Consider the following 72,089-nt stretch of genomic DNA (forward strand, 5'->3'; position numbering starts at 1 on the left):
CTGAAACTTCTATTTCAAGTTAGATAATAGAAAGGTCAAGACTCGTAGTAGTGAACAATCCCTGGCATGTAAGCAATGTGATTTTCCACATATCCTTAAGATAGTGGAATCCTTGTAAAAATTCTTATAAAGAGCAAATACAAAATTTTTTAAAACTTATGTGTACTTGAGCAACCCCAATGGTATGGATGGCATGATAGCTAAACTAGTGGAAGTTTTCTGCCTAGGGCACTTGGTTTACAAGTGTGTAATCCCAGACTCATGTAATCTCAGGTCAGCCTTGTCTCAATTGGCTTGCTCCCATTTCTCTCCCCACCCCTCTTTCTCTCTCCTTTTCCCTTTCTTTGTTTTTAACATTTTTTCTCATTTTTTCTCTCTCCCCCTCTCTCTCATTGTTTCTCTCTCTACCATCTCTCTACTCTCCATTTCTTATCTCTCTCCCCTCTTTATTTCCCTCCCCACTCTTCTTTCTCTCTCCCTTTTTCTTTATTTGTTTGCCTCCCCACTCTCTCTCCCATTGTTTCTCTCTCTCTATTATCTCTCTACTTCTCTCCATTCCTTTTCTCTCCCCCTCTCCTCCATCTCTCTCTGTCCATTCCTTTTCTCTCCCCATCTCTCTATCTTTATCTATCCCCCTCTTTATTTTCCTCCCCACTCCTCTTTATCTCTCTCTCTTTTCCTTTCTTTATTTGCCTCCCTTTATCTTTCTTTGTTTTTCTCTTCCCCCCTCTCTCTCATTGTTTCTCTCTCGCCCCCATCTTCCCTTCCCACTCTCACTTCTTCTCTCACTTCCTTTCCCTCCCTTCTTCTCTCTATTTCTTTGTCTCTTTCCCTCCCCACTCTCACTCAATGCATCTTGTTACAATCAAAATCAAAGATAGAAAATCAAAAACTTATAAAATAAGGACATTGAAAGACCCTCTCTCCCCACCTCTCTTTGTGTCTCTCTTCCCTCTCCCCCTTTATTTTTCTATCATTTCATTCTCTCTAATTCTCTCATTGATTCCCTATTCTCTCTCCCTCTCTCTTGCACTCTATTTGTTGTTTTCTCTATCTCTCTTTTTCTCTCTCTCTCTCTCTCTCTGTCTTTTTTCTCCCCTTCTCTCTCTCTTTTTTTTTACTCTCCTTCCTCTCTTTACCTCGCCCTTATTTTCTACCTCTTCCTTCTCTCTCCATCCCCCCTCTCTTTCTTTCTCACGTTCTCTTTCTTTGTTGCCTCTCTTTTTGTTTCTCTCCCCCCCTCATTTTCTCTCTTACTCATTCTCCTCTCTCCCTTTCTTCATATCTCGTTTCTGTCTTCCTCTCTCTCTCTTTGTTACCTTTCCCCCTTTTTCTCTCTCTTTCCCCCTTCCTCCCTTTCTTCATATCTTGTTTCTCTTTTCCTCTCTTTCATTGTTACCTTTTCCATCTTTCTCTCTCTTGTTCACTCTTCCTCTCCCTTCTTCTTCCCCCCTCCTTTCCTCCCTTTCTCCCTCTCTTTCAAGGCATTTCATTACAAAGAAAAAAAAAGGAAAAGATGAAAACATAAAACCAAAAGCAAGAAAAGGAAATTTATCTACCTCAAAGGCCCAAAGATGATTTATTTTCTGCCTTCTATTTGTGTTGTCCATTCTTTCTCCCTTGCGCACTTCTCCCTCTTCTTTGTGTACAGTAGCGGTGACGGTGGTGGTGGTGAGGAGCTCTCCTTCTCTCTCTCTCCCTCTTTGCCTCCCTCTCCCTCTTAAGGCAAAGATCTCTCTCACTCTCTCTTTCGCTCTCTCTTGAAAATGTTTGCAGCAAATGTCATGCTCTCTCAGACCGGGTCGCTACTTGCATCACAATTAGCGTAGCAATGCAGATAGCGAGGCCACTATTTTGTATCATAAATGGCCATTGCTATCTCCTCATTTCCTTATAGTGCCTGCTAGACCTCCATACCATTGGATCACTTAATGAATCCTTTACATTACCATGTGCTCTCTGTACACCTGGTATTCTAACTTAAGGATTACCAAGCTCATCATCCAAACTCTCTGAATTACTGGAATCTCCATCAAACCCCAAATGACTAGTAGATGCATCATTAATATTTGATAGTTTCTTCTTCCTTTTGTCTTTATACTTGCAACACTAGTAGATGCACCTAAAGATGTGGGACTACTCCTTTGTCTCCTAAACCAAGGTCTAATTGTAGATATAGTACTAGATGATATTTTTGGTCCATTAAGGCTCCCTGATTCTTGCTTCTCTTTCTACACATAACTATCATCATCATCATCATCATCCAATGCATCACTACTAGATGTATACTAACTGCTCATCTTAGTAAAATTTACATCCCTACTCACTTTAAACTCACTTATGAGACAAGGTTATAGCAACAATATCCTTTTTTCTCTAAAGAATATCTAATAGAAATACATTTTTTAGCTTTTGGATTGAACTTCTTTCATAGCTCATCTGGCACATGAATATATCAAATACAACTAAACACTTTCAAGTGTGACATATTAGGCTTCTTTCCTATAAAGTATTCTTTGGGGGATCATCCCATGAACTACAGCTATGGGAGTTATGTTCATAATATAGACAGCAATATGAATAGCTTCAAACCAAAAATATTTTGGCATATTCTTTTCAACCATCAATGCATGTGAAACTTCTGTAATATGTCTATTTTTTCTTTTGATAATCCCATTTTGCTATGGGTTATGCTTGCAAGTAATCTTTCTTTTTATCTTATGAGACCTCAAGAATTCATTGAACTCATTAGAGAGGTACTCTACCCCTCAATGTGACCTCAAGCACCAAACTTTCAAACCTGTTTTTGTTACAATAGCAGCCTTAAAAGTTTTGAAGTGCTCAAATACATCACTATTTTCCTTCATGAAATATATCCAACCAGAGATTTTTTGAACAATCATTAATAAACGTGACAACATATTTCCTACTATCAAGAGATCTTTTTGATATAGACCTCTAAACATCTATGTACACAACATTACGCATATTCCTCCTCACATCTCTACCATGCAAAAAAGGTTGTATTTCTTACTATACATCACTCTTTTCCTTCATGAAATATACCCAACTACAAATTTTTTTAACAATCATTAATAAATGTGACAAAATATTTGCTACTATCAAGAGATCTTTTTTATATAGGACTCTAAACATCTGTATGCACAACATTACACATATTCCTCCTCACATCTCTACAATGCAAAAAAGGTTGTATTTCTTGCTTACCAAACTCACATGCTTCACACACTTTATGATATTCTACAACTCTAAAAGTAGGAAATCTTGTAATCAATCCATTGGACTACATTAATTTTAGCCTTTTACATTTGCATATCCAATATATTTGTGCCATATTTCAATGTTTGCAACCATTCTATTCCTTTAGCATACATAATAACATTCATAGTATAAATTCCAACATCTAAGGTGGCAACTCTACTTCCTTTTGCAACCAACCTGTAATTATTATTAAAGTCTTTCACAAAGTAATCTTTTACATTAAATCAAACTTGCAAGTCTTGCTCTATCCATCTAACCAACATACACTAAATTCTTTATGATGGATGGCATATGTAATGCATCATACAAATTTTTTATTTGGCCATCATGCAAGGACAAGGGAAACTTTCCAATGTCTAAATTTGGGTGGCATGATCACTCATCTACACATAACCAATATTTTGTAAATTTTGCCTCTCTCCAAACCATTCAGCATGACTGGTTGTATGATTAGATGCACCTAAATCAACATACCATACATCATCATATATCCCCTTTTCTATAACAACATTCACTGTATATTTTATAACGAAGAGATACTTATTTTTACATTTATTTTGTCTAAAGATGATGCATAGTTTCCTTATCGCAATTTACCACTGTAGATATTATAGTTCTTAGTATAATAATGGACTGTAATATGATATATTTTGCCACAAGTAATGAGAAACAATACCAAAATTAATAGAACCTTTGTTTTTCTATCTATCTCTTCCTCTAGAGCTTCCCCTACCTCTAAAGTTTCCATGGCTTCCTAAAACCTTCATTTTACCAAACTGCTTATTTAACCTATTTTGCTAGTTATCACTAGTACATCCCATACCATGGCCTCTTAAAGAGAATTTGCCATGTTCCCTTCCTCAACTTGAGTAAAATGCTTGGACCTATTCACCATTTCTTTCAGATGATTCACCCTATATATTGATCTCTTCAATAATCATGAGAGAGACCAACTCATCAAAAACTTGAAACGGATTCTGTATATACATAGAGCTCATTAAAAACTCAAAACAACTTTAGTACATATATAGAATTAACAAATGATTTCCAAGCCTTTTCATTATTAACACCACCCAAAGTAGATGATACCAAATCATCATCATTAGGTATTACATCAATAACTGTTAAGATATCTACAATGCTCACTTTCAAAGCATACTTATTTACATACATATTCCCTTTCTTCAAAATATTCAACTCTTGCTTGAGATGAATCTTTCATGCATTTGTATTTACTAAAAACATGTTCTTAAAAATTATCCAAGATAAATGTGAAGTTTCTTGGATAGTTATTATTATCTAGCTTCTCAATGATGGGGTTTCTACTATTCTCTACCATTAAACACAATATTAGTGAGTTTAAGAATCTCCCAATTCCCATTTTTTAATACTAAAAATGTGGCACCTGGATAACATGCCCATGAGTTTCTCAAAACCATATGATGTGACCTATCATTGGAAAGCACTTGAAAAATGGAATCTATTAAGCTATATAGAGCTCTCGATTTGGAGTTATAGTGTTCAAGTTATGACAAATCCAAGGATTTGACCACGTGTCCTAAACTTATGGGAAATTCCCATATTCCACAATATGGTGTTAGTATCACAAAATTAATACAAAATAGCAAGTAAGTCTTCTATAACCTTTCATAACAAGTGCATAGCAATACACCAAGTAGTCTTTTTCACTAATTGCTCAACAGTACATATAATCTCCAACTTGTTTGTATATAAAACTTATGCTTGCTTCCTAGCTAGCAAACACCTCAAGACTTACATATTTAAAATCTCTAACTTGTGTACCCACTTTTGGTCAACACACAACTAAAATAAAAATATACTGTGAAACTATTGACTATAGCTCTAAAATGGGATTTGAAACGGCCTCAAATGACCAATAGAGTAGCAAAAAAACCCTAAAAGACCTATCTACAGAATATACATTACTCTGCTTGCACACCAAATGTCACAACAATCTAATGTTTTCACTCTGTCCTCCTTCTAGTATCTTCACATGTATTATCCAAGAGAAAGAGTGAAAGAATTGGAGAGCTTATAGTTGTTACTTGCTTGCTCAAATCATTGCTTCTTCTTCTTAACTTCAAATTTCAAAGCTAGTCTCTCAATGGTGCCACTCTAATACCATGTCATGAATTGCATGTGGTGGGGCAACTTGATTGGAGTTTCTATGCCAAACACACACCATATACACAAGAGGAAGCTCACTCAAGAACACAAGAAGAGAGGATGGAGGCTAAAATATCTTCTTGCTGGTTTTTTCTTCTTCTTTCATACACAATACAATATATACAAAGTTTAGATAAGTGACAATATAAAGAAAAGTGGCCTACTAAGTCAAACAATACATAACTGACTATACTAATGGATTGGCACTATAACTATACTAGCTATAAGTAGATGCAACAAACTAAATATAATAAGTGATAAGTCCTCAGGGAGATCACTCTTAAATATATGTATGTATCATGTGAGTTCAAAATAAAGGATTTTCAAAAAACCATTTTTGTACATTTTTTATATGCAAAAGGATGTTATAGACTCTTCATTATTGTCCAATGTTATGGCACAAAATCCCACCACCCTTTTCAAGGCTATTGACCTTGTGAATAGGTATGGATCAAAGTATAGAAGACAACCTACATTTCAGCCCACTTATGGAAAGTCAAGAAATGTTTTAATGCAGGGCCAAGTTGGCAACACTTATGGCAGTAATCATACATCTAATGGGGGCTCAAGAGTATCAATTTATCCACCATTTAGTGCTTCAAGGCCTCAAAGTAATTTTAGACTAGCAAGCATTTTTAAAATAGAAAATACGCATGTGGACAGCAAACCTAAATAATCAAACTCACAAGGAAATCCAAATCTCATCCGTGTGGATCTATTCAAGGAAAGGAAGGAAAAAGGCTTGTGTTTTAAGTGTAGAGAGAAATATACATTAGTTTTTTCTTCCAAATGTGTATTTAAGAAAGCTAAAGCTAACAGTATGTTCATTATTAAAGATGTTGAGGATGAAAATGAGGATCCAACAACTATGTTCATACTAAATTGAAAAATATGATGAGGAGGGTGCTCAAGAGTAGTCCATCTGATGGTTTTCCTTTTCATTTAGGCGGGGATATATCATTTTATCTAGGTGGATTTGATACCTCTCACATTGCCACTTCAACCTACTCCATCTCTATGGATGCTTGGACTAGTTCTAGAGGCCCAAGTATACTCGCAATACAAGAGAGCATCCAAGAGAAGAATGTCTTTACTTTAGTTGATAGTGTTAGCACTCATATTTTCATTAATAAAATTGCCATGGATGGTTTGAAATGTATACCCTCTAAATTACGACATCCAATAAAAGTACAAGTAGCCAATGGGGATGAGGAAATTAGTACTCAAATGTGCTCATAGGTTCACCTATGTCTTGTAGAAAATTATCAAAGTAGAGGTGGACTTGATTGTGTTAGAAATGGGCCCCATAAACATTGTTTTCGGATGTGATTGGTTGAAACAATTGGGTAAAATCACACTAGAATTCTTTAGCTATATATGAAATTTGTGAGTGATGGGAAACTAGTGTATTTAGAGGAAGTTTAGCATACATCACATTTTCAACTTATTACTAGTAAGAAGTAACTCAAAAAATATTTCAAGAAGCAATCTCAAATTTTTGTCTTACATCTTAATAAGGAACCACAAATTAGTCTAAGAATTTTGCAAGAGATGCATCTTAAGAGCTCTATTAGAGGAGTACAAAGATCTTTTTTGAGCTCCTACTACTCTCCCTCCAAAGTAAGAAATTGATCATCCTATAGATTTGGAGCCCAACTCAATGATTGTCAGTAAACCCCTTTACAAGATTTCAAAGTGTGAAAGAGAAGAAGTTGCCAAGTAGATCAAGGACTTGTTGGAAATAGGATTCATTGAGCTTAGTTCTTTCCCATATGCTTCTCTAGTGTTGTATTGGTTAAAAAGAAAGATGGTACTTTCGGTATGTGCATTGACTATAGGGATTTGAATAAGATTACCATCAAGAACAAGTACCCTATCCCATGAGTTGTTGATCTCTTAAATGAGCTTAAGGGGCAAAGTTTTCACCAAGATAGATTTGAGACCGAGTTATCATCAGATCAAGATGGGAGAGAGTGATGAGTTGAAGATCCCTTTAGAACAAATAGAGGGCTTTATCATTTCCTTATGATACCATTTGTATTAACGAATTCCCCATCCACCTTTTAAAGTTTGATGATGAATAAGATACATCATCCCTTTATCTTCAAGTTTTTAGTAGTTGTCTTTGATGACATTCTCATTTACAATAAATCGTTGGAGAACCATTTAGTCCACATGAGAAAGGTGTTTGATATTTTGAGGCAACATAGGCTCTTTGCCAAGGAGACAAAGTGTGCCTTCATCCAGACTAAAGTACAGTACTTGGGACACATTGTGAGTGAGAATGGGATTCAAGTAGACACAAAGAAAGTACAATGCATTCATGCATGGCCAACACCCACTAATACCACTTTTCTTTATGGGTTCCTAAGTCTATCCTCTTTCTATCATAGCACTATGCAACTATCACAATGCCATTGATAGATAGGATGAACAATGAAGCATTCTCTTGGGACTCTATTGTTGATTGTAGTTTCAATCAGTTGAAGAAGTTACTCACTTCAGCTCTTAGCTTGAATTGATTTTTTCAAAGAATTTACCATTTAGTGTGATGCTAGTGAAAGGGGTATTGGTTATGCATTACTTCAAGAGCATGGGGTCATTTCTTTTGAAAGCCACAAGTTGAGTGACAAGGAGATGGAAATGAATGTGTACAACTAGGAGATGTTGGCTTTCTTACATCTATGAAGAAATGGCACTACTATATTCCTGGCAATCACTTTCATATGAAAAGTGACCGTAGGGTACTCAAGTATTTTCTTACATAGTCTAACCTCACTCCAAAGCAAATAAGATGGGTGGATTCTCTTCAACATTATGTCCTTGATATTACTCACAGTAGGGGCAAACACAATATTGTGGTAGATTCATTGTCAAGGATGTAGACTTTTAGAATATCTTCTACGACTAAGCTTCTCATATTCGATTAAAGAATTTCCAGAGGCATATCTTTTAGATGAGGAATTCATCCGTATCTTCAAGAAATTACAAAAAGGTTTAATAGAGGAAAATTCTCAATTTTAGCTAAAGAATAATCTTATATGATACCATGGCAAGATTACTATTCCCTATATTTCCCGATCCAAGTAGAAAATCGTGATAAAATGCATTATTTGCCTATAGTTGGTCATTTAGGGGTCTTTGAAACTTATGATTAGATTTTCAAAAGTTTTCATTGGAAGGGCTTATGAAGGGATGTAAAGGATTTTGTGCCACATTGCCTTCCATGTCAAAAAAACAAGGATAGCACTCATAAAGTAGGAGGTCTACTACAAGAATTACCTATTCTAGAGGGAAAATGGATGCATATCACTATGAACTTCATCATCGGTTTGCTAACAACCAAGAAGAGGTGGAATATTTACATGGTGATGCATAGGTTGACTAAAGTAGCTTGTTTACTACCTACAAAGACATAGTTTTTAGCATCTGAGGCTGGCAGGTCAATTTATTGAATAGATGGTTAGATTTCATGGCCTTCCTCAATTCATTGTGCATGACTATGACCCCAAATTCATGAGTAATTTTTGGAAGGCTATTTTCAATTCTATAGGGACTACACTAGTCCTATCCATAGCCTATCATCCACAAACTGATGATCAAATGAAGCAAGTCAAAAAATAGCTTGAGACTTACCTTCATTGAAGGATGGATCTAGCAACAAATTAGCTCATTGTTATTATGGACCATACAAGATCCTTAATAAGATTGGAGACTTGGCTTAGAGGTTACAACTTCCTTCTACTACCCAACTTCCTAATGTTTTCCATGTAAGTCAAGTAAAGCCTTTCATGTGGATTATGTAGAGGAGCTTCCACCCATGGATGAAAAGGGACTTACTATTTGTAGGAGGCTTTTCATGAATATGTTTGAACCAAGACTTCCCTTTTATGGCCCAACATGGATGTAGCTATGGTCTGCTTAGTCTTCTTCTTGGATTCCAATTAGTTTCATGATTCTTTGGTTTATTTCCATTCTTATATGCCATAAAAACATAGTAATGCTCTATCATCGTCATGTTATGTAATCTTTTGTAATTAGCTGTCTTTTGTTTTTGAGGGAAAAAACATTTAGGTGGGGATGGATTGTAATGAAGGGGAAAATATACATTATTTTAGAGAGAAAAAATTACTCTATTCAACTTGGCTTGAGTATAAGATGTAAGAGGATCAATTTTTCATTCCTTCACTCAATAATACAAATCCTCTTCATCTCCGAGCTTCTCCTTTATCTTCCATGTCTTCCTTCCTTCTCCCTCTCTTCTTTCCGTCTTTTCTCTCTACTTTTAGTTTTTCTCTCTCCTCTCTTAACTTTCTCTCACCTCTCCATCTCATTGTTTATAGTGTATCTCAACACTCCTCATCATAGCAGCTGGTCTCATGAATATCAAGAAAAATACGTCTTATAATAGTAGCTAGTATGCAACATATCCCTCTCACACTCATATATACACTTCTTGTGTATACATAGTAGCTGGTATTTTAGAGTCTTTAGGGTCCATGTTCTATAATCTCTCTTACACTATACCAATATATACACTTCCTATATCTCATGTAGAATGGTACCTTGGATATTTAGAACGTTGGTAATTGAGTGGATATGGTGCTAGTCCATGAGCACTTCCCAATGCAAGTAAATGCATCCCAATATCAACCATTGGCCAAGCATGATGCATGATTTGTTTGGTGAGTCATACCAACAAGGTTGAGTGGGCATGGTGCTAGTACATTTAAGTTGTTAACTAAAACTATTTCTCTCAACCTAGCAAACTTCATGATATCCTCATATAATGGCATGTTTGGTAAGTCATCTTGTGATAGGCATATTGAGAATATTGATGGAAAATAACACATTGTAGTGTATAATATAGCAATCCTCTACATATTTATATACCACATGAGCTATATCCTATATATACTCCTTAGATAGCATCATCACAGCTCTTGATCCTCTACTTCTGCCATCTATCCATGGCGAAGGGTAATACATGATTCCCACCTATATTTGCAATATATCTAGTTTTTCGTGAATTGGTGTATCTCACTGTACAATGCAATGTCTCTACTTATGAATGTGTTGTGCCTTCAAAGCAACTTGAATCCAACCTGGGCAATCCATTACAAAATCCAAAGAATTATTATCAAGGTTTTTAGAGTTTTTTCTTTTCAAATCTTCATATATGTAAATCTTCTCTCCTTTAAGGATATTCTCTTGTGAAGAAATCTTCTTAACACAATATTACTGAGTTTGGGAATCTCCCAATTCCCATTTTTTGAATACTAAAAAGGTGGCACGCGGATAACATGCCCATAAGTTTCTCAAAACCATATGATGTGACCTATCATTGGAAAGCGCTTGAAAAATGGAACCTATTGAGCTATAGAGCACTTGGTTTGGAGTTATAGTGTTCAAGCTATGACAAATCTAAAGATTTGACCACGTGTCCCAAACTTATGGGAAATTCCCATATTCTCCAATATGGTGTTTCTTCTCAAGCACATAAGATTCTATATCACACGCAATGATACACTCTCACTCAATGGATGTGCTAGTACCTCAATAATGTTTTAGATTAATGTCTCTTGTCAATGCATCCACTAATTGAATCTTGTGATTTTAAACTCTAAAAATATTTCATCTTACTCTAATATTTCATGTTGTTTATCATGTACTTCAAAATATATATGGTTAGACTTGACGAGCTTGAATCTTGCACTTACCTTTCATGATTAAGCCATTTTGTAATCCAGGCCCTACGGTGTGCATGGAGCCTTTTTGAGAGTGTCAGAATGGCTCCATATGCACTGTAGGGGGTTGAGTCAAATTTTTATGCCCTTTTGTGAGATTTTTAAAGTATTTTTTTTGTTACTTTGCTTACAAAGCCAATGGAGGTTAATGAAGAGAAAACCACATCCTTGATGTACTAGAGTCTAAAGATGTATAGATTTAAGGAAGAGATACTTGCATATGAAGAAATCCTTTTAATAGGAGAGTGTGAAGCTAGAGAAAGTCCCACAAGGCCAAAATATCCTAATATTGATAAGGACATTTGTATTGGAGAGGAACTCACTACAAATGAGTCCCCTTTAGAGAGACTATTCTCCTTCCTTTACAAAGTTCGTCATGGTTCAAGCTTTGATAATGCCATCGACACTCCATTTGGTTCAAAGGATGTAATTTTCTCAAATATAGATTTCATCCAAGTTGAGTTCAATACCTTGAAAGGGCTTTTGGAGTTAGAAAACTTTGTTGAAGATTCTAGGTTCTTCATACACTTTCAATACGAGGGAAAGATGTACAATCCTAAAAGAATTGTTAGGAAAAGGATCCAATAGTTGATTGCAAGAAAACATTGGATTGCCAATTCTATTAAAAGTGTTGTGAGTTCTATATGTTGTGGTAAAGATGTTTGTGCCTATTCCAACCTATCTTTACTTCACACACCATGACCACACACTTGTACAGTTAGGTGGCTATCACCCATCACTATCACTTTATCATTTATTCTGTTAGTGACTATTAAATAAGGAAAGACCAGTCACACATTGGGACTATTGAAGTTCCCATATCTTATGTCTCTCTCTCTTACTCCATCCTCTATACCTTGCATCTCTCTTACTTCTACTTACTCATGCTTCCACTTGGGCTTCTCCCTAAGCTAATATTAAAGACAACCATTCGAGAAGCTTCTTCTTATTTTCTTCAACCCAAATTCAAAGATTTAGCTCAAGGTTTCATGGCAACCATGGCTTCTTCACCCCCAAGGTATGCATTGTGCTCCCACTTTCTTCCAACTATTGAAGTTTGTTCTAGGGACACTAGAGACCTCATTGATCATTGACCAAGGCTCATAATTAGTCAGCATAGCCAATAAAGGGATTAGCATAGCTAGCATGATTTGCATATATTGTGCTGCCATGTTTCCCTCACTTACTGCACCTCTCCTATAGCTCCTCGAGCTCTTGGCACTTGGCACTACTGTGGCAAACATCTCAACATTGTGTGGCTTAAGAATCAGAGTGAGAGTTTTGGATCAATCATTACTCTATTGTTTGGTACAAATTTTTTGCATATCTTGTGGACAGTACACAGTGAGCTCCATTATGCTTGTTTGATGCTTCAAGGATACTATTTTGGTGCCCAGATGGTATGGTTATGCTTTGAGATGCTATTTGGATTGTGTAGAGCTTGATTAGCTTAGTTTTATAGAGGTTCATTACTATAATAATAGTTTTGGACGATAAGCTTTTAAACTAGGAACAATATGCCTATGGAGGCTTAATGCTATTCGGGTGTACTACTTAAATGTATTGATGTCTAGCATTGATGGATCGAGATAGGATTATGGAATTCTTCTTCAAAAATTCCTTAAATTCAATAATCCCATTATCACTATCACCTGTAAATAATCAAGTCATCCACATAGATGACTATGATGACCAAACCTGTATCTCTCTTTCTCACATAAAGTGAGTGATTAGTATTAGAAATATAAAAGCCAATATTGACAACATACTCTTTGATCTTGTCAGATCATGCATGCTCTAGGTGTTTTCTTCACCACATAGAGCGCCTTCTTTAACATGCACACATGTGTGGGATGCTCAAAATCCTTATAACCTGTTGGCTGCTCCATATACACCTCTTCTTGCAATTCACCATGCAAGAAGGCATTCTTAACATTCATTTGCTGCAAAATCCAACCTTTGACTGCTCCTAAAGCAATCACTCATCTAACAGTTTCCATCCTAGTAACTGGACTGAATGTTTCTTTATAATCCATGCCATATGTTTGAGCATAGCCTTTTACAACCAGCCTAGCCTTATATTTGCTAACCAAACCATCTACATTATGCTTGATTTTATAAACTCACTTATATCCAATAACTTTCTTGCCCTTAGGCAAGGATACCAAATCCCAATTCTTATTAGCTTCTAATGCATCCATCTCCTCATCCATTGCTACATCCCAATGAGTGTGACCAACAACATCCTCAAAACAAGTGGGCTCAACAACCTCAACTACCTTGGTACATATAGTAACTTCCCCAATAATAAAACTTATGTTTTCTTCCTAGAAAACACCTCAAAATTTTTAGATTTGAAATTTGCAACTTGTGTACCCACTTTCAATCGATACAACCAAAATCACAGTATACCATGAAACTGCTATCTACAACCTTAGGCTCTAAAATAGGGCTTGAAACAACTTCAAATGCCCAAAAAAAAGTGGAAAAGCCCTGAAGGGTCTATCTATAGAATATACAGTGCTTTTATTGCACACCAAATCTCATAGTAATATGAGATTTTCACTTTGTTGCCCTACTTCTAGTGCCTCCACATGCACTCTATTATGGGAGCACTAGACTGTGCTCAAGAGACTAGACTAGATGCAAGATTTGTTACAAGAATTTTGATTACAAGATAATCCCATGTAGGGGCACAAGGTACAATGATAACTTAACTAGTTATAGAAAATCCCACAACCCAGGACTATAGGTATAGACAATAGGACTTGATATAGGATATGAAAGATCCCACAACCCAAGACCATAGGTTTGGATACAAGATATTATAATTACAAGATCTCCCTCGATGAGGATGAACAAGATACAAGGCATTACTAGACAAGATCTTGTACTACGAGTTTAAAAGGTGACAAGACAACATAAGTATAATGGAAGACAAGACAAGACTAGATACCACGACTAAACAAGAACTAGAACTAGAACTTAGAGTTAGTTTGAGGTCTCAACTCCTTGGGCTCCCAATATTGCAATTGGCAAGACTGAGGAGCTCTACGTTGAGCCCCTCCTTTTATAGGCATTGGAGGTCGGCTAAAGATCTTCTAGAATGTTCCATGATAACATCATCGATGATATAGGCAATGACATGGCATATCTTCTAGAAGGTTCTATGATGACATGGCAAGGGTGGGTTCGCACAGTTGGCTCAAGGATGTCCTATTAAGGGTGCATTCACATGGGGCATGGATTCATATGGCATTTGCAAGAATTAATCCACACACTTGATCATGGCATGTTGGTGACATCACCCCCTCCTCTAACAATGAGTTTCACGAGGAGCGGCTTGGTGGTTTGGTTCAAGTTTCATTGGATTATTCTAGTGAAATTATTTTACTTTGAGAGGTGCTCTTTAGAGATATTCTACAAGTTCCCAAGTGCAATCATTGATATCATATCCTTTCCAACGAACAAGGTATTCCAATTGACCTCAAGATATTCTCGAGTCTAAGACATGCTCGATTTCAAATTCTTCATGATCTTCAATCTAGACAATTTGTGGGGAATTAGATCTCTCCCAAGAGGCTATGGATAACTTAACTTGGACTCCAAGGAGGTTGTAAAGGCTCTTCCAAAAACTAGATATGAATTGGAGACCCCGATCGTTGATGATGTCAAATGGGAGTCCATGTAATATGAAAATGTAGCTTAAGAAGAGTCTAGTGGTAGAGCTGCGCCTGCGATGGTCTTGGTGATCAGGATGAAATGTGCTATTTTTGTGAACCTATCTACCACAACAAGAATAGAATAATATTTGTCTGATTTGGAAAGATCTATTACAAAATCCATGGACAGAAAAGACCAGGGTCGCACTAGAATGGGCAAGGGTTGCAGGAGGCCATGTGGTTTGTGACAAGTAACCTTAACTTCTTTCCACATTTGGGTCCACCAAAAATCTCTTCAAATAATTTCTAAGGTCTTACTACCTCCAAAGTGTCCTACTATTTGGGTATCATGGCATTATTGAAGTACCTGGAATCTCGGCTTTCCTGAAGGGATATAAAGTAAATCCTTATAGTATAAAAATCCATTAGTTTCATGAAACTCACAAACTTCATTTCCTTTTCCCTCTTGATTTTTTCTCTTGACATTGTTGGCCAAATCATCATGCGCTAGGGCTTCATGGATTAACTAAATCAAGGTAGGTCATCTTGGTGATAGTTGGAGATGGCAGCTAACTGGAAGTGCTCTGGCTTGAGTAGTATTGATCATTGTTGATCAAAAGCTTCTTCTCCCTTCTTAGCTTCTAGATAGGATCTTCTTGATAAAGCATATGATTGCCATTGTTGGCATTTTGTTAGGTGATGACAAAGTCAAACCTAGATAAGAAGTTACTCTAGTGGGATTGTCTTTGATTGAGGATGCAAATTGTCTTAAATTATTCTAGATTTTTGTGATCTATATAGATGATAACTTTATGGGATGCACCCTCTAGAAGATGAATCCAATTATCAAAGGCATCTATAATGGCAAGGAGTTCTTTGTCATGGATCTCATAATTTATCCCTCGAGATGAAAACTTCCTTGAGTGGAATGCCATTGGATGCATATGACCATCATCTCCATGCTGAGTCAAGATGGCTCCTAATGCATAGTCTGATGCATTGGTCTCCAAGAAGATTTGCTTGGTAGGATCTAGGTGGACTAGGATTGGGGCAATGGTAAAAGAGGTCTTCAAGGTCTTGAAGGCCTTCTTGGTTTCGAGGGTCCATGAGGACTTTGAGTTTCCTGTGAGTCTGGTGAGTGGTGTGACTATCTTTGAGTAATCCTTGATAAATATCCTATAGAAGTTAGCAAAGCCAAGGAAACATTGGACATCATGGACACACGTGGGTGTTTGCCAATTAAGAATAGTCTCAATCTTCTTGCGGTCCATGAAGATTCCACTCTAGGAGACATTGTACCCTAAGAATTCCACTTTTGTCTGATGGAAAAAAAACTTCTCAAGTTTTTCATGTAGTCATTTTTCTCTTAGCTTTTCCAAAACTAGTTTTACATGGTGCTCATGCTCCTTTGGATCTTTTGAGAATATCAAGATATCATCCAAGTATATAACTACAAAATCATCTAGATGATCTTGGAAGATATCATTAATCATATGTTAAAACACTACAGGAGCATTGGTGAGACCAAATGGCATAACAACATACTCAAAGTGGCCATACCTTGTGCAAAAGGTTGCCTTCCATTCATCTCCTCCTCTAATCCATACAAGATTGTAAGCCCATCATAGATCAATCTTTGTGAAGATCTTGGCTTTTTCAAGATGTTCTAAGAGCTCTAGTATCAACAAAGGGTATCGATGCTTGACTATTATCTTGTTGAGTCCTTGATAATCCACACACATTTGAAGTGACCCATCTTTCTTCTTCACGAACAGGGTAGGGGCTCTAGTAGTTTGAGTGCCTAATGAACCCCTTGGCTAAGTTCTCATCAATGTTATTGCATAGTTCAACTAGTTCATCAAGGGATGGCATGTAGATGGGTCCAAAAAGAAGGTGGTTGAGCCCCCTCATGGAATTCTATAGCACAATCATATGGTTGGTGTTCGTGCAAGAGATTTGCATTCTTTTTTTCAAAGACATCTTGGAATTCTTGATACTAGCTTGGTAGCTTGACTGACTCATGCTTACTAGATTCTTGAGCTAGTATATGATATATCATGTAGGTCCTGGCTGTGTGCATAAAGGCTTTGACTCCTAGATATACCGACTTTCCTTGATTTTCATGACGTGTAATATTTTTCTTAACCCAATCAATTTTTGGGTTGTGTTTCTTTAGCCAAGGCATCACAAGGATGATTAGATTTGTGGGACTCGATATGACATTGAACCATACACGATATTTATTATTGCCAAGAGTTACCATGAGTGGTCAGGTTTCCTTGGTAATATCTCCAGATACTAGAGGTCTTCCATCCACGACTTCAGCTAGTGTAGGATTGGTCTTTTGGAGTACTGGAATCTGGTATCTATTCACAAAGCCATCATCAATGAAACATGCGGAGGCCTGGAAGTTGACTAGGGCTTTGAGGGAAAGGTTCTTTCTTGGCAAGATTATCTAGATTATGATAAGGAAAGTTCCCATAAGTGTGGATAGGATCAGTGGCTAGGATCAAGAGACTCTTTCTTATATCAAGGTCTCGTTGTACCATCTCCTTTACAAACAAACATCCTTGTTTTCCTACTGGAGGATGGTTGTAGTAACTCTTGGGGCTCTTGCCCTCTTATTTGAGCAATTTGGGGCGATGTGTCCAAGGTTTCCACAATATAGGCTAAATGATTCTCTCTTCATATTTGCTTTTCTTGTGGGGTCAAGCGGGGCTAGAATTTGGTAATATCTATTTACATTAGTTTGGGCTTGGTTTCTTCTCTGATTGTGGCTAGGTTCCATTGGCAAGGCGTATTTCTTCTTGCTTTTCTTGCTTTCTCTCAAACAATATATTATCACACTGGGTGGCTTGCATGATATAATCATTGAGTGTTTTTGCCTCAGGCATAGTGAGCATGAGGTACTTGATGTCATCTCGAATATCCCATCTAAATTGGCTGATAAAATAATCGTCATGCCAAGTGAGCTCACAAATTAATTTCCTAAATTTAGATGCACAAGTAGAGGCACGGCAGTTACCTTGTAGCTTCAAAATTTTGTTTCTAGTACTTGACCAGTGTTGTTTGCATCTCCAAATGTGGAAGTAAGCTCACAAAGAAATGCCTTATAGTTATGAAGTATTGGCATATTCTCTTCCAAGATTGGGACAAACCATGATAAAGCTTGAGCATAAAGCAAAGTCCCAATGAGTCCCACCTTGGAAGCATCAACTGGATACCTATCCGGTTGCATGTGGATAGAGCTTTACTTGTTGCAAGAATCCTTTGAATTTCGAAACGATGACCATTGAACTTCTATGGCATGCTTATCTTGGGTTCTCTTGTTGGGGGTTGATAAACACATGGAATCATCTTATCACTTTCTCTATTGTTCTCCAAGTTTTGGATTTGGTCTTGCATCTCTTGAAGCACACAGCCTAGATGCATAGGGTGTTCTATTTTAAGTTGCACTTGTCTTTCATTCAAGTCTTGAATTTGTTGTTGGATCTTTTGAAGGGAGGCCATGATTCTTTCAAGGGTCACGTCCATGGTGCTCAGTAGGGCTAGAAATTAGTCATGTCAAACTGCTATGGGAGCACTAGACTATGATCAAGAGACTAGACTAAATGTAAAATTTGTTACAAGAATTTCGATTACAAGATGATCCCGGGTAGGGGCACAAGGTACAATGATAACTTAATAAGATACGGAAAATCCCACAATCCAGGACCGTAGGTATAGACAATAGGACTCGATAGGATATGAAAGAACCCATAACCCGAGACTATAGGTATCGATACAAGATATCAAAATTACAAGATCTCCTTCGAGAGAATAAACAAGATACAAGACAATACTAGACAAGATCTCTACTATGAGATTACAAGGTGACAAGACAACATGAATATAATGGAAGACAAGATAAGACTAGATACCATGACTAGACAAGAACTAGAACTAGAACTCAAAGTTTCCTATTTGGAGGTCATCTCGACTCCTTGAGCTCCCAAGAATGGCATTGGCAAGACTAAGGAGCTCTATGGCAAGCCCCTCCTTTTTATTAGTGTTGGAGGGCCACTAAAGATCTTCTAGGATATTCTATGATGATGTCATTGACGATACAAGTGATGATATGGCATATCTTCTAAAAGATTCTATGATGATATGGCAAGGGTGGATTTGCATGGTTGGCTCAAGGATGTCCTGTTAAGGGTGCATTTGCATGGGACATGGATTCATATGGCATGAGCAAGTATTAATCCATACACTTGATCATGGCATGTCCATTACACTATCTAAGAGAAAGAGTAGAAGAATAGGTGAGCTTCTTATCCATTTCTTGCTTGCTCGAATCCTTGCTTCTTCTTCTTCACTTCAACCTTCAAAACTAGCCTCTCTCAGTGGCATCGCTCTTATACCATATCAAGAATCGCATGGTGAGGGGACTTGCTTGAGCTGCTATGCCAAACACACACTATACACATAAGAGGAAGCTCACTCAATGACACAAGAAGACAGATGGAGGCCAAAATGTTTTCTTACTAGTTTTTTTATTCTTCTTGCACACACAATACAATGTACACAAAGTATAGATAAGATGCAACATAAAGGAAAGTGGCCTACTAAGTCAAATAATGCATAACTAACTATACTGATCGACTAGCGCCATAATTATGCCAGCTATAGGTAAGTAAAACAAATGAAATATAACAAGTGATAAGTCAATGTCCATGTGAGGATCATAATGACCACCAATGTGCTAAGTGTAGATGTGCGGACCCATCTAGGCAAGCGGTCCATCATCAGTGTCCGCATGTGTTGAGTTTGTTGTCTCAATAGGTATACTATCACTTCATCAGGGAGGTGATAGAGGACAAGTATATTGAGCTCATCAAGATCTCCTGGGAATCGTAGTTAGGGTTTCGATAAAGCACCGTTTCACCCTAATAATTTGTAATTAAAGTTTTAAGAAGGAACCGCCATTTTCTTATTAAGGTTTATAACCTAATAAAATGTCACCCATTGTTAATAATTTCTTAAAATGAACCCTTCATTAAAATAATTTTCCCCTCATTGCACTTTTTTTCCCTTTTTAATAAACACGCTTCGTGGGATAGACACGTAAAGTCCTCTAAGTTGAAATTGCTGGTCAAGATTATGATCAAGTCTTGATTTACCTTTTTTATGGTATTATGGTTTGTCTATGTGTTACGATTACAGGTACGATTTGTAGTTTTATTTTTTTTCTTGCTTGATACAGGGATTTGGATGCCTGTTTATTGCATCACATGAAGTTTTCGGTTGCATATGTGTATAGGTAATGTCGAATTTTTTCTAGGATGTGGGTTGTTTGGGGTGGTAAATGGGTTAGTTACGTTTGTGTATGTGTATCCTTCTTGTGATTTGATAGCCCTTTGGTTGTTTTGCAAGCATTCTTTGTGACTGTCTGTGTTGTAGTGTGTGTGTTTTCTATCTGAATAGCGCCTCACGCTCCTCCTCCTATCCAGTATGTCCCACTGGTTAGTAGGGATTATTTTTCTCTACTAGCTTTTGAGCCTATAGCGAAAAAAATATAGAACTAATGAAAATCGTACACATTTACTCACTAAAAGTCTCTGAATGGAGCATTTTACCTTTCTTAAAAAGATGATAGGCAGCATAGGATGAAAAGATTTCTATTCCTTATCTTGTTGTATTTTATGTATATTTGTACTTTGTCACTTTTTCTTATTCTCTCACTAGAGATACATTTGCCTTTAAGTGGAAGGTTGTTGGAGGTTGTAAGGACGTTAAACAGGCCCAACACTGGCTATAAGCACTAACTGTCGGGCCTCTCTAACACTGGCTATAGGCATTAGCCAATGTCAAGACCTAAAACGGACCCAACACTGGCTATAGGCACTAGCCAAAGGTTGTTGGAGGTTATCGGGACCTAAAATGAGCCCGACACTGGCTATAGACACTAGCCATTGTCACGACCTAAAATGGGCCTGACACTGGCTATATGCACTAGTCGGTAGGCCTCTCTAGCACTTACAAGACAACCCCACATGGCCTCGTGGCTAGGAACATCCAAGGGACGCACTAATGTATAATTGCATTTTAAGTGGAATGTAGTCCAAGTATTACCCTTTTTTACTTCTCAAAGGGAGATCCCACACATCTTGGCATAGTACACCAACGTAATACAAACATAAAGGAGGCACCTCTCCAGCGGAATGTCTTGGCCCCACTGCAGCTCTCCTACACCTTGGGGATTGGCCCCAAGATGCATTGCTCTAACATAAAGCACGTACGAACACACTCTACTCTTATATATTTCAAACATTCCAGGATATTAATGTCCTCACTTGACTATTTTCCAAATATTTGAGCGTCTAGCCTACAGTTTGGATTTCCTCACAACTTAGCATGGGTCATGTAATTGACAATCAATTGCTATGCATCCAAGAGTTACCATGTGATATGCATAATGCAATTGTGGATGACACACCTCGTGCTTAAACATTTTATGATTAAAAAACTAGACACGTAAATGGCCAATCTCAGTCCTACCAATCCCCAAATAGCCTTTCCTCAATCTCTATGGCATGATCTCTATTTGGCTTTCAAGTTTGACACAACTTCTATAATGAAACTCGACCTCTAGGCTTAAAGTTTAGGAAGTAATAGTTGAGTGAAATTTTGATTTTGCCTTGTCCTTTCCCTACCCATTAACTAGCTTGTTCCCATCCACATTTAATGTGCTAAGTCCTTTGAAATTGAAATTTCTTTAAACGTTCATTTGATCTTAGTCTAACATTTAATGTTTAATATTTTCCTAGACCATATGACACCACGTCATTTCAAGGGTTTTGGATCTATCCAACATAACTTAACACTAGTTTTAAAATTGTTTTCCACTACAAACTTAGGGTTTTTGACTATCATGTGCCCCAAAAGTAATGCACTTCACATGTGCACCTCATATATGCACAATTTAATAAATTTTGTACTAATGCTACCAAAAATGTGGTCATTAATGACTATATGTCCCATCCTTTTCACTTGGGACACTCAATGTGCCAAGAATACCCCTTAGCACCTCTTCTTTCTACAATTGCAACTAAGACTCTCCTAAGGATGATAGATTGGAAAATTCATAACAAGAAAATCCATGGGATTACATTACTTGGTAGCACACAAATATGCGTGAACTATTTTCAAATAATAATTCTAATACCAGGCACACACAAGTATCTATCAAGTATAACTTAACACTACTTTTAATACCATGTGAGAATTAATACCATGCACACACAAGTACCTATCCAGTATAACTTAACACTACTTTTAATACCAGGTGAGAACTAATACCAAGCATACACAAGTACCTATCCAATATAACTTAACACTACTTTTAACATTGTTTCCTATTGCAAACTTAGGGTTTTAGACTATCATGTGCCCCAAAATTGAGAGATGATCATTGATCATTGGGAAAAGCAGCTTCTCACAAGATAAATAGTGGAATATCTTATAAAGTAGCAAGGATTACCTTGAAAGGAGGCTTATTGGAGACCAACATCTATTTTGGAGAATTTTCCTTACCTTAAAGAGGCACTCTAGGCTAAAGAAATAGTTAACGAATAAGCGTAATGGACCCTTGTTTCCTTGCAGATATTCCACACATAGCTCATTGTTTTGGAATTGTTATATTCCTACTCATTTTTTAGAGATGAATTATCTCCATAAGAGCTGAAAGTACATGTTAAGGGATTTGTTTTAACCTACACTAGTATGCCCCAATCAAATAATTCTATCAAAATATATTTAAGTTTTATGTCGGCACGAACTATTGTAGATAGCATACTATGCACTTCCCATGTGCACCTTGCATATGCACAATTTAATCATATTTTTACCAATACTAATAGAATGATCTTTTTACCAATGCTAGTAGAAATGTGGTCATCAATAATTCTAATTTTCCAATAGCCTCAAACAATGAGGATCTTGAGCTCTATTAGAAATCTATGATTAATTCACTATTGTCTCTAGGTTAGTGATGAGCCAATCTAGACTACGATAATTTATGTTAGTCTTCAAGACCCCCTGATTGGTTACAATTGTTAGGGTTGAAAATGAACCAAATGGGCCAAGTTTTTAGATAAGTTGGAGTGATCTTTGCATAACAACAAAGTAAAAATTTCATTGATAGAAAAGATTGAAAAGAAAATAAGGGGGTCCGCCAACATACCAATCAACTTGATGGGTAGAATAGTCATAGTAAATAAAATCCTAAGCTCAAATACCATGTATTTTGGGGAAACTTTATATGGCATTCTATCATATGTGACATGATCAACACCTCCAAGAAGAATGGATGGTTGGGCTTAGAGCTCCTTGCATGCAAGGCTAGGCACTGATCCGGGTTTTTTACAACCCAGATTATTACCACAAAATTTTGGCCAAAGCCCCTATCAAGAGCTTACCATATCACTTTGGGTTTACTCTTCAAGCACTAGGTATGCTACATTGCTTCTCGATTACGATAACTCTAGCAAATGGGGGGAACAAGTTCTTAGAAGGCATGTCAATGTAAAGGGTCAAAGGGATGGTTATCTTAGTGAAGAGGAAAATGGATTACACCTAGGAGTTGAGTGAATGTATAGATTTTTCAAAGGACTAGCCTCCAACTACACATGGGCTCCGTCTACATCACTAAGATTTGAAATCTATCACCATCATTAGAGGACACCTCACCCTAGCACACAAGTCAATATCCACATCATGGTGTCATTTGGATCTTGCACAAAAGCTTACAAGCATGGACCCCTTTTGTCACATGCTTATATGTATTTATATACATATGGGGGACTAAAGTCAAAGCAGCTTTTGAAAGCTATTTTTTATAATCTCAATAACTCCCAATAAAAAGCGAATTTCAAGAAAATTCCCGCGATGGTCGATCGATTTTGACCTAGTCTACAAAGTTGCACAAGAAATTTTTTTCAAATTCCTCATGGATTTGAAGTTACGAAGGCGCAGACTGCTGGCTACATGCAATTTCCTTCTCTCTTTCACCAGACCAACTTTCCACTCTATCCTTCTTGTAAATATATTATAATAATGTGCTTTGGGCACCCACCTCTTGTAATCTAGCTCCATTTCTCTATGTTGTCTACCACCACCCTTGGCTTCTTGCATGATGACCAAGGTGGGGACTTGTCCCATTCACTATGCTCCATATTTTCAAAGATGCCATACATCATTTAGGATTATGTTAATCAAGAAGATTAGCTTAATCTAATCCCTCATGGAGGCTATATAAAGAGCCCTTGGAGAATGAAAAGGGGGGAAAGAGGGCAAATGACAAGTCCATGAGAGCATTCTAGAATACCCTCATCTCTTTGAGGGAAGCTATGAGTGAGTTTTTTTATTATGTAGCATAATGGCAAGCTTCCTCTACCTCTTCTCCTATTATCTCATTCTCTTCTCATCTTCTCATTCCATGTAGCATAATGGCAAGCTTTTTCTACCTCTTCTCCTATTATCTCCCTCTCTTCTCATCTTCTCATTCCATGTAGCATAATGGCAAGCTTCTTCTACCTCTTCTCCTCTTGTCTCCCTCTCCTCTCATCTCTCTCTCTTATATTCCAATATGGTGTCTAGCACATATATTCTCTCTTGTAAATTTGTGTCTTGGTTCTCTTGATTCTCTTTGAGAAAAAGGATGTCCTAGCCCATCCTCCCTTTGGCTAGGTGGTGCTCCTCTTTAGTTCTCATAGTGAGGATTGGAGGTTGGATGGGTAAGAGGCAACCCGTTCATCATTTCAGCCCTCATTTTTTGTGCCCCCACTGTATTCATCCTTCCCCTTATAAAATACAACTTAAGTCTAGACGTTTTCATCTTCATACTCTACTAAGGCAACATGGCATTTCCAAGTTTTTTTGGGCACAAAGGGGAGAAAGCTCTAGACTTTTTGGATGACTTAGAAATGGCCTTCCTAGTCACAGGCTGGGATGATGAAGCAACCAAAGTACGGGCCTTCTCTTTAGTTCTAAAGGGTGATTCTCGAGTGTGGTATCAAGCTCTCCCGGAGGCTACAAGGAGTAATTGGGAGAATCTCAAGACCGCATTCATGCACAAGTACCAAGATACAGAGCCACCTGAAGATATTTGGAGACAACTCTTAGATCTTCGCCAAACCATAGCAGGGGAGTACCAAACCTATGAAGGCATGTTTATAAAATTGTGGGATAAATGGACAGCATCTTTAGCCGAGGGAGAAAGAGTACCTGATTGCCTTAAGAAAGATTGTTTTCTAGCCGGACTCCATCCTCTACTAAGGGATAAGGTCAAAGGAAAGTTTCCCACATCCTATGAAGAATCAGTTACTTATGCGAGGGAGAAAGATAGAAAATTGAAGTATCAAGCCCAGTTGAAGGGGGGAGTTGAGCCCATGCAGGTTTTACCAACCATGCCAAGGCCTAGAGAAATAGCAGAGGCCCCACCTGAATCGGAGATACCACAGCAAGAGCTCCTACAACGCATTACTAATCAACTTGAAAGTCTTTCGTTAAATTTGGTGCAAGGAGTACGGCCCCCTCCCCTCATAAATGAAGGCAATCGAGGTCCAAGAAGACAAGAAAGAGAGTATGTTTGCTATAATTGTGGGGAGACTGGCCATGGTATGTATTTTTGCCCTCATCCTAGGCGTTTTCCAGGAAATGGGTTCCAACCAAGAAGGAGGGGACAACAAGTGACACCACCTAGGGAAAGGTTTGTTCCACCGAATCCAAGGCCTCCACCACCGGTTCAAGTTCTCCAGCATCCTCGACCACTTGCAGAGGTGCCGCCCTTGCCTATTCAACCGCCAGAGAATCATGATGTTAGGATAATTAGTTTAGATGAGAGTGATGTCAAAGGGAAGGACAAAGTAGTAGACGTTGAAGCAATGCCGGTGAAGAAAGCCCGGAGAATTGAGAGAATGGAACCTACACCACCAAAGGAGGTTCAAAATATGGAAGAGGAGGCAGAGTCATCAATGGCTGCAAAGACACGCAACAGTAAAAAGAGGAGGGCTCGCTCACATCGACACATTGAGCTAGATGATTTTTCCCTGGGTAAAGGTACTAGAGCTTATGATTTGCTTGCTGATGTGAGGAATCAAGGGCCAAAAATTTCATGGCCACAATTACTACATCTATCTGCAACAGTGCGGCGACAATGGTCAAAGATGGTAAGCATTAGACGCATGAAGAATAGACATGTGAATGCAATCCAGGCTAGAAAGATGAAAGATATTGTGCCTTTAGTGGAAGCCAAAATCAATGGGCAGAGAGTGTCAAAGACATATGTGGATGGAGGTGCAGAGATTTGTGTCATGACGGAAAATTTGATGCATCGTTTGGGATTAGAGGTAAATGAAACTACTAAATTTGGGGCCAAAATGGCTAACAATGTAATAGAAAATTGTTTGGGAGTTATAAAGAAAGTCAAGGTAAAGGTGTGTGGAGTGCAATTGGAGCTTGACATGTATGTGATGCCAGTGAAGGGGGACGGCTATCCGCTCATTCTTGGGTGACCATGGCTAATGGGAATGAAAACCAGACAAGATTGGGAAATCGGGGCTTTAGAGCTAAGGCCACAAAAGGGGCTGCATAAAAAATGGAAGAGCACTATCTACAACATGAAGGAGGGCCGACAGGAGGATCTTGTGTTAGAAACCACCGCTGATGAATGGAGTTCCAGCGAGGGTTGGTCATCTATAACAGAGGGAGAGTCTTCTAATGAGGAGGAAGAAATCTCTCTAGAAGTGATGGGGATTACATTAAATGAGCCTTCTAGTAGTGAAATTCCGCAGCAGCTTCCAAAGGTCGAGAAGGAGGGGTTAGAAAAAATGTTGGCTAAGGATCTATCAGTTGAGGAGAAGGCAGCCTACATGGAAGTGGTGATAAAACACTCTACACTTTTTATTTCTGATTATGAACACATCACAGGTGTGACAACAGTACAACATCACATTAATCTAAAAGAGGGAGCACGGCCAGTGGTGCAGCGACTACGACGATTGGGAGTAGTTCAACAAAACGCTCTACTCACTGAGGTGCATCGACTTTTAAAGGCAGGCTTCATCTATCCAATAGGGGATTCAGAGTGGGTTTCACCTGTGGTGGTGATACCCAAGAAGAATGGAAAATGGAGAATTTGTGTGGATTACAAGCCGCTAAATGCTGCAACTAAGAGAGATCATTTTCCTCTTCCCTTTTAGGATGAAATACTCAACGAGGTGGCCGGGCATGAGAGATACACTCTTTGTGATGGGTATTCAGGTTATTTCCAGATTCGAATAGCTGAGGAGGATCAACAGAAGACTACCTTCATTACACCTTGGGGTTGTTTTGCTTACAAAGTAATGCCATTTGGATTAACAAATGCCCCAGCTACCTTCCAGCGATTCATGAATTATGTCTTCCAACCATATTTTGGAAAATCCATTAGGGTCTTTATTGATGACTTTTGTATTTATAGTTGTAAGGCTTTACATCTAGGAAAGGTGGATGAAGCTTTCAACCGCCTTGCAGAAATGGGGGGGCAGTTAAACCATGAGAAGTGTCGCATTGGCGAAAGCAGTGTAACTTTGTTAGGGCATGTCGTAAGTGAGAGGGGCATTGAAGCAGATCCAAACAAAGTTAAGGCCCTATTGGCAGTGCCATCACCATCTTCTGTGAAGCAACTAACCTCTTTCATTCAGAAGGTGCGATACATGGGGTGGTTCATTCATCTCCTCTCCCAATTAATATTTCCACTGCAACAGTTAACCCACTCTGAGGAGCTCCTATGGAGTGACGAAAGCGAAAGGTGCTTTCACGAGGTGAAGAAGGCTCTTAGCACCCTTCCTATAATTTTACAGCCTTGCTGGGATCAGGAGTTTTTTGTCAATCCAAGTTTTGGGGAAGATGCTGTAGGGGCAGCACTAATACAAAAGGATGCTAAAACTGGACTAATGAGACCGGTTTACTTTTCTAGTAGAATAATGACAGCATCAGAACGAGGGTACAAGATGGTCGAGGTGATGGTTTTGTCTCTAATGTTTGCTATAAGAAAGTTTCATCCTTATCTTCTCCCTAGGCCGTTCACAGTGATCACGACAGAAGAGCATTTTCCCTATGCCTTACAGCACATGGATGTTTCAGCTAGAATCGCTAAGTGGGTGATACAACTCCAAGAGTTTGACTACACCTTCAAGGTGGAGGATTCTACTAGAGCTTGCCTAGCTGATTTGTTGACCCATAGATGCCATCAAAAGAAGGAAAAGGAGAAGGGAAAGGTAAAAAAGGAGACACCTCCTCTTGAGGAGCCGCCATGGGTGGAGAATGCCGATGCCCTCTACTTTGATGGAGCCTACAAGCATATTAAAGACAAAGCGGCAGCAAGAATAGTGGTGGTCAGTCCCGAAGGTGACAAACTTTATGGAGAAGGTATCAGCTTGGAGGATGTCCATTCTAACAATGAAGCAGAATATCAAGCCTTGCTTTTAGGTTTGAGGTGGTGTCTTTCACATGGTGTCACTCGACTTAATGTTTTTGGAGATTCTATGCTAATTGTTAAGCAAATGAAAGGAATCTGGGCTTGTAAAAATGATAACTTAGCAGTGAAAATGAGGGAAGCTAAAACTCTCATAAGAAAGCTACAGAAAACCCAAATCTATTTTGTGCCAAGGCGCACAAATGGCGACGCAGATGCTCTAGCAGCTGAAAAATTGAAAGAGGCAAGGGTGGGCATCATTACAGTAAAGCTTCCCTTGTTTCAGGGTAAGTTTCAACTACAAGATGTGCTTTATTTTCTCGAGCATGGTGAGGCACCTACACATATGAGTAAGAGTGAGAAAAGGTGGCTAGCTACTAAGGCCACTAAATACCGCTTGATAAATGATGTGTTGTATTGCAAAGGAAAGGATGCAGTGCTTAGAAGGGTGCCAACAACAAAGGAGATTATAGATGTGATTAAGAGCTGCCATGAAGGGGTTTGTCGCGGACATTTTTCTCAAGAAATAACTAGCAGGAAGATTCTCCAAGCCGGTTTTGTGTGGCCTAGTCTACATCGAGATGTGCAACATTGGTGCCGCACTTGTGACAATTGCCAAAAGGCCGGACCAAGGAAGCTAGTGCATGAGGAACAAAATCCCATAACTACATATGGCCCATTTGAGAAATGGGGGATTGATGCAATAGGGCCACTCCCACGAACTCAATCTAGCAAGGAATACATCATAATGGGTGTAGACTACATGACGAGGTGGGCAGAGGCTTCAGCAACTAGTAGGATCACAACCCAAGAAGTGGGAAAATTTGTGTTTGAAAATATTTGTTGCAGGTTTGGCACACCTTTGGAAATTATCTCTGATCGGGGTCCTGGTTTTAGGGCGAACCTAGTAGGGGAGCTAATGGAAAGGCTAAAAATCAAGCGCAGGCATTCTGCTCCCTACTATCCACAGTGTAATGGTTTGGTCGAAAAAGGGAATGGGCTGATTTGTAAGATAATTACCAAGCAGGTACACATGCACCCCAAGCACTGGGATAAAAAATTGAATGCAGCTCTTTGGGCCTACAGGACTTCATTTAGAACCTCGCTTGGCTATACTCCATTTCACCTCGTCTATGGCCAAGAAGCTTTGCTTCCTATAGAGGTGGAACTGGCCAGTTTGCGTGTTTTAGTAGCCAGTCAAGAGAAGAATCAAGATAAGAAGTTAGAGGAAAGGATCTTGGATCTAGAGAGGCTGGAGTTAGATAGAGAAGCAGCAATCCAACACTATTCCATGCAAACTGAAGAGAGGAGGAAGACCTTTAATAAGAAGTTGGCTAGCAAACACATAAGGGAAGGATCACTTGTGCTACGTTATGATAATCGCTTTGATAACAGAAAGGATGCTAAACTTGTGTTCAAGTGGGAAGGGCCATTCATGGTCATAAGGAGATATTCAAATGGCAGCTATAAGCTCGGTGACATGGATGGGAAGGTTCACAAGACAAGGGTAAATGGATGGCGATTGAAGCCTTATTTTCAAAGAAATATGAACACTTTGGAGCAGTCATTCAATGAAGAGCCACCAATGAGGGGGTGCAATCCTCCTTGCTCTATTGGACCATCATTATCAAGCTAGAGGCATGAATACCTCTAGCCTAAGGGGAGGGCTAATGATCCGGGTTTTTTACAACCCGGATTATTACCAAAAAAATTTGGCCAAATCCCCTATCAAGAGCTTACCATATCACTTTGGGTTTACTCTTCAAGCACTAGGTATGCTACATTGCTTCTCGATTACGATAACTCTAGCAAATGGGGGGAACAAGTTCTTAGAAGGCATGTCAATGTAAAGGGTCAAAGGGATGGTTATCTTAGTGAAGATGAAAATGGATTACACCTAGGAGTTGAGTGAATGCATAGATTTTTCAAAGGACTAGCCTCCAACTACACATGGGCTCCGTCTACATCACTAAGATTTGAAATCTATCACCATCATTAGAGGACACCTCACCCTAGCACACGAGTCAATATCCACATCATGGTGTCATTTGGATCTTGCACAAAAGCTTACAAGCATGGACCCCTTTTGTCACATGCTTATATGTATTTATATACATATGGGGGACTAAAGTCAAAGCATCTTTTGAAAGCCATTTTTTATAATCTCAATAACTCCCAAGAAAAAGTGAATTTCAAGAAAATTCCCGCGAAAGTCGATCGGTTTCAACCTGGTCTACAAAGTTGCAAAAGAAACTTTTTTCAAATTCCTCACGGATTTGAAGTTACGAAGGCGCAGACTGCTGGCTACAAGCAATTTTCTTCTCTCTTTCACCACACCAACTTTCCACTCTATCCTTCTTGTAAATATATTATAATAATGTGCTTTGGGCACCCACCTCTTGTAATCTAGCTCCATTTCTCTATGTTGTCTACCACCACCCTTGGCTTCTTGCATGATGACCAAGGTGGGGACTTGTCCCATTCACTATGCTCCATATTTTCAAAGATGCCATACATCATCTAGGATTATGTTAATCAAGAAGATTAGCTTAATCTAATCCCTCATGGAGGCTATATAAAGAGCCCTTGGAGAATGAAAAGGGGGGAAAGAGGGCAAATGACAAGTCCATGAGAGCATTCTAGAATACCCTCATCTCTTTGAGGGAAGCTATGAGTGAGTTCTTCTATTATGTAGCATAATGGCAAGCTTCTTCTACCTCTTCTCCTATTATCTCCCTCTCTTCTCATCTTCTCATTCCATGTAGCATAATGGCAAGCTTCTTCTACCTCTTCTCCTCTTGTCTCCCTCTCCTCTCATCTCTCTCTCTTATATTCCAATATGGTGTCTAGCACATATATTCTCTCTTGTGAATTTGTGTCTTGGTTCTCTTGATTCTCTTTGAGAAAAAGGATGTCCTAGCCCATCCTCCCTTTGGCTAGGTGGTGCCCCTCTTTAGTTCTCTTAGTGAGGATTGGAGGTTGGATGGGTAAGAGACAACCCATTCATCATTTCAGCCCTCAGCACCTTAGCTTCAAACTACTTTCTAGAATGCAAGCTAATGAACCATGGGTAGTAATTGTTAAGGCAACCTTAAATCAAGTAATTCTACTTTAAGGAGTGGCTCCTTCTTACATGGATGGACACACTTGTGGCTAGATCCATGAGTTTTCATTAAAAGGGAATTCAATTGCCTGAGGCCTTTTTTGAATCCTAAAATGATCCCTTAAAGGTTTAAAATGGAGAGAAGAAATTATTAGAAAGTTAATCATGCCCCTTCTTGAAGAGATTGGGAGATTTATGGGGGACGTCAAGGTTGTTATCTTCCTAGCAAAAAAAACTTATAAGCTTACACCTCTCCATGGCCAAGAACGGAGAAATTAGACGAATCAATCTCTAGAATCCAAAAACAAGGGAACTACTTTTACCATAGAAGGGGCCAATAGGAAGTTTAGCATTTTAGAGAAGGAAAGAAGCTAGTTGAGGGAGATCATACACTTGACAGTGGAGAATTGGTCCCCCACTCAAATGGTTGACCATGATAGTATTTGGAAGACTCTAGTATATCACAAAGGACACCTACATGTACAATGGAAAGTAAAGTGGGTTTCTACCCCCCAACGAATGACATATTTTTTAAAGCTCAACAAGCATTAAAAAAGAGGTTTTCAATGTCCCAAACTATTGTGCAAATCGGATGCAAGACTTGCATGTAGCAAGCAGAAGAAGCTCTCCCTCACTCTCTTTTTCTCATAAAATTGAAAGCACGACTCATAAAACTCAAAATAGACTTAAAGAAGAGTAAAGTAAGATTGAGCAACACACTATTGGGTGCAAGTTCCCCCCTGAACATGGAGTGGGCATCTCCTCGATGTCGTATTTATAATAATAATATGAATCTTGCTTTGCCCAAAGATAGGCCCTTTACAATCAGTCTTTTGATAAAAGAGTTGAGTTAATTGAAGAAATGGTTGCAATTAGTTGCACAACTCACAATTGCTGAGAGCCAGGTAAAATATTTCTAGAATATCTTCAATATATCTTCTAAAACCTCGAGTATCAATTAATATTTACAAAGAGAATACATGCCTTAGAATAAATGGTAGTGCGTATATTTAAAGAAGTCTATCGAATAAATTAACACTATATTAGGAAATTTGGAAATTATCATATAGTTTAAGAATTCCCAATAGAGTTAATATTGGGCCACATGATCAAATCTTGTCCCCTTACTTAAAATTGGAGTCTATTCCAATTACTATATAAGTTGTCTTTCGAAGTCCTACCTTAAAGCATGGGTTAAGATTTAGCCACATAGCCAAATCTTTACCCCTTAGTTGAAAGTGGGACTTTGGAGATTCCCAAGTTCTCAAATATGGTGTTAATTGCACTTACCGCATGTATCCAATCCATCTTGCTGTACACATCCACTATCAAAAATTCAAAAAATCATGTTAGAAAAATAATTAACTAAATAAATGTAGATAGCCATAATAAATCAAATAATCATTGTAATTCCACTAAATAATCAAATCATGTAGATGTTAGCACTTGCGATATGAATATTGTGGCATCGCCCACATACTGCTTCACCCACGTCTCGAGGAAGTTACTATATGTATATCCTCTACATCACGTTTGTTCAAGGCCCATTTATAAATATCCTTATCTGTGAATTTTTCCTAAATAAAACATAACCCTTTTCTACTCAGACTATAAATAATCCCTTTATATTACACCCTTCTATGTGTAAAAATTTTATAAAAATGATATTTTAAAAATACCTTGTTTTGAACCCACGTGATGCACACATATATTCATGAGTAACTTACCTAAGGCCCACGTTCACACCTACAAGTCTCATGCCCAGAAGGGGCATCCCCATCAACCTTTTGCCCAAGATGAAAGGTAATTTGCTCTTAGGAATGTGCCTCACACTAATAGAGAACCATTCAAAACACTAATCCGTCAATGTGCACACAAGGGAGACCCATTGAAGACACTCATCCCCTCGTACAGGTGCCACCTGGAAACACAAAAATGAAGTGGAAGAAGAGGATTAAAAATGCATGGAAAGTTGCCCTTGTTAGTAAGATAAATTTCTTATTTCACAAAATTGTGTAAATGTGAGATGTTGGCATGAGAAAGAATGAATCACACCTATTTTGGCACTATAGTGAGGCTTCTTCTATAGACAAGTGAAGAAGCTTTGAAGCATAGTAAAGGAGTGTTTCACATAGTAAGTCTTAACTCCAACCTTAAAGATGAATACCACCTTATTTAGATACTAAGCTACTATGGTGAGGAGACTCTCAAGCTTTGGGATATAGCAAGAGCAAAACTTGTTAGACTTATCATGTACCTCCTCAGCTCTAGTGGGAACGTCCCTTATCCATGGGTACCTTTTATCTTCTAGCTAGAAAATGGTTTTTTCCTTGGGTGAACACACATTAGTAATTGTGGTACTTTGGTACCTTAGGAATTGTGCTTTCATTATGATTCTCACAAAGTGGATGTGACCTTCTACCAACTCTTTTCTCTCTTGATGTTCACTTGCTTAGTGAATATGTGTGTCTATATTGTGCATACTATTGAATCCTAACCTAATAATGGCATCATATCCATACCTCTTTTCAACCCCACCACTATGTGAGTTGCCATTGAGCCTTGCACTCAATTGCTCTCCTTCTTATTAATTGCTATTGTATAAACTTCAAACTTTCTAGCTATGTAGAAAATTGGCATTTGATGCTTCCACATCACCTATTATGCCTTATCTCTTGCCCTTGATAACCTTTTCCATCAACAGTCTATTTGCTACCTACACAGTCGATAGTGACAATTTGTCTACTTCTACCCCATGCCATCTCATGATAGTCTAACTTGCCTACCCATCATCATCTATTCTTGTTGTGATAGTTTGGTAAAGGGTCAAGTCTTGGCCATTTCATTACTTGTTCCTCACTTGATAGCTTTCGATAGCCTACATGTTTACAATCTTAATGACTACCATTGTCTCTCACCTAGCACCAACCTACGTCACACATCCTATCAACCTTTTGATCTGTTGATAGCTTTCCACTTGCATATTCATGGCAATCCTAACATGTCAAATGAGCTCAACTAAATAGCCTCACAATAAATTTTTATTACCATTTCAATACTCTTGCACCTTCATATTCTCCCAAATATTGTAACTCTAATCACAAACCAAAGAACACATATTAATATTAATAGCCAAAAAATTACTCCTAAAGGATTCAACCATCTGTATTTTCAAGCATGCACATCAAAGGGGTCTCCTTAGGTTCCACTTGCAAGAGCTTTTCACAAGTAATAGGCATATACATCATGTGGAATTTTACAAAGTAAAATCTTCTTCTCAAACAATGAAAATTCCGTAGGAATCCTTAGGCAAGTCTTCAAGTACAATGACATTTTCAACATAAGGTGGTAGCACTAGGATGAGTGGCCACTCATCAAAGAATGGCCAAGAAAAAACTTTAGTACACAAGCACCTCTAAAGTATCACAATAGAGAGACTATAGGAGACAAAGTCCAAATCACATAGAGAGTCGTCTTTTACAACTATTTATTGGAGGCTCACAAGCAAATGCTACATTGTCCACAACATACCAAATGCATCACATATGAATCTCTTAATTGCAAGGTATCACATCAATGATCCCACTTGGAAAATTACTACGGATCACAATATGAACTTGATGTTATAAGGTTTTTATGACTATAAAATGATCATATCAAGTTTTTTTTAAATATAATTTCAAAGGGCCCACCTTCCACATGAACAACTCAAACCAAAGTTTGAAAGATATGATCAAGTACATGGGTTATTGACATACATGAATATCTTTTCTTGATACAAAAACTTAGGGCAAGCCCATAGTATCAGTGTAAGAAAGATGCTTAAATGACACATCAAGTCTTCAAGGGCATGTTTCATTTCCCTCTCTTGCAACATTAAGGGAAACCCCTCCCCTATCATTACACCTTTCAACTAAGCAATCCACCTTCTTGAGTAGTGCAAGTCCTTGTAATATTTAATCTCATTTCCTTCTTCTTCCTAGCTCTAGCAAAGGTTTTTCATGTTTGGCCTATACAAATACAAATAGGGAGCATTTTAATGAACCATAGACCAAACTTTATGAGTTTTAAATCAAGATAAATTGAAATAGTAGCATCTCATGGTTGAAAGGTTAAAAATATTCTTCTCAACTTGCAAATGGCCTTTTCTTTCTTAATCTTCTTAGTAGTTTCAATCCTCCATAATGCACAAAACTACAGTCTTGATTAATCTTCAAAGTTTGCACATGTTTTTGAGACAATAAGAGAGGGAAGATATTTTATGGAAGAGAAGGGTAGTAGCTTCATTTTGAAAGGTATCAATGTGATAGAAAAAGGCGATAATGAGAAGAGAGAATGACATAATTGCACCATAATGGCTCCCTCCTCACAACAAAAAGCTTTGTGTTCCATTTATATTTCTCTTATATTTATCTTCTCTATCAATTGATTTACTTTGAAATGAAATTGACTAGAGGAGAGAGAGGTGAAGCATCCAAGAGCACATACACACAAAAGCAATGAAGACTTGAGCACACAGAGAGATAGGGCTGAAACCTTATTCTTCTTCTTTCTTCTTTTTCCACACAAAATAATGAAGTCTACAACATGATAAAAGACTAATATGAAATTATTACAATGTATGTGCACACAATCACTAAGTGTGAACCCACTAGGAAAGAAGAGGTGGCACCATGAATGTGCCATAACCAAGGATGGACTATGTGGATGTAGTCCATCTGTAGAATCACTTGTGTATCCTCATGTTGATTAGCTAACACACCAATGAATAATATCATGCCACATCACCAAGACACATAGTGGATGCAAGCTCATGTAAAGCCCAAAATCTCAACATGAAAGAGTTTGCCTATTGATTACACTTAAAGCCCACTTGGTTTTCATGCCACTATCCAACTCATGACACACTTGGCAATGCTCTAACTAACTTAATATTTCTAAACTCATCTAAAATCATATAAATACAAAAAAATACCATTTTTGTACTTTGCAATCTCAACTATAATTTAGTTTGGAAGGTATTTCCTAAAGAACAATCGTATCTTAAAAGAAGGTCACCTTCCTTCATCCTCTTTTATTTGATCTTTTTTTGAGTAATTTGTTGGTTATATTCAAGCATAATGAGCAACATATGCACCTTTATGATGGACTTCTAAGATTTTTTTTAATTCTACTCCCTAAGGTACTCATCTTTATATTAAATATGTACCTTTCATATACAAATAATCATCCATAGCTGTATACTTGTCCTCTTTACAAAAGAATACTTCTTATTCTTCCATAGTCCTTGAAGAAGTTCACCTATCATTAGAAGGTTTACTTCTTTTTCCAAATTTTCCCTACCATGAAATAAGTTAGAAGCATGTTATAGGCTACTATTCAAGAAACATTTTCTATGCTACAGCATATGCCTCTTCATTCTGTGTATGGTTGATGTGTTTTATGGACCATTCTTCAAATTTATTTAGAAATCACTTTACCCTTTCACATAATTGTTTCAAGGCTAAAACCTCTATCGAACACCAATTACTTTCTAACAACAAATAAGCATCACCAAATATCTTAATCCCTATATCAAGGGCAGAAGCTTTTCTCAAAAGTCTTATACTCTACTTCATTTTGACTTTTGGCACATAGTGAGACATACCATTGAGTAACTTTTTTTCACCTAGATCATAAAGAACAATATCTCCAAAAGACTTTTTAAGATTCCTACAATAAGACACATCAAACAATGACACGTGTGCATCTTTATTACATACATTTTCCTCCTCTTGAACTCCTCATTGTTATTTTATCTACCTTACATCATGTATTGGACTATCCATATATGTAAGTAGGTTGACCAAAGTAGCTCTTATTGAGATTTTGACCATAAAAGAAAAACTCAATCTCTTATTGTTCAATTACCCACTTCATCATTCTTTTGGACCAATTGGTGTTATCCAAGAGTTGTGGCAAGATGTCGTAACATGTAAGAATAATAAAAGACTTTGGCAAAAAATAATAATGAATCTTGCCATGACTTGGTCTATGACTTCATATGCTTTTGTTATAGGGGCCTTAATTCTACTAGAATACTAGATAGGCATCATATTTTGTTATGATAATCTCTATGGAAATCAATTGATTTTTGTTATTTTTGGATAAAATCCCAAAAAGACTCAATTGCATGCTCCCCCTCATGCCTATAAATACACCCCCTCCCCTTCACAAAAAAAGGCAAGAATGAAGACCTCTTGGTGCTAGCAAAATTTATCTACTTCTCTTATCCATTGAAGCTTTGAAGCTTGAAAGAGAAAAATACCCCCCTTCATGTCGCGACTGAGAGAGAGAGAGAGAGAGAGAGAGAGAGAGAGAGAGAGAGAGAGAGAGAGAGAAATAGATTCATAGGCCATCATCTTGTGGAAGTCAGAGAGTAAGAGAGTGTGGGAGAGAGATAGGTCTTCTCACACATCAGGGGCAAAGGCCATTTTTATCCCCTCTTGCTAAACTTCTACCTCATTTTCATTTTCTCTACCCCCAGTTGTTACGCCTTCACCCCATATGACCATACCGCTAAGCAAAACATTGGCGAAATTTTTTTGAACAACCACCAACTCTCCTTGAACTACCACATCAATTTCACCTAACATCTGATGGTTTCGTGAGGTCGCAGAAATTCAAAAAGCCCATTTGAAGCAAGGGAAGCAAGGAACCTGGTCAATGGAGAAAATGACATGATAGAAATTGGTGAAACCCGTTGTCATATTGTTGCGCATTCGAGGTGTGAAACCACCCAAAAGTCGTGTGTGTGATTTGATACTTTGTACATACTTAGTTGTTATGTTTGCTCTTTCATTCTATGATGAAGACGGAGAAGAATAAGGAATTTTGGTAGACTGGTAACTTGAGATGCAATCTCATGGACCACTTTGATTATGACCAAGGGTTTGTTTGAAAGCCTGTGGCAGCATAGGAGCATTTCCAATGGGCCAAGAGATACATGCTGAGATCATCCTAAGGGCCTAGAAAGAGACTCTGTTGTTGGTGACATGCTCATGGACATGTATGGAAAATGAGGTTTTATCAAGGAAGGACGAGAAGCGTTTGAGAAATTGACTGTCCATGATGTTATATCGTGAACAATAATGCTAGATGCCTATGTTCATAATCGTGAAGGTGATATGGCTATGCGGTGCCATGAGGAGATGCAACATCAAGGGGTGCATGCCAATTCTATTACATATGTTATTTGCTTCAAAGCTTGTGTAACCATAAAGGTGTATCTACAAATGCTACAACATTTGTTCTTTGCTTGAAGGCTTGTAGGAACACTTACTCTGAACAAACTTACAGTTGACAGAAACTTGATTGAGGTCTTCATCAAAGGAAACGACAAAGATATGGTTGTGCCAAAGAGGCCCACGAAAGGAACAAATTTAGAGATGGTTATTTTTAGGAGCCGCTTTACTGGAGGGGCAGAAAAGCTAATCTGGGAGAAACGGGCATTCTGGGAGCTACGAGATAGGAAAAGAAAAGAGTTTTTTTTTTTTTTGGAATCGGAATGGGGGGGAAAAGAGGATACTCTGTGGCTAAACAGAGGAGAGCCCGAAAGGAGACGATTACGGGAACAGAGGAAGAAAATAGACGAATGATGGGGAAAATAGAGGAATGAGGAGGAAACAGGGGAGGAGAGAGTGCGGGACGGACAGGAAGACGGGGAAAACACACACAGAAATTTTTGTTTTGGGGACTTCCTCCTCCATGGATGCGACGACAGAGCAGGATCAAACGTCGTTGCTGTGATGAAGTTGAAGATGAGAGCCGAAGTCGACGACGATTGACAAGAGTTGCAGAAGAGGATGGAGGAGGAGTGTTACAGCTGCCGACGTGGTCCTAAAGACAAGGATGCTATTGTGACAGAGAGGTCGAAGGTGAAAAAGGACGAAGATGAAGAGGGGACGACGTTGAAGAAAATTACAAGAAAAGAAAAAGGCGGTTTTTTTCTGGAACGGAAGAGCGAACCCTGTCGAACAAGATTCAGGAGACAATGCAACTGGTGTCAAGGGAAAAAAATGATGGGAAAAACGGAGCGATGAAGACTGGGACTTGAGTGACTCTGGGAGGGAGAGAGCAGCCCAGATAAAATTGCCAATTGAACCAAATTCGTGCATACAGCACCGATGTTTCGGCCTCCCTCAGTCGTGTGAAGGAGCAGAAAGACGCCGCCATAGCTACAATAGCGGAAGAGAAGAAGAAAGTGCAGAAAGGAGTTTCCAGCTCTCCCGACAATTAGGGGGGGAAAGGAGTTGAAAAAGAGGAAGAAGGATGCCAAGGTTGAAGAGGGAGACAAGGCAGAAAACAAAGAATCGCACCCCTTCGACTGTCAAAGGCAAGTCTAACGATGCTATGAGCCTTGAGGAGGCTATTAGTAAGGTCAAAGCTGCTTCACAGGCAAAAATCAGCTCACAGCTTGATTCGTTCTGTAAGAACATGGATGCTGAAGGTCTTCGCAAGTTTGTTCTCCTTCGCCACAAGGATGCAGAAAGCGTGCGCAAATCACTACCCTTTGCTCTTCAGTCTGCTGGTTGCCAATCTTAGGCCTTCAACAGCTTTAGAAATCCATCTGGTTGTTGAAGACTGTGAGGAGAGGATGTTTTCTGAAATTGTTTCAATCTCTTGAGTTAATTGATAATTGTTTACCTCCAGTTCCAGAGAAACCTCTTCGTATGTATTCACTTCTCAAATGTTCCATCCTAATGTTTATAGTGATGATACACTATGTAAGGATATTATTCAGGATGCTTGAACTCCATGTCATAATGTCTTCACCATTCTCACTTCTATTTAGTCTCTCCTGATGGATCCAAATTCTTGCAAATCCAGAAGCTCCCTCATTATACCAGAATGACAATGTCTTTGACAACAGGGAAGTCAGACGGTGTGTTCGCAAGACATTGAAGTCATAACATGACAGCATATTCTTGAATTTTTATCATCACCCATAAGCCCAAAACTTATCAAGGGAAAGTTGCAAAGGCTAGAACAACGATGGAAGATAAAGAGTTAATGGATTTACTATTTTCTTTCCTGGATTCGGGGAGGATGAACTGATTTCTTCATCTTGAACCTTGTTTTGTTATTAACAGAAATTAAACAGAGACTTGGCATCATTTTCTCATCTTGCTTACTTGTTTGATGGATCTTCTATTCTGAAATTTATGAAGGACTTCTGAAGTTGCGACATTGCTTTCGAAACCCTTCGACATCTTTGGTGAACCCGGCGATGCATGTGAAAGCATCGCAGAAATTTCAGGATGGGAGATACTTCAGCCTCTATTTCAGCTTCGTCTACAATTCCAACTGCCTCTACTTCAGCTCCATCAATGACTGCTGTGTCAAGTACTTCAACGGAGGATCTAAAACAGATTTTGCAGAATATGTCCATGTATATGCAGCTCCAAAATCAACAAACACAATTGTATATGCAGCAGAAACAACAATTGCATCAACAGCAGTTGTCTCAGCAAAGGCAACTCTATTCGGAGCAGGAGAATGCAAACAGCGCGACTAAGGCTATTGAAGCAGTTGAGAATGAGAAGAAGCTATTTGACGGGCGTAATGTTTCAGCATATTTAAAGACATATGAGATCAAGATGGGGTTTTTTGGAGTTCCTGTTGGACTTATGAGTAAGTACTTCCTTCGTCTTGTTACACCTGCTTTGAGGACAAAAGTGACTGATCTTTTTATTCAAAATACACATTGGCAAGATTTTAAGAAGGCTCTGAAAGAAGAATACTTCCTTGAGGACTTTGGTATGGCGACTCGGCGATCATTCCGAGAGTGGGTCTACATGCCAAACAAAGGTCTAGCTTCTTCGGAATTGATTCGAGAATTTGAGGAGAGGTATAGTCAGCTTGATGCCCTTGAACAAAGAGCATTGGATGTTGAAAAAGTTGAGCTTTTCTTGCAAGCTGCAGATCCTGCTCTTCAAGAAGAATTGGGTGAGCTTCTTGAAGATCGAACAAAGCCTATGGGTCTTAAAACGGATTGGCAGGATGCTCAGGATGTAGTCTCGACTTTGACCAAGAGGAGGATATGGAAGACTCACCTACAGAATGGTTCCATGACACCTACGCCATCATCTACTCCTATGCCTACTTCTATCCCTGTTATTTCTTCTCCTCCTCAGCCAGTTTCTTGGCCTATGCCAGTGCCTACTGTTTCCACTCCACCTATTCCTCCTGTTCCACGACCGATGCCTACACCTTCTGCTCCAAAACCATCCGCTCCATCGGTGCCTACCTCTCTTGATGACATAATCAAAGGCATCACAGATTTGACATTGGAGTTAGTCAAAGCGGAGTTGGTGGGAAAGTTGAAGGAGCAGTTTGCTTCGACTGCGCCTACTACTTCTTCTAGCACTCCTACTGCACCTAGGAGTGCTCCTAGTGCACCTAGGAGAGATCGAAGATGTATTTGGTGTGATAGTATGGACCATCAGCATTGTAGGGATTGTGATTCTTTCCAGGATGCAAGGAGGTAGAATTTGGTATATTGGGGGCAAGATGGTAAGATTTAGTTGACTGAGACAGGAGCTCCACTTGCTACCAACTTTGGTAAAGGTGGAATGAAGAAGTTAGTGGAGGACATGGCTGCGCGTACTTCTTATGTGACAGCTAGAGGTGATGCTTCTGCATATGGAGTCCAGATTGAGAAGAGATCAGAGACTCAGTCAGCGTTATGGACTTATGCTATGGAGACTGCAAACAAGGGGAAAATTCAGCAAACTGTTTTGACTAGTGCAGGCTCTACCATCAGATCAGAGACAGGTTGGGACTCGCCTGTTGACAGGTATTCTATTTATGCTTATTTGGCTAAGTCTCATGGTGCAGATGTACTTGTTGAAGAGAAGCATAAGAGGGATGAAGAAAATCCAAGTGCAGCTAAGAAAACTAGAGGGGGTGAGTTTGTTACTCCACCTACTGCAGGACCGTCTTCAAGACCAGGGCCAGATCGACAGATGGAGGATGCTCAAAAGAGAGAAAAGAGGCAAGAGCAGCAAACAGTTCGATGAGTTATCAAAAGACTTCTAGGTTGCCTAGAGCTGCCAGACAGTATATATGCAGGAAGGAGAAAAAATTGAAAAATGCAGGAATTTTGGAGGATGATGAGCACATAGATGGGATGTATGACAGTGTGATTTGTGCAGATACGATGACAGAGATGGGAGATATGCTGAAAACTGATATGCTGAATTGTCACGGTAATGTATTAGTGCAGTCCCTCAACATGTTTCATGAAATTGCAGATTTTATGTCACAGATTGAGTCAGAGGCTGAGGTAACTCAGCAAAGAGTATTGAGTGCTGAAGAAATTCAGCAAACAGAGTTTCCAGCTAGTTATGATCAGCTTTTAGAGAGATAGAGGGTTGAAAATTTTCAGCCAACAGAGTTTACTGCTAAAATATTTCAGCATTCAGAGTTTAGGGCTGTTCCTATGTAGTCCACAGAGCAGAGGGCTGAGAATATTCAGCCATTGGAGTGCAGAATTGCTAATTTACAGCAAGGTTTATGTAATACAGAAGAGCATAATGAAGCCAGGGTTGACACGAAATACAAAACTGTGGATAAGAAGGTGAAGCCGGTTGCTGTACCGCTTCCACCTGACAGTGATCAGCAAATAGAGAGGGCTGCTAAACAGCAAATTTTGAGGAATCCGGAGCATATTGGTCATAAATTTTCAGCAGAGACTCTTGCTGAATTGAAAATTGGAAATGGTGATTTCTTGTTACCCATAGAGAAGCAATGCTTTCAAGAGATGCTTGAGCGTCATGGAAGGGGATTTACTTTTTTCCCGCATGAGATTGGATGTGTGAATCCTGATATTGTTGCTCCTATGGTCATTTTTACTATTCCTCATATTCCATGGAATCTCCGACCTATTCCGGTGCCTAAAGCACACTTGCCAAAGCTGATTGATTTATTGAATGAGAAAATTAGGATGGGAATCCTTGAGCCTTCATCTGCATCATACTCAAACAGGTGGTTTAGAGTTCCAAAGAAGAATGGTACTCTCCGATTTATTCAGGACATGCAGCCAGTGAACAGAGTTACTATCAGGAATGTTGGTATAGGTCCAGTTGTGGATGAGTTTGCAGAGGCATTTGCTGGACGTGCCATCTATTCTTTAGGTGATTTGTATTCAGGATATGATCAGTTTCAGCTGGCTTTGGAAAGCAGGGACATAACCACCATGAGAACTCCTATTGGGCTTGTCAGGATGTGTACCTTGCCTCAAGGTGCCACTAATTCTGTTGCGCATATGATGAATGCCATGCATAAGGTCCTTCGTGATTACATACCTCAGCTTACTATGCCTTTCTTGGATGATGTGCCCATTAAGGGGTGTGCAGAAGAAGAGAAGAATGAGAGCCTAAATGAGCAGGGATGCAAATACTTTGTGGTTGATCATATTTCAGCATGTGAGAAGATTTTGGCCAGGTTAGAAGAAGTGAACTTGACACTTTCAGGGCAAAAATCTGTTTTTGGAGTGAATGAGGTTGTTATTGTTGGGCATATGTGTGGATATTATGGCAGGAAACCCTCACCTGATAAGGTGAATGCTATAGGCAAGATTGCGGAGTATTGTTCTACTACTTCAGAGGTACGGAGATTCATTGGTGCTTGTGTGTTTTATATGATTTGGATACCTCATTTTGCACACATAGCAGATTGTTTATATCAGCTGCTTCGAAAGGGGCAGAAATTCTATTGGAATGAGAGCCATACTAAAGCCATGCGAAAATTGAAGAATTTATTGCAGAATGCTCCTACTCTTAGGAAAGCGGATTATAATTGTGGAAGGCCTATTGTATTGACAGTTGACACTAGTCCAATTGGCATAGGTTGGGCTGTGGGTCAAGATGATGCAGATGGAAATAGGTATGCTATTCGATTTGGGGCGAAAGTCCTAAACGAGAGACAGAGGAGATATCCGCAAATCAAGAGGGAGTTATTGGGGATTGTCACGGCTCTCAAATGTGATAAGGAGTACTTTATTGGAGCTTCAGTTGTGGTAGAGACAGATTGCTTGCCATTAATTGGTATGATTACGAGTTGCTCTACTCCAGATATAGCTATGCTGAGATGGATTGCATACATTAAGTCATTAAATCCGGAATTTAAACACATAGCAGGGAAGGATAATCCAGTGGCAGATATGTTGTCTAGAGCCAGATATGATGATGAGGAGACTCTAGTTGCAGAAGAGGATGATGCAGAAATTTCAGCCACTATGGTTGATCATGTTTGTCATGTCTATGATATTGTGGCTTTCATAGAAGAACTCTATGTTGGAGATTGGTTGCAGATTGGCAGGTACCTTAGTACACTAAACAAAAGAGATGAATGGACAGATGAAGAGTTCAAGAAGATCAGAAGGAAAGCATATGGTTATTTTCTCAAGGACGGATTTCTTTGGAAGCATCCGAAGAAAAGAGGCGGATTACCTTTGCGGGTTGTCTGCGATAGAGGGACACAGTTACAGGTGATGAGGGAGTTTCATGAGAGTCCTTGGGCTGGTCATAGAGGAGTGTGGGCTACTTATGAGAAAATCAAGGAGAAATATTGGTGGAAAGGCATGTATAGAGATGTTTCTCACTTTGTTGAGACTTGCAGAGACTGCCAGATGTATTCAGTAGTGCGTCATCGAGATGAGCTTCATCCGACCTATCCACTGTAAAATATTACACGGCGCAGCGAACAGAATCTGAGAAAGAGATAGAGAGTACACAACAGATAAGAGGAGAATCAGTAAAATTCTTTAACTCCAAACAACTGATACAAAGATGGCTCTGTCCACCCGTGCGCTTCCAATGAATGAAGCTTAGATGGCGATCTAGACAGAAGATAGGTGAAGAGCTTAAGGCTAGCTGGAACAACAACTCTGACTGGGTGAAAGATGAGAGTAAGATGGCTGCGAAGGGGTTTAGCTTTTATAGCCCGCGAAGGTCGTTAGGTCAGCCTGCTGACCGACCTACCATATGAGCCTCCACTAGTCGGCCAGGGAATATTCCAGGGAATATTCCCTTTACCATCGGGCCGGGGGCGCTGCCCCCGGACCCCCGCCAGGGGGGCCGCTGGCCCCCCTGGGACCCCCCAGCCAGGGGCCGCTTCCGCGGCCCCCGGACCCCACAATAGGGGCCCCTTTTAACTCCCTTACCACGCAACTCAATGCAATGTGCCTCGAGTTGCTACCAGCTTAACCACTCCGTCTAACCCAAAGATTAGACCCACAACAGTCACCTTTTTGCCATCCGGTCACATAGACCTCATCTGATATACAAGTCAGGACTCAACCAATGTCCGGGCTCACATTTGGCTTCTCCTCATAATGGGGGCCTTACAACGTTGAGCACCATGGATCATTGGTAGCACCTAATGAGGGTGGGGCATTGATCATATCTAACACCCCCCCTCAATGTCCACCCATAGGTGAACTATCTCCTCGGCCCAATGCCGAGTCTCTGAAGATGAACTTGAAGCAGATCCTTCGTAAGTGCTTTGGTGAAGATATCTGCTCCATTCTCCTCTGTTGGACAGTAGACCAATTCCACTATCCCATCCTCCATCAAATCACGCACATAGTGATACTGGATCTCTATATGTTTGGTGCGTGCATGAAACACTGGATTTTTGGCAATGGCGATGCAACTCTGATTGTCACATCTCAGCACAGTTGGTTCTTCATCCTGCACTCCCATATGCCATAGAATCCTTCTCAACCATACGGCCTCACATGCAGCAAAACAAGCTACCTTGTACTCTGCTTCGGTAGAAGACAATGCCACTGTTGGTTGCTTCTTACTAATCCAAGAGAAAATTCCTGAACCCAAAGAGAAACAATAACCAGAAACTGACTTCCTGGAATCAATGTCTCCTGCCCAATCTGAGTCACAGTTCCCTACAAGATAAGTTCCGAAACTGTATGTGATACCATAGTCAAGAGTTTTCTTCAAGTATCTAAGCACCCGCATCCCAGCCTTCCAATGACTCTCATGAGGTTTGTTTGAGAACCTGCTCAAAACACCAACAGCAAAACTGATATCTGGTCTGGTGTTACACAAGTAGATTAGACTGCCGACCAACCTCCTATACCTCCCAATGTCTGCTAGTGCTGATGTATCCTCAACGGATAACTTTACATTCACCTCCATAGGTGTAGCTATCTCCTTGCACTCGGTCATGCCAAATGCCTTCAAGATCTCCCATGCATACTTCTTCTGAGAGATGAAGATCTTTCCTGGCTCTTGCCAGACTTCAATCCCCAAACAATAGTGCAGCAAGCCCAAGTCTGTCATTTCAAACTCAAAACTCAAAGCCTTTCGAGTTTGGTTGATCATATCTTCATAGTCACCTGTAATAAGAAGGTCGTCCACATATAGGACAATCACTACAGACTTTTTACCATCCCTGTAAACATACAAGTTAGCATCTGAGGCACATCTTTTGAAGTTTAGGTTTAAAAAGAACCTATCTATCCGCTGGTACCATGCTCTGGGGGCTTGTTTCAGCCCATACAATGCCTTCTTCAGTTTACACACTTTGTTCTCAGAATGGGGGGCCTCAAACCCTGGTGGCTGAGCCACGTACACCTCCTCCTTGAGGTCACCATTTAAGAACGCTGACTTAACATCCATTTGGTACACTGGCCACTTCTTGTGGGCAGCCACTGCAAGTACCGTGCGAATAGTGGTCATTCTGGCAGTTGGGGCAAATGACTCTTGAAAATCAAACCCTTCAACTTGTGAAAATCCTTGGGCAACCAGTCTAGCTTTGTACTTTTCTAAGGTACCATCAGCCTTGTACTTTACCTTCCAGATCCACTTGGTGCCAATAATCTTCCGCTTTGCTGGTCGATCCACTAGCTCCCAAGTGTCATTCTTCATTATGCTGTCATACTCCGCCTGCATAGCAGCCTTCCATGATGGATCTGCAAGTGCTTCTTCTAAGTCAGTTGGCTCCTTTACTTCTCTCATAATCTCAACCATCAAGGCCATGTTGACTATGTGAGCAGAAGCCCTCCTTTGCTCCTCTATTCTCTGAGACCTCCTTGGTCCGTCTGCCTTCTCCTCAACAGATGCAGGCATAGGATTATTGTGGTCATAGAGCTGCTTCACCCAGCGCGGCAATGGCTTTTCCGGTGGGGTGATGTCAGGTTGGTGAACTTTTTCCTCATCATCTGAAGATGATGCTTCCTCCTCCTTAAGGATAGGGATAGCTCTCGGGACAGGTTCATAGTGGACTACTTCTTCGCTTGATGATAAAGTGGAAGACCTTGCCTTCTCCTCCTCCACTGTATGCGGCTCCTCCTTGAACACCACATCACGGCTCGCGATGATCTTCTTTGCCTCTTGGTCATATAACTTGTAAGCCTTCTGCTCATCACTATAACCCAAGAAGATACATTTTCTGCTTTTTGGTTGTAACTTGTTTCTCTTCTCATCTGGAACATGTGCATAACATTCACATCCAAAAATTCTGAAATGTGAGACAGATGGTTTCTTACCAGTGTAAGCCTCATGAGGTGTTTTTCCCTTGAGAGCCTTTGTATAGCTCCGATTTAGAATGTAGACTGCAGTATTAACAGCTTCAGCCCAAAAATGGTTAGGTAATCCCTTGCCCTTTAGCATGCATCTTGCCATCTCCACAATGGTGCGATTCCTGCGTTCCACAACACCGTTCTGCTGAGGTGTGTGAGGCGTTGTCAATTGACGCTTGATACCTTTGCTCTTGCAAAAGCCTTCAAACTCCTTTGAGTTGAACTCACCACCACCATCTGTTCTAAATTTCTTCACACTTTTCCCTGTTTCATTCTCAACAAGTATTAGCCATTCTTTAAACTTACCAAAAGCTTGAGCCTTATCACGAAGGAAGTACACCCACATCTTCCTACTGTAGTCGTCGACAATCAGCATAAAATAAGAAGATCCCCCCAAGGCCTGTGTAGGCATCTTACCACACAAGTCAGCATGCACCAACTCTAGAGGAGCATGTGCTCTATTCTTGCTTTCTTGTGGAAATGCCTTTCTCTGTTGCTTGCCCATCATACAAGCTTCACATGGTTCCTTCAATTCAGTTATTGTAGGTAGGTGAGCAACCATACCTTGCTTTTGCATCTCCTTCAATACTGCAAATCCGATGTGTCCAAACCTTTCATGCCAAAGCTTACTTGTGCCCACTCCAGCGGTGGCTGTAAGAGCACTTAGCTCATACAGGTTGTTCCTTCTTTCTCCTTTGCCAACAATTGTGCCAGCACTATCAATAATTTCTGCACCTGTCTTCTTGAACCTCACTTCATGACCAAGATCAGTTATGGCAGCAACTGATAAGAGATTTCTCCTGATTTCGGGAACATACAACACATTTGAAAGCTTTTTGACTTCACCATTTGCAGCAACAAAAGAAATAGTACCTGTGCCCGCAGCAGGGCATTTAGCATCATTTCCAACCGTCACAGTGATGGATTCTTGTAGAGGCTGCATAGAACTGTATAGACCTTTCTTGTTGGTCATGTGACGGGAGGCCCCACTATCCAACACCCAAGAGTCAGTGGTAGATTCTTCTTGCGCCGAGGAGCACACTTCCTCAATGGTCGCCATGAATAATTCCAACTCTGCTTCAGCCGTATTGGCTGTCTCTTTCCCTTTAGTTTTAAGGGTACCATTCTTTTCATCTGCCTTCTTGACACGACAATCTGCAATCGCATGTCCTTTCTTCTTACAGTAGAAGCACTCTCCTTGAAACTTCTTCTTGCCGCCCTTTTTCTTTTTGTCACCATCATTTTTGGTGGAGGAAACACCTTTGCCTTTTGCATTGGCAGAGAATGCAGCATCTCCATTGTTGCTTCCTTCTCGGGCTTTCAGCCTCAACTCCTCCTCCATTAATAATGCACAAAACTCCTCAAAAGTCAAAGCTTGAGGTCTCACCTGAGTATTAAGGGCAGTTACTAGTCCATCAAACTTTTGTGGACAAATCCGAAGACACCTCCGAGCTAGCTCTTCGCTAGTCTTTTGTATCCCAGCGCCAGCCATCTGGTCGCGCAGATTCTTAATCCGAGTGATGAATGCTTCAACCGTCTCTCCTTCAGCAAACTTCTCCGCTGCTAGTTGATTCTCCAAGTTTTGAATCCTTGTTTGGTTTCGTGTTTCATACTGACTCCTTAGTACATTCCAAGCCTCTGACGCTTTGGTTGTATGCTGAATCAGAGTCAAAACACTGTCAGAACAGCTTGTAACTAAGGCACACAATGCATCTGCATTCCTTCGTTTCCAAGCTCGTAGAAGATCTGCATTCGGAGGAATCATCACACTAGGATTTGATGGGTCGGGGGTAGGCTGTGGTTCTGCGTCAGTCCCCAGCACAGTCTCCAGAAGCTCATAAGAATCAAGGATAGTTGTAATTTTGAACTTCCACAAGGTGTAGTTTGTACCATCTAACTTGCCTTCGCTGAAGGTTGGTGGACGAATCCTCAGTGTTTGAATAGCCGGTACAGCAGCACCACCTCCTGCACCGCTTCCTGATGCGCCAGAACTGCTTCCCGGAGTCGACATCGTTTCTCTTTGCTGTTGAAGCCTTTGCCTCTTGCACGCTCTCCGATCTCTAGAGCCCCCTGGGCTCTGATACCATGTAAAATATTACACGGCGCAGCGAACAGAATCTGAGAAAGAGATAGAGAGTACACAACAGATAAGAGGAGAATCAGTAAAATTCTTTAACTCCAAACAACTGATACAAAGATGGCTCTGTCCACCCGTGCGCTTCCAATGAATGAAGCTTAGATGGCGATCTAGACAGAAGATAGGTGAAGAGCTTAAGGCTAGCTGGAACAACAACTCTGACTGGGTGAAAGATGAGAGTAAGATGGCTGCGAAGGGGTTTAGCTTTTATAGCCCGCGAAGGTCGTTAGGTCGGCCTGCTGACCGACCTACCATATGAGCCTCCACTAGTCGGCCAGGGAATATTCCAGGGAATATTCCCTTTACCATCGGGCCGGGGGCGCTGCCCCCGGACCCCCGCCAGGGGGGCCGCTGGCCCCCCTGGGACCCCCCAGCCAGGGGCCGCTTCCGCGGCCCCCGGACCCCACAATAGGGGCCCCTTTTAACTCCCTTACCACGCAACTCAATGCAATGTGCCTCGAGTTGCTACCAGCTTAACCACTCCGTCTAACCCAAAGATTAGACCCACAACAGTCACCTTTTTGCCATCCGGTCACATAGACCTCATCTGATATACAAGTCAGGACTCAACCAATGTCCGGGCTCACATTTGGCTTCTCCTCATAATGGGGGCCTTACAACGTTGAGCACCATGGATCATTGGTAGCACCTAATGAGGGTGGGGCATTGATCATATCTAACATCCACTATGCATTCATTATAAGTGGGTAGTTGATTTGGTTACCATGCCTATGGGTCTATGGCAGATGAGGTACATTGTTTTGGCTAGAGAGGATCTTACCAATCATGTTGAGGGTAGATCTTTGAGAACGAAAACCACTAGTGCAGTGTGTAAGTTCTTATTGGAGGAAATTTTCTGCAAGTATGGTTGTGTGGGTAAGATCACTGCGGATCATGGTGAATTGGATGCAGATGAAGCTAGGAGTTTTTCTTTCAGCTAGGAATCAAGTTGGCTCTAACAACAGCATACAATCCAGAGGGAAATGGAAAGAGTGAAAGAGGGCATTCGCCGATAGTGAAAGCATTAGCCAAAGCATGCAGAGGACGGATTGGAGAATGGCCAAGACTTCTACCATTTGCTTTATGGGCTGATCGTACGACTCATAGTGTTACCACAGGATATATGCCTGCAGAGTTGATGTATGGTCAAAAACCTGTTATGCCGATTGAGACTTGTGCTTTGACTTGGTCAGTTTTACCTTGGCATGAGGATTTGACGAGAGAAGAGCTCTTAGCTCTTCGGATTCGACAGTTGGAGAGGAGACCTGAGGATATTCAGCTAGCTATTGACAGGTTGAAGGTTGCTAGACTAAGAAATAAGGACAGGTTTGATAGCAGGCATCGCTTGCGGCCTAGAGCAATAGAAGAGGGAGATTGGGTATTGGTCTTTGATAGCAGCCTTGAAAATCAGCATACTGCACTTCGGAAGATGGTGAAAAGATGGTTTGGGCCGTACATAGTCAGACATGTCTTTGATAATGCAACAAATGAGCTGACAGAATTGGATGGGACAGTGCTTAGAGTGCCTATTGCTGGAAAAAGAATCAAGATTTTCAAGAAAAGAGATGATGAGGATTATGCATTGGAAGAATTTTCAAGAGAAGAGCAACGATAAGAAACTCCAATGGAAGAGACAGATGATATAACAGATAATCTTGTTGATCTACCGGAAACGCATAATGAAGAGATTGATCTGTTTGTGGATCTTGATGATAATGATCATGGGTAGTTGGCCCATCCGGAGGATGCGCAGGATTAGAGGGGGTGGATGTCCTATTGCTGCGCATTCGAGGTGTGAAACCACCCAAAAGTCGTGTGTGTGATTTGATACTTTGTACATACTTAGTTGTTATGTTTGCTCTTTCATTCTATGATGAAGACGGAGAAGAATAAGGAATTTTGGTAGACTGGTAACTTGAGATGCAATCTCATGGACCACTTTGATTGTGACCAAGGGTTCATTTGAAAGCCTGTGGCAGCATAGGAGCATTTCCAATGGGCCAAGAGATACATGCTGAGATCATCCTAAGGGCCTAGAAAGAGACTCTGTTGTTGGTGACATGCTCATGGACATGTATGGAAAATGAGGTTTTATCAAGGAAGGACGAGAAGCGTTTGAGAAATTGACTGTCCATGATGTTATATCGTGAACAATAATGCTAGATGCCTATGTTCATAATCGTGAAGGTGATATGGCTATGCAGTGCTATGAGGAGATGCAACATCAAGGGGTGCATGACAATTCTACTACATATGTTATTTGCTTGAAAGCTTGTTCAACCATAAAGGTGTATCTACAAATGCTACAACATTTGTTCTTTGCTTGAAGGCTTGTAGGAACACTTACTCTGAACAAACTCACAGTTGACAGAAACTTGATTGAGGTCTTCATCAAAGGAAACGACAAAGATATGGTTGTGCCAAAAAGGTCCACGAAAGGAACAAATTTAGAGATGGTTATTTTTAGGAGCCGCTTTACTGGAGGGGCAGAAAAGCTAATCTGGGAGAAACGGGCATTCTGGGAGCTACGAGATAGGAAAAGAAAAGAGTTTTTTTTTTTTTTTGGAATCGGAATGGGGGGGAAAAGAGGATACTCTGTGGCTAAACAGAGGAGAGCCCAAAAGGAGACGATTACGGGAACAGAGGAAGAAAATAGACGAATGATGGGCAAAATAGAGGAATGAGGAGGAAATAGGGGAGGAGAGAGTGCGGGACGGACAGGAAGACGGGGAATACACACACAGACATTTTTGTTTTGGGGACTTCCTCCTCCATGGATGCGACGACAGAGCAAGATCAAACGTCGTTGCTGTGATGAAGTTGAAGATGAGAGCCGAAGTCGACGACGATTGACAAGAGTTGCAGAAGAGGACGGAGGAGGAGTGTTACAGTTGCCGACGTGGTCCTAAAGACAAGGATGCTATTGTGACAGAGAGGTCGAAGGTGAAAAAGGACGAAGATGAAGAGGGGACGACGTTGAAGAAAATTACAAGAAAAGAAAAAGGCGGTTTTTTTCTGGAACGGAAGAGAGAACCCTGTCGAACAAGATTCAGGAGACAATGCAACTGGTGTCAAGGGAAAAAAACGATGGGAAAAACGGAGCGATGAAGACTGGGACTTGAGTGACTCTGGGAGGGAGAGAGCAGCCCAGATTAAATCGCCAATTGAACCAAATTCGTGCATACAGCACCGATGTTTCGGCCTCCCTCAGTCGTGTGAAGGAGCAGAAAGACGTCGCCATAGCTACAATAGCGGAAGAGAAGAAGAAAGTGCAGAAAGGAGTTTCCAGCTCTCCCGACAATTAGGGGGGGGAAAGGAGTTGAAAAAGAGGAAGAAGGATGCCAAGGTTGAAGAGGGAGACAAGGCAAAAAACAAAGAATCGCACCCCTTCGACTGTCAAAGGCAAGTCTAACGATGCTATGAGCCTTGAGGAGGCTATTAGTAAGGTCAAAGCTGCTTCACAGGCAAAAATCAACTCACAGCTTGATTCGTTCTGTAAGAACATGGATGCTGAAGGTCTTCGCAAGTTTGTTCTCCTTCGCCACAAGGATGCAGAAAGCGTGCGCAAATCACTACCCTCTGCTCTTCAGTCTGCTGGTTGCCAATCTTAGGGCTTCAACAGCTTTAGAAATCCATCTGGTTGTTGAAGACTGTGAGGAGAGGATGTTTTCTGAAATTGTTTCAATCTATTGAGCTAATTGATAATTGTTTACCTCCAGTTCCAGAGAAACCCCTTCGTATGTATTCACTTCTCAAATGTTCCATCCTAATGTTTACAGTGATGATACACTATGTAAGGATATTATTCAGGATGCTTGAACTCCATGTCATAATGTCTTCACCATTCTCACTTCTATTTAGTCTCTCCTGATGGATCCAAATTCTTGCAAATCCAGAAGCTCCCTCATTATACCAGAATGACAATGTCTTTGACAACAGGGAAGTCAGACGGTGTGTTCACAAGACATTGAAGTCATAACATGACAGCATATTCTTGAATTTTTATCATCACCCATAAGTCCAAAACTTATCAAGGGAAAGTTGCAAAGGCTAGAACAACGATGGAAGATAAGGAGTTAATGGATTTACTATTTTCTTTCCTAGATTCGGGGAGGATGAACTGATTTCTTCATCTTGAACCTTGTTTTGTTATTAACAGAAATTAAACAAAGACTTGGCATCATTTTCTCATCTTGCTTACTTGCTTGATGGATCTTCTATTCTGAAATTTATGAAGGACTTCTGAAGTTGCGACATTGCTTTCGAAACCCTTCGACACTGTATTTTACAATAAACTTGAGAGAGGTAACATCTCATTGGTTTGGAAAAATTTAATATTTTATAAGGTTATCCCTATATTTGGCTTTAAACTATTATAAATGCATTCTAATGAAAATGCATATAAACTATCGCTTAGGAAAATAACCTAAGTAATATAATAATTAGCTATTCACTGAAAAGACTCTTTTACTTAGAAAAGGATTGTATGCCTATCATTAAGAAAATATATTAATTATAGTTTATTTTGTGATATTTATTATTATTTCATTAATGATGCATGTGATCAAAATAACATAAAAATGGTAGATGTTGTTAGGAAAGTGAATATTTTATAATTTTTTCTTGAAAGTGACTATCTCTATTTTATTTTTCTAATGATAAACAAATGAATATGAATTTTATAACAATTTATAAAAAATCATTTAGATAATATCATGAAATATAAATGTATTAAATCAATAGAAAATTGCATAGGAAAATATATACTAGACATGCATAAATTAGATGCGTGAAAATGTAATTTGATGTGTGAAAGATGAAAGAAAAATTACACTTATGATTTTTGCATTGTCTAAATAATAAAGTTTTAAAAAAAACAATTAGCATTGTACTTAGGACATAGCAAATTGATATTTCTACATAACGTTGAAAGTTCGACATTGTCAATTAAACCATAGAATATGAGTAAAATAAAACAAAAATTATTTTCTTCCTGAAAACATACGCAATGTTAATATTAATGATTATATTAGTGAGAGTGTCAATATCATGAGTTAACCCATGTATGAATAAGTGACAAAACGTAACCTAAAATATCAAGAATGTTGAAGCAAAAACAACTATGAAATACTCGACAACCTTGAAACTATCAGTATCAGGAAATTAAATAAATATCGGATGTCTTTAGGACTTGTTAGGCATTGATAAGAATTTGTCAATACAAATTCTAAAGTCTAAATAGACTTGGAAAAGCATTTGAAATGCTACTAAGTGCGGGTTAGAGCAAGGCAATGCTTGAATTTCCTGCCATAAGTATAAATGCCCATATTATCTTTTAGGGCCGAAATACCAAATTTTTCATAAGGATAAAATAGACTTCAGATTTGTGAAATAACTTGTGGATCCCGAAAAAAAGTTGCAAGTAGGAAGCGAAACCCTAAGAATAAGGTGGGACCTTAAAAGAGAAACCCTAGATTTGGGTGGGGCTACTTCTTATGCTAAAAACACTTGCTGTTGTTTCTTTTTTATTTGTGCATACATTGATGATTGCATAGGAAATATTGATTGTGCTTGCAATAGTTAGATCTAATTGTAAATATATAATCAAGATAATAAGAGGAAAGATTGTGTTATGTCTCCCCCACGGCTAGACACGGAACCTGCTCCAAGGGGGATTGTTTTGTACCACCGCGAGGAGCTTTGGGCTGGGCCCTGACGGTGAGAGGTCACTCAGTGAGGAATCCATTAGGTAGGAGGAGGTGGGAGTGCTAGGGGGTCTCTACTGGCTATACATCTCTCCATCGCTCCTAGGAACTCTCTGATCCTCACATGAATCAGGATGGGATCCTCGAGTCCTCGGTACTAGTGAAGGGATGGAAATCTTGGAGGATTTCTTTTCTCCTAGTGGTACAAACAAAAGGGATTTTCCATTGAATGGAGGTTTATCTTCTATGTAGGCAGAAGGGGAAAATCATTGTAAATAGCTTTGCAAAATAATAAATAAATATGTTTTGCCAAAATATTATTTTCTCTATCTTTGTGTTGTGCCATAAAATTACGTGAAGGAATCTGAGATAATGGGTTAATTAACGAAGCTGCTTTTATATGCCATAACTTAATGTGATAGGTAATTAGAAAACTAAAGAAAACCATTTGTGGGAAGCAGGTGGGCGAGATCCCTAATGGATCTTTCCTACGGATGGGTGGTCTTGGTAAGCTTAGAGCTTCTCTTAAGAGATTGAACAAAATGCTAATTAGGAAAAATTAGGTAGAGCCGAGCATTGACTTACCTAGTATTAGGTCATAAAACCTTGATCAAAATTTATCTTAAGGGAAAGGTGTGGCAACTGTGTCAGAACTTCATTAAGGTTCCTTGAATCCTAACCAGTTATTACTGGAAAAAAGCGTTGCACTCCATGAACCAAGGGTAACTACGGTCTCTCCAGTCAGACAAGAAGCTCTTATGGGACACCTCCAATGGAGCTAGCTAATATGTTGAGACCTCACTTGTCAAATTAGGACCCTGAGCTTGCAGGTTGATCCTCGTGGGGACAGCCGGTACCTTGAGTTATGGGGTGGGCTCTGCGAAACCTAGACAATAGACCCCGTGCATTCTCACGAGTGCTGGGCGAAGCCGTCTAGGATAGTTTCCCAATGGACCACTAAAACGTGCTGCCAGGGAATTGTTAGGCAGGCACATTGACACGTGGTATCAGAGCATAATTGAAATTAAAAATATCTATTTTTTTTAAGACCAACTATTCTAAGTAATAATCAGCCCACTTATTGTTAAGGGATAAACTTTGGCAGAATAATGAAGCATGGAACCAATTCCTTGTTTTTTGAGCAATGTACACATCTACGTTGAACTCCACGGATAACGAGTGGAGAAGAGAAATGATGAGGATACTCGATTGCCTATAGGATCCATCCCCTGTGAATCGTGAAAGAAGATGGTTTTGGGATGAGTGTTATTGTTACATCAAGGCCAATGGATTCTTCAACATACAAACTAATCTAAAATGCCGAATGGATGGAAAATTTAAAAGTAGTTGAGGCATTTATCTTTTGTCCGTCCAGAAGGAATCCACTTATGATTACCAGTGGTCGGCAGATACGTCTAGACCGTTATGTCTATGACAAGGTACTAAAAGTAATCCCAACTGACATGATTATAATCCAAGGACGTCACAGGTATCTAGATTACTGTATCCATGGTTTTCCAGATCTGTCATTTCCAAAGTAAAGGTTTCTGGACATAGACAACAATTGGCCTACTTTCTTCTAACATGAATGTACCTATTATCCATCCCTGAAATTCAGGAGAATAAGTATCTCCTTAAGCAGGTTAAGGCACCAGAATTGGATGGCAAGGGCAAAGACATTGAAGCCAAGGTAGAGATTTGGATTGAGACCATGGAGGACTACTTTACTGCTGTGGGAACTACCCCTGCTAATCAAGCTATGATCACCAAGTTGAAATTGACCGACGAGGCATGCCTGTGGTGGAAACAGTGGTGTAAAGAGCAAGGACTTGCTGAGACAGCTATAACCTAGGAAAATCTGAAAGAAGATGTGAGTGGTTGATATTTTCCACTAGCTTATTGCATACTAAAAATGAATGAGTTCTTTAACTTAAGACAACTTGGAATGAGCTTCGAGGCATATTACTCAAAGTTTATCTCACTACATAAATATGTACCTTACATGACTATTCCTCAGCGGGTGTCTAATTTTTGTCATAGATTGAATGCTTCTCTAAATAAATGCCTTGAATCTATGCCCTCAACTGATCTTCAAGATGCTTTGATTCACGCGGCACCTCTTGTTCAGGAGATTCAGTCAAAGCCAAGGAATAATAGGATTTGGAATTTTAAAAAAAGGGACTTCGTGGGGCTATGTTAAGCGAGCCCAAGGTCAACGTCTGCCTGGTCAAGGAAAGAGGGCCAAAACAAATGCAATCGGAAACTTCATACCTATGGAAAGTAATTCAGGAGTCCCTAGATATTTCCACTGTAATGAGCTCGGCCACTTTAAAAGACAATGCCCAAAGCTTGGCCAAATTCCTTGCTAAGGATAGTACAAAGGTCAAAACCAAGCTTCAATTGCAAAAGGAAAAGCGTATGCTATAATTCTTAAAGAGCTTGAAGAAGAGTAAAACCCAACTATGGAATCCGATATGGAGAGGGCATCAGTTCATGCCACCCTCCATACGAAAGACCCAAATTTCCAGTTTTTGATGATTCAAACACCAACAAAATATCAAGGTAAGTCCTTTGAAATTTTGATTGACTATGGAAGCACACACTTGTTCATGTCACTAAAGTGTGCTAAGAAATCAGGTATAGACACAATACCTACATCTAGGTTGCTTGTGGAGCTTGCCAATGGAAAAGAAATCATGTCTACTCAGCAAACTTGCAAAGTGACATTTAGCCTGGAAAGCAATCTCTCCAAAATGGGATTTAGGATCATGAATTTAGGGGCATTAGGTATGGATTGGCTAATCCCCAATGACGCACATACTCATTGCAGAAAAGGCCAGGTGACTTTTCAAAACCTAAAGGCAGAAAAAGTGATGACACAAGATGAGGCAGGAAAACCTAAGGTTCACAACTAGCCAAATCATCTCGCGTAATAAAAGGGTTAAGAAAAGGATTACCTATGTATCTCATAAAATTAAATAAGGTTGAGCATAATAATCAAGACGAGGGAGAGACATATTGGCTAAAGGAATATGATGACATCTTTCCAGAAGAGCTTACTAAACTACCACCTCGAAGAGAAGTCGATCACGAGATCAAATTTGAACCAAAATCCGCTCCAATCGCTAAGAGTCCATATAAAATATCTATCCCTGAAGCAATTGAGCTGAAAGAGCAACTCAAGTAGTTATTAGATAATAATTCGCCATGGGGAGCCCCAATATTGTTTCAAAAGAAAAAGGATGGAACTCTCTGCCTTTGCATTGATTATCGAGGACTAAACCAAGTAACAATAAAGAATAAGTATTCAATCCCAAGAATAGATGAACTACTTGATAGGCTGCAAGGGGCAAAAATCTTTTCCAAGATTGATCACCAATCTGGTTATTACCAAATAAGGATCAACAAAGAAGATATCCCCGAAATTTTCTTCAATACCAATTATGATCATTTTGAATTCTTGTCATGTCTTTCGGTCTAACTAATGCCCTTGCTACAATTAACAGATTAATTCATGACATTTTTTTACCTTGTCTTGATGAGTTTGTCCTAGTATTCTTTGATGGCATCCTAACATACACCAAGAGAGACAAAGACCATGAGCTGCAATTCCACATTGTGCTAGACACAATGAGGATGCACAAGCTCTATGCAAAGAAAAAGAGGTGTGACTTTTTCAAAAGAAAGATGGAATATCTCAGAATCATAGTATCTAATGAAGGAATATCTGTAGACCCAGTCAAAGTTAGAGATGTTCACAAGTGGCAACCTCCAATGATAGTTAAGGAAGTGATAAGTTTTTTAGGGCTGACTGGATAGTATAGAATTTTCATCAAAAATTACGCCGTAATAGCTACACCTCTCACTAATTTGCTAAAAAAGAAAATTGTTATTGTGTGGACACCCATTGAGCAAGCCAATTTTGAGCAACTCAAGAAAATTTTGGTAACAACACCCATTTTAAAGCTACTTGACCTAAGTCAAGAGTTTGAGGTCATATGCAAGCTCTCTTGCACTAGGTTATGTGCTTATGCAGCAAGGTCATCCAATAGCCTATTCCTCAAAAGGAAGTTGAAAATCCATGAGAGGAATTATGCCACCCATGATCTCGAGCTGTTAGTTGTGATCCATGCTCTCAAATTGTGGCGACAATATCTCCTTGGAAGCAAGTTTACTTTGGTCACTAACCACAAAAATCTCAAATGGATCTTTACTCAACTTGACCTCAACATGAGGCAATGTCGGTCGATTGAAGTCTTGCAAGAATTTGATTTTGAAATCAAGTTCAGACCTGGAAAAGAGAATGTGATTGCTGATGCATTAAGTTGTAAAGCTTTTCTAAATGCACTTATCATGGAAGAGTCGTCGAAAGGAGATATTTTAGCTACCATGATATCGATGCCTAAGCAATCCAGTCATTGAGCTAGCCAAAGAAGAGGCAAACAAGGATCCTAAGTATCAACTAATGCTTAGAGAAATCCTACTTAAGGACACTGATCCTAAGCTCAGAGTCAAATACCAAAATTTCACTGTGGATGATGGACTTGTCTATTTCAGGGCAAGGCTTTGCATTCCTCTGAGTCAAGTGTTGAAAAAGAAGATATAATGGGAAGCCCATGACTCCCCGCTCCTAGGACACCCTAGCTATGCAAAGACTCTTAATACAGATAGGAAAAGTTACTATTGGGAAAGACTGAAGCATGATGTACTCATATATGTTACTGAATTCCTAAGTTGCCAGCGGATGAAAGCTAAGCGTGTCAAGATGCCAGGCAAGCTCTAGCCACTTGACATTCTACAGATTAAATGGGAGTTCATCAGTATGGATTTTGTAGTTGGCTTACGTTCTGTTCAAGGAGGGTATAATTCAATCATGGTGATTGTGGATATGCTGACAAAGGTCACTCATCTTATCCCAATCAAGACCAACTACAAAGCTTCAGATATTACACGACTATTTGATGGGTCCAGCAGCTCCTTTGGTGTATAAGAGATTTTCCCTAGATGATGGAATACCATCTTTTGCATTCTTGTTCTTCTGTTTGTTCTCTTCATCAAGAAGAGAGTGCTCAATATCTTTAAGTTAGATTGAGACGTACAAGGATTTGGATCAATAAAAATTTCAAATCATTACAAACTAAGAGTAATCTTTGAAGAAGGTGAAATGAAATCATAAGATGATTTACTCTTGAGTAAGCTAACAAAACCAAAGTGCCAAGAAGCACTTATTGAGTATCAATAGATACTATGTCTTGAATATCTTGATATTGGACTTGATGTTGCTAGGTAATTTTTTTAAAGCTTCCTTGGGCACTTGCCTAAACAGATCTTTAGTGATCGTGCCTCTCTGTTTATGTCACATTTCTGGAGAAGCCTATTTGAAGTAATTGGAACCCAACTTTACTTTAGCATAGCTTACCATCTCTAAATTGATGGTCAAATAGAGTAGGTTAATTAGGTCATTAAAGATATACTAAGAGCTTATTGTTTTAGAGAACTGACAAGGTGGATACAGTATTTGCCCTTAGTAGAATTTTCCTACAATATGTCATATCACCAGAGTATTCAAATGACTCCATTTCAAACATTGTATGGGCAAGATTGTTTGACACCATTGAATTTCTCTGATCCAACCCTAAAGGTTGAGGCTTCCAAGAAAATGCTAGAAGACATGGATGATCAGGTCAAAACTATCAAGCAAGACATCCAAGCTGCCAAAGACCACCAGAAAGCTTATGTTGATCTAGGAGGGCAAGAGCGTATTTTCCAAGAGGGAGACATGGTTTTCATCCGAATATGCCCAAAGAAGAGTTCTTTGTCATTAGGAAAGTTCAAAAATTTGAGTCAAAGGTATTGTGGACCATACAAAGGTTCTCAAATGCCTAGGATCTAATGCCTACAAACTGCAACTTCGTGATTATGTGAAAGCCCACAGTGTATTTCACATTAGTCTTCTAAAAGCTTATGTGGCAAATCAAGGTCATATTCTTGATGACCAAAAAATTGTAATGCCTAGTCAAGGAGCCCTTTAACTCTAGCCTGATAAGATTCTAGAAGTAAAAGAGAAACCTCTGAGAAACAGAACCATTAGAGAGTATCTTATCTAGTGGAAAGACTATCATGAGGAGGATGCCACCTAGATACAAGAGAAAACTCTAGAAAAACAATTTCCCTAATAAAGAGAGGATGTAATGTTCCCACTAGTACTTATATCAAGAAATGAATTCCGACTTCATGCATTTTAAAAATTACTCATCAATCTATTATATAAGTGACCACACGTAATTTTCTTAATATCGAGTCTTGCATTAAATCAATTTCGCAATCCGACAGGAGAAGACGCCTCGATGTTCCCAACCAACAAAAAGCAAAGACGCCTCGTAAATAATATTACGATGGCTTGATCATAATTTTTCCTGCATTATATTTGATTTAGCATTTTCGATTCCATTTAATGCGTCAAAGATCGCATTGATTTCGTAACTACAAGACAAATCGCAAAAGCCTTAATAGGTATAGACGAAGAACGCACAAGAAGGAGAATGATATTGAGTAAGTTAAGTATCAAAGAGTATGACATGACTTTAGAAACTAGATAAGTCATGAGGTAACTTGGCCAAAAACCACCAAATGAAGTCGTTTTGAAGAAAAAAATATGTTCTTGAAAAAATAGGCCAAAATTCATGATACTTTTTAGGCTTGGAGGGAGAGAAAGCATAAAAGAATCATCCCCATGCCACCATCCAACAGGTAGGCAATCAAAATGCATTTTTAATAATTCTCAATTGGCTCTTGACAAGTAGCCAAAAGAATGAGTTGACTGCATATGCTCCCCCTCATGCCTATAAATACACCCCCTCTCCTTCACAAAAAAGGCAAGAATGAAGACCTCCTGTTGCTAGCAAAATTTCTCTACTTCTCTTATCCATTGAAGCTTTGAAGCTTGAAAGAGAAAAATACCCCCCCTTCATGTCAACTGAGAGAGAGAGAGAGAAAGAGCGATTCATAGGCCATCATATTGTGGAAATTGGAGAGTAAGAGAGTGTGGGAGAGAGATAGGCCTTCTCAAACCTTAGGGACAAAGGCCATTTTGATCCCCTCTTGCTAAATTTCTATCTCATTTTCATTTTCTCTACCCCTTGTTACGCCTTAGCCCCATACAACCATATCATTAAGTGAAATGCTAGAGAAATTTTTTTGGACGACCACCAACTCTCTTTGAACTACCATGTCAATTTCACCCGGTATCCAATGGCTCCACGAGGTCGCAGAAATTCAAAAAGTCCATTTGAAGCAAGAGAAGCAAGGAACACGGCCGATGGAGAAAATGACAGAGTAGGAATTGGCAAAACCCCCGTTACATCAAACTTGAGAGAGGTAACATCTCATTGGTTTGGAAAAAATTAATGTTTTATAAGCTTATCACTATATTTGTATTTAAATGATTATAAACGTATTCTAATGAAAATGCATATGAACTGTCACTTAGAAAAATAACCTAAGTAATATAATAATTAACTATTCAGTGAAAAGACTCTTTCACTTGGAGAAGGATTATATGCATGTCATTAAGGAAATATCTTAATTATGGTTTTTTTCATGATATTTATTGTTATTTCATTAATGACGCATGTGATCAAAATAATAGAGAAATTATAGATATTAATAGAGAAGGGAATATTTTATCATTTTTTCCTAAAGTGACTATCTCTATTTTATTTTCCTAATGATAAACAGATGCATACAAATTTTATAATAATTTATAGAAAATAATTTAGATAATATCATGAAATACTCAATGCATATAATCAACAAAAAATTACAATGGAAAATATATACTAGACGTGCATAAATTAGGCGCGTGGAAATATAATTCGATGGCCGAAATATGAAAGAAAATTTGCACTTATGATTTTTGCATTGCCTAGAATAAAGTTTTCAAAAAAAATCAACATTGCACTTAGGGCATAGCTAAATGAAAATTGATCTTTCTAAATAATATTAAAAGTTTGACAAATGGTCGGACATCATTAGTTAAACCATAGAATATGAGTATAATAAAATAAACATTATTTTCTTACTGAAAATACATGTAGTGTTAATATTAATGATTATACTAGCGAGAGCATCAATATCATAAGTTGACTCACGTATGAATTAGCGAGAAAACCTAACCTAAAATATCAAGAATATTGAAGCAAAAACAACTATGAAATACTCGACAATCCTGAAACTATCAGTATTAGGAAATTAAATAAATATCCGAAGTCTCTAGGACTTGTTGGACATTGATAAGAATTTTTCAATAAAAATTCTAAAATCTAAACAGACTTGGAAAAGCATTTGAAATCATGCTAAGCCCGAGTTAGGGCAGGGCAGCGCATGAATTGCCTGCCATAGGTATAAATTCTCATATTATCTTTTAGGGCAGAAAATACCAAATTTTTCATAAGGATAAAATAGACTTAAAATTTTACAAATAACTTGCGGATCCTGAAAAAGAGTTGCAAGTAGGAAGCCAAACCCTAAGAATAAGGTGGGACCTTAAAAGAGAAACCCTAGATTTTTTGGGTGGGGCTACTTCCTATGCTAAAAACACTTGATGTTGTTTCTTTTTCATTTATGCATGCATTGATGGTTGCACAGGAAAGATTCATTGTGCTTGCAACAGTTAGATATGATTGTAAATATATAATTAGGATAATAAGAGGAAAGATCACCCTATGTCTCCCTCACAGCTAGTAGACGTGGAACCCTGCTTTTCTCCAAGGGGGATTATTTTGTACCACCGCGAGGAGCTTTGGACCGGCCCCGATGGCGAGAGGTCGCTCGTGAGGAATCCATTAGGCATAGGAAGAGGTGGAAGTTCCAAGGGGGCTCTAGCCGTAAATCTCTCTATCGCTCCTAGGAACTACCTGACCCCCCTCACACAAATCAAGATGGGATCCCAGAGTCCCCGGTGTACTAGTGAAGGGACGGAAATCTTGGAGGGTTTCTTTTCTTTTGCATAGACAGAATGGATTTTTCGATGAACGGAGGTTTATTTTCTGCGTAGGCAGTAGCAAGCAAAAATCATAGTAAACAACTTTGCAAAATAATAAATAAATATGTTTTGCCAAAAGACTGTTTTCTCTATCTTTGTGTTGTGCCGTAAAATTATGTGAAGGAACCTGTGATAATGGGTTAATTAACGAAGCTGCTTTTATATGCCATAACTTAATGTGATAGGTAATTAGAAAACTAAAGAAAACCATTTGTGGGAAGCGGGTGGGCGAGATCCATGACGGATCTGTCCTACAAATGGGTGGTCTCAGTAAGCTGGGAGCTTCTCTTAGGAGATTGAACAAAATGTTAATTAGAGGTAGAGCCAAGCATTGACTTACCTAGGATTAGGTCATAAAACCTTGATAAGAAATTATCTTAGGGGAAAGGTGTGGCAGTTGTGCCAGAACTCCATTAAGGTTCCCTGAATCCTAACCAGTTATTACTAGGAAAAGGCGTTGCACTCCATGAACCAAGGGTAACTAGAATCACTCCAGTCTAATGATAAGCCCTTTCGGGACACCTCTGATGGAGCTAGTTGATGTATGAAGACCTCAGTTTTTTTCAAATTAGGACCCCGAGCTTGCAGTTCGATCCTCGTGGGGATGGCCGGTACCTTCCTTTACGGGGTGGGCTCTGGGAAACCTATATTGAGATATCGAGCTCCACTCGTGATATGCCAGGGTGACCGTTGTGTATTTATGTCACCGACTTGTCAGTTGCAGACGCGGTTGGTACACCGCCCATGAATAATAGCTACATGATAGCTATCCTTATCTACTCTAGTTTGTGGCTCAGTTAGTATGCCACCTTAGTTAGTTGAGTTTGGTTTGAGACCCATATATAGGGTTCTTCTATTTCTTTGTATGAGAGTTCTTTTTGGCTTACACAACTAAGAAGAGGAAAACTGTTTTCAGCCTCCACCCTTGTGTGTATTCCCCCATTGTGCAAGCAAGAAAGCTACAAGTGAGACTCCTTCCTTCTCTCCCACAATCTTGACATGGTATTAGAGCCTTGTTCGTGGTAAGGAGCTCAAGAAAGCAAGCCAAGCTCGCGGTGGTCTGGTAAGAGGAGCAGTGTTGCTTTCATTTTCTGTTTTGAGAGCAGATCTCTGCAGGTAGCACAGCCGAAAATTGCAGGAGTGCATTGTCTCAGGTTGAGACGCCCTTCGCGGTTGAAGCAAGAGGGCACTATATGCTGCTGGAGCAAATTGAATTATATTGACTATACATTGTTACATAGCCCTTTTCATAAGACGATTTCCATTGTGAGAAATCTCAAGTCGATGAGAAAACACTTTTGTAAGAATGGATTTGAGGAACTGCAATTCTTCTCAAGCTCATTACGTAGTACTGATTGATCTTCAATTTTTCTCACATAAGTATAAGAGGGAATAAATTTATATAAGTACACTTGTTTCAGAGGGAGGGTCTTAGCATATTCATCTTGAACTAAGAGGATTTTGTGGCATGGGTGCTTACTCTCTTCCCAATTAGAATGCCATTTGGAAGCAACTTAAATCGAGTGATCATTGGCAAGGCTAAAACCATTCATTACGAACATCTTGGCATAGGTGGTGAATATGGCATATACTTGGAGTATCCATTCTATTTGAGATGAATTATATTTCTTTGAAAAATGAGAAGCCATGCCACTTAGTGGTTGATATATAAGAAAAGTTACATTTTGCTTTGTCTCACAATCAACTCCCAACATGTAGCTCTCCGAAAGGACTTCGTCACATAAGGGATCTTGTTTGGCAAGTAGAAACGTTCATACCCTGAACAGTCTCATGAGCACTCTCAGGAATGTAGTTGATACATATGTTGGGTCATGCATGGAAGTTCAAAGAGCCTTTCTTTGCTTAGCAATAGTCATTAAGCAACTACCATACCTTGCAGCTAGGCCCCAACTAGTAAGCTCTTGTTTTTTTAACTCACTTAGTCCTTCTGCTTTCCTAGCCAATTCACAACTTCCTCTCTATTTGTCTCACAATATCAAGTGTGGAATACAAGAATCAAGTGATGCTTCTCCTACTTAGCCTTGGTCATTTTCTTTACATATTCTCCTACAACTCCTAGATAATACCAACAGATTTTTGCTTGCTCTAACCATGTCAAACGCCTTTCTAAGAGCTTTTCATGCTCAGTAATGTGAATTACAATTTTGGTATGAACATATACATGAGCAAGTGATAACATTACATCCTCCAATTCCTTTTGATGTTCAACCTCCACTTGATCTTCCTAGAGCATCGACTTACCTAGCTTCTCTTGGAGAGATTACTTAGGCTTCAAGTTTGTAGGAGGTACATGTTAAGAAGTACATGACTTGTGAATCAACAAATTCATTGTGCTCTTTGGGGAAGAGTTTGTATTGTTGTAAGGTAAAATCACTAGTGGCTTGCTCCTCAAATGAATTGATAACCTTAGTCACAATCGAAGGTTGTGATGATAAGAATTCCACATTAAAATTGAAAGTAGTAACCTTAGATTTAATGGAGTGGTAAAACCTAACAATCAGATATGTCTGCGCACTTGAATCCTTAGATTGATTGAAAATAGTCTCAATCATGGAATTTCTAGATTGGTTGTTGACAACACTCTCAAAGGGAGGTCGTCAATATTTAGAGGTTTTATGAGTTTTCCCTTATGGATACTTTTTCTATAATGGAGCAACTACACTAGGATATTGTTGTTGTGAGATTTTCTATTTTGGCTTAAGTGACAAATGTCCTTTTGGTTGGGGAGACTTTAGCTGGGAGAATGGACTAGTAATGTCTTGGGGTTGTGGCTTGCCAACACCGAAGGGCTCCATCTTCATACTTTCTTGTTTAGCTTGAGCAACGTCACATGGATGTGGCTGCTTTGTTTTCTCCTCTTAGATTGATGACTTCTCAAACACCACAAGTTCCTCATGTGGATTATAAACTACCTCAAGAGGTTGGTGTCCTGGAATTGTGGATGTCCATGTCACAAGAACTAATTTTTTAGTCACAAACTTGTCTAATTTTGTCTCCTCAAGTGAATTGGTCCTTGATCTATGTCACTATATGGGTCTCTTTATCTTTCCCTTAGATCTAGATGGGATTTTGGATTTGGTCAATGGAGGTGGTTTTGCGGGTGGTTTTGGCAACCAAATCCAACAATTCCCCATATAAAACCCTTGAACATGGGAGAAACACTTTGGAACCATCGTGGCTTGGTGCTAACTCTTTGTTGATACTTCCGACTACATGTCATAGATCTCCTCTTTCTTCCAAATGAATTTCTTTTCCTAAGACCATGTGTATTGTTCCTAGCAATCTTAGTATTCTCTCTTGATTTAGGAGGATCCAAATTGAGTAATTCGCTCTTATCCTCATGTGTCTTGAGTAGTTCTTTTCAAAACTCTTCAGTTGTATTGACGTGGTTTTTTGTTTGACTCAAAGATAGGTGTCTTGCCTTTCCCTTGAAAGGAGAGACAAGGCTACCTTTATTGAAAGTAGTGATCAACTTGATGCTTGGCAAGCTCAAGTCTATTTGGTGTGCTACATAATCTACTTCACATGGGGCTGCATTCTTGAAAGGTCTTCTAAGAAAGACTTCCTTGCCCATGTCATCTCAATTTAGAAGTACATAGAACATGATGGGAATGCTTTTAGTCTCTATGATCAATAAACTTTTTCATTTTTCTAGGAGAAAACATGGTGATGCTCCATGTGGTATAATAGCTACATTTGTAAAACAACAAGATCATGATGACCAATCTCAATTCATACATCATAAGTCAAGATGTTATAATCTAAACCTTCATTAATGATAATGTCAATGATAATCTCTCATTTGGCAATCAACTTGACCCTAAGATATGTTAGAGGTATTAGCTCTTCATTGTCTAGGCCAATGTTTGTAGCTTTGACCTTTCCGAGTTTAGATTGAGTAGACCTAGCTAGGGTACTATTGGCTGCCTTGCATATCAAAAAATCACAATACATATGAGTGATCCCATAGTCAATGCATTGAAAGTTAGCCTTTATGAATGTATATATCTCCATCCGATCCACTAGCTGTGGCTTGAGCTCTTATGTTGCTAGCTCTATCATCTGATCAATGGATAGTTGGATGGAAATGTGCAAAGTCTAGTCTGTTATTGAACACATCAGTGGAGCTTTAGGATCTCAATAGCTAGATTAAAACTCTTTAACTCTTCTTGCAATGTCAAGTTCTTCTGTGGTCTTGTCTTATGTGTGAGCGTCTTCTTCATCAATTCTTCAAGGCTTGTCAATTCCTCCTTGGTTGCTCAATTTTATCTCTTCCAATGGCCTTAGGTGATGTTAGTCTAGTGTATGTAGCCTAGGTGTTATATGTGCTAGGTCCTTGTGATGTGATAAAGTTTTTGTGGTTTACTTGATTAAGTTGGAAAAGTTTCTCATTTAGGTCTTAAAGCACTATGATATTTCTTACAACACATGAGTTTCAAAACAAACAAGACTCCAAGGTATGTGAGACATTTTGATTCCATACAAGAAAGAGTGAATTGGGAAAAATCAAGCATTCTTTCTTTCCAAAATCAAGCTGCATTTGTGCAATCAATGCCACATGTATCACAATCACCAAGAAGACAAGCATTACCCAATGCAAGGACAACACTCCTAGATACAATTAGATACAATGAAAGTTGTGTGCAAAGGTAGACAAAACAAGGTTTATAGATGAAAAAAGATGTAATGAGAGGCAGTGGTACATGTGTGAGTAGGGTTTGTATATGGGTGCAAGTGTATGTATGCGGGGATGATTAGGGTGTGTGTGAACTATGGCAAGTGAGATAGATGTGGAAGTGAGTGTGGGTGTAATAATATAAAAATGTTGGGTTAAATGCACAACAATTAGGACATTAGACAAACTTCTATTCTTTAAAAATTTGTGACTCACTTTGAAGACAATCTCTCAACTTGTCACCCGACACTTTGCTCTAAATAACCATGCATTCCTCTATCTATCCCAAGAAAGCAAGAACACAAGACTATCTTCGAGGTGTAGTGAACTCACTAACTAACCTTCTTATACTCCTTTGCATCTACTACAAAGCACATCAATGAGTTGAAAAGCTAGTAGAGAAGAATAAGAATAAGAGAAAGAAGATGACGAAGAGCTTCAGCAGGTGTGTTGAAAGAGAAAAACTTTCTTAAAAGGCCATTGAGTTAATTCCCCTTAGTCCCTTACTCAACACACCTCCCCCTCACTCACTCTCTCTATGTCACTCTCAACAATGGAGGAAAGTTGATAGAATAGAAAAAGATGTTCGAAAGCTTCAATAGTTACACTAATAGAGCTCCCACATTATGGATGCACCAAAAGGGTAAATACAACTAATGCCTCCCACCCTTATTTAGATAAATTTTAGGGTTAGGCTAAGTCACCTTTCTAGGATGGCGCCCCATTTTAGCCCTTTTTTCCTTTTAGGGCTGGTGCCCCACTTTGGATTTTAGGGTTTGCCTCATGATGAATTAGGATTTACACCCTTTTTTGGGCATCCTATCCACTTTGTGGGATCTAGGCCAATAAATCATCATTACATGTTCCTACCCTATACTAATACAATGGCAAATACATGTGTGTATCCCATACAATAATTGTAGATGCAATAAAGTGCGACAAATTTATAATCTAGGAGATAGATACAATGTGCACATGGGTAAGCCTAGCTCTCACAAAATAATACAATATTGATCATTTGATATCCATGTGAGTGGTGACCTTGCTAGGGGGCTACTCATGGATGCTCTCAAGATTTACAAGAAACAAACGAGAAAGAATGATAGATTTGATGTGGTTCATGTTTGTTGCAATGCTATCCAGATGCTATTGCTCTCAATGGTGCAGTCCTTCTTTCCATTGCAATGCATTCTCTATGACAAATCAAGGCGCCCCAACTTGCCATGTTGGCCCTTTTCTCCTCTGCTTCAAGAATACCTGCATTTGGTGATGAGTCATTTTGGCACAAAATCTAGATGAGGAGAAGACAATCATCGTATGCATGCTATAGTTGAATAGTGTTGAGAGAAGGTAAAAGAAGGGCAAGTTGGATATGCAACAATAGCATATAAAAAGAATAGTAAAAGAAGGTGAGAATGAGTGTGCACACTGCAATTATAATGGCCCTGGATACACAATAAAGTGCCTATCTTCTATATTGCTAAAGCTCAATGGGCATGTCTCACTAGTGTGCTACTATGTCCGTGGTGGTGAGTGACACATTAATGTGTTTGTTCATGGTCTCTGGTAGAAAATGAGTAGGGTTACAATGTCTCAAAAGAAGAAGAAGAAGAAGGGCCATTCCTTGCACCAATGCTATGACATCGGAGATGAAAACGGTGATGGCATCGACATTACGCACAGCAATGGCCGACAGGGCGACGTGGATAATGAACTTGCTGTTGATTCAGAAGCTAACCATAAAATAGAAGAAGAAAAAGAAAATTATGGTGTTACTAAAGTCATAAAAGAAGAAGATGAAGGAGGAGGAGGAGGAGGGCATGGCCTCATAATTGCAAGCTCGGTTGTCTGTTTGGGGAGATGAGAATAAACAAGAAATAGCACATCATGAGCTTTCAAGTATCCCCTTCACATAACAGATCTACTCACATGAAAGAAGGAGGGGTTTTTCTATGAAGCATGCCATCCTATCTCCATCACCATATCTGCCTCCAAAAGGTCTCGTTTTCCACCTAACTCACAGTTTTCCTACCTTTCCTTATCTTTTCACCATGTGCTCTGCAATAGTTTGATGCTTATCCACACGATCATATCCAACGGCATTTGGTGCTCCCTATTTAAAAAATTTGATGAACAAAGTATAATCATGTAAACCTTCTTTTTTTTAACGAATCCTTCTATAGCCTAATCACATGCTATTGAAAATTGTTCTTCTTCATGTGCTTCAAAGGGCCTTACTTCCTCACACAAGAATCAAAGTAGTATTAGGATAGTTTGTTTTTTCTCAAATAAAATCACCCTTCTTCCCTTTTGTACCAAACACACACTAATTTCAATTGGGTTAAGCTCTTCAAGTTTGATCTTCTGCGAGGGTGTGCTACAAGATCAATCTTTTGTGGGGAAATTAATCCATGGTCTTTCCCATGTATCGGTTGACAATGTGC

Source organism: Lygodium microphyllum, chromosome 11 (assembly GCF_053477565.2).
Source record: "Lygodium microphyllum isolate KBCC chromosome 11, Lygodium_microphyllum_v1.1.10, whole genome shotgun sequence".
NCBI classification, from domain to species: Eukaryota; Viridiplantae; Streptophyta; class Polypodiopsida; order Schizaeales; family Lygodiaceae; genus Lygodium; species Lygodium microphyllum.